Source organism: Engystomops pustulosus, chromosome 1 (genome assembly GCF_040894005.1).
Source record: "Engystomops pustulosus chromosome 1, aEngPut4.maternal, whole genome shotgun sequence".
NCBI classification, from domain to species: Eukaryota; Metazoa; Chordata; class Amphibia; order Anura; family Leptodactylidae; genus Engystomops; species Engystomops pustulosus.
The window spans coordinates 298,578,888-298,650,976 of NC_092411.1; the positions used below are offsets into that span (position 1 = coordinate 298,578,888).

Sequence of the window (72,089 nt, forward strand, 5' to 3'; positions counted from 1 at the left end):
ATATTTAAATCAGTTCTAGGGAATGGGAAGTGATTAGATTAGAATTTTTAGTTTTTTTAAAATTTTCTTTTAACTTTTTTTATACAATTTTTACAATTTATTTTTATTGTGTTGTTGTGTAGGTTGTGTAGGTTGTGTTGCCATAGGATTTTGCATATCATCTATTAAAATGTGCAAACCACTGCCGGGAATCAAAGGGTTAACACTCAAGTTCGGTGCTAGCACCGTTCGCTGGTGATAGCGACGGGTGTTTGCTGCATTGTGCAGCAAACAACTGATGAGTATAAAGAATGCTCAGCCCGTGAGCCCTCTTCAAACTCCCCCTTCCACTACAGGACGTTCCGGAACTTCCAAATGTGGTAAGGGTTTAAGGACTGTCTCGCTGATGGCACTGGACAGGATCTTGGCGGGGGTTATTATCATCAGACTACCTCCACGGGACAATTCTATGTCTATTTTTGGAGCTCTGCTGCCCATCAGCTTCAATAAAGTGGCTTTGGTCCTCTAATTAATGTTCTTATGGTCTATTTTCTGTCTAGTATTTTTTTTTTTCAAAAAGTCTCAAAATGCATAAAAACTCCCTGCACATAGACCAGCAGGGACTGGGGTGACTGTGAGACTTTTCGCAAAGGTCTCGAGCCATGACTCTGGCTTTGCACGGTGTTGCACTAGCACCGGTTCTGTTTACACCAGATTGATGAAGAGGTGGAAATAGTCCTGTGAGAATTGTAAGCAGTGAAAAGTCTCAAAAAATTTAAATTAAAAACTTTAAGACTTTTTATGCCAAAAAAGCCCAGGAAAAGCAATGATAAATAACCCTTAGATACGATAAATAAATCTTAGCTATCTGTTTTCTTGATCTTGGAGCAGAGGATGTTTTGATGTCACTAGGACAGACTTTTAGGACAGGCTCTCTAGTGTCCCAGAGCAGAAATACCTCCCTCTCGCACAGCGATAGAGCCACAAGGGGGAGCTCACTCACATACAGAATATTCTCATATTAACCCTGTGAACTGGGTCTCCACGAGGAAGTGTTCACACTTTATACTCTAGTCACAGACAAAGGCTAAAGCAGTAATATTTATTATTGGCTCATACTGATATCACTTGACTAGCAAGTATATAGATATATATCAATGCCAGCATCTCCTCCAAGTATAAAGTAGTAAAAGTCCTGACTTGTTCTACGCAGTTCCAGCCTGTAAGAACATCAAAGTCTGAATACTCAAACGTTTCCCCAAGATTTATGGAGCACACGATATTGTAAAGCCCTGCACATTGGTGGTTTAATGGTGTAGGTCATATTAGGTATGGTTTTCTGGTGACCACTTGGTTTTCTGGCCAAAAGACTTCTTCCATCAGATACAGCTGCTGAGATAGTGCACAGAAGTTGTATACGCTTTACTCAAGACTGCATCTGCAGGATACACAGACTTTAGATCCTACCACAAAAGTGTCAATAAAAAATAACAAGACAGGATAGAAAAGTAAGGTGCGCACTATCCAGGTGTGGATCATGGGGTGGAGGACTTTGTGGAGGCATTGAAGAGCAGCTCTAAGTAATGTATCTCCCTTACGTAGGTCATATTGTATAGCTATCACAATCCAACTCTTAGCTGGACCTTGCACTTGCTCCTACTCTTACAGAACACACTTCCTCCTGAGGTACCTACAAAAAAGATCTTGGTTGAGTTGTTCTAGTCTACTTCAATATTACATCGCCTAATATTATTCCCTCTTCCTCCATATATCTTCCGGGTTCTGATCCTCCTAACTGGCATCGAGCATTCAGCAGATTCTCAACGATAAATGTCTAAAACCGTTTTCCAGCTTTCCCAGTTCTACACAGGGAATCAGAAGACCTAAAAATTATATTAGTCAGAGGGATGTAGATTGTTGGGTCGTGAGACAAGTGATTCCCTCTTCTCTTGTTTTCATGAAGGTTTCCACTTCCGGGTTATTCACTTGGGGCCGTTGGACTTCAGCTTGCGGTTCCTTATCTGGCGGAGGCGCAGTAGAAGCTCTTTGGGCAGCTTCTTTCCATTGGCCATCAGCTCCTTCAGGCGTTGCTTTGGAGTTTTGGAGATGTAGAAGTCACACACGGTTGCATGGTTTTCATAGGAGACACGACAGGACTTTGTTGACGGGTGATACCCCTCTGCTTTCGCAGTGACTTCATACTCTCCAGGGTTTAGAAGACGCCAGTAATCTCCATCGACAGCTGAAAGAGAACATGGATTAATATATAGTACAGCGGTGGCGAACCTATGGCACGGGTGCCAGAGGCGGCACTCAGAGCCCTTTCTGAGGGCACCCGGGCCATCGCCCCAGCACACCAGACAGAACTCAAAGAATCTTCCTGCAGTTCCAAGCAACTTAAAAGATGCTGCTTTCAGTCATATTCTGATACTTTGCTACTTGGGACTGTAGGAAGAGGGAGAATGTATAGACAGGGCCGAATTACCCTTGGAGGACCTCCTGCATTCTCTGTGTACAGAGGGACACTGAAAAGAAGCTAAAATGATGAAAAATTTCCATCTTTCTACTGTGTTGGTGTCCTCAGGAGGCCAATATGATTGAAAGTTATTGAAGAACAGGGAGCAATAAGTTACTGCTTTAATTTTTGGTTAGCACCTCGCAATAAATAAGGGGAATTTTTTTTTTTTTGGGGGGGGCACTCAGCCACTAAAAGGTTCGCCATCACTGATATAGTACATGAAAATACAGAATTATATTGGGTTACTTCAGGGTGTGAAGACATTCGGTAAAATGGTGTGTGTCTACTGGAGTACAGAGCCCTGATATGGGAGAAATCAAGGCAGAAAAACCTACAGGACAGGATTAAATAATTATGGACCAGTGCACGAGGCTGTGAGAGTTATAGGCATTGATTGTCGTCACTATTTGGTTTAAAAGCTCCAAGGGAGATCTGCATCAACTCTCCCGTCAGTTATCCAGAAAACACCAGATATATAACGAACTCCGGGCTTCTCTGTAGGCACTTTCACCTTGGACTTTATATATAATATGCCGCTGATGGCTGGTTCCAGCAGCAGAAATTTTATTCATTAAAATTTTTTATTTTGTCACCCCCTTATCCTGCGGAGAAGTGCTGTAGAATATGATGGGGCTATATAAATAAAGATTATTATTATTACAGGAATGCTTGGTCACCACGCTCAGTCAACCTGGGGCTTGCATTTTATAGATTTCTCATAAGGATCAATTCACAGATTATAGTACAGATTATGTTGGGCTCTTATTCTCCCCATGCACAAGGTATGAGAAGATCTACAGCTTGACATTTCATGTCCCCAAAACTTATATGACTCTTTGCGTATGCGGGCCACCCACCACGCCAATATCCATTAAAAGAGACTGGCCAGTCAGCATGGGCACGGTGTGCTGAGGCCTGGTGCGGTGAGGCACAGTGCGTCCGTGGATATGCCCAATAGAAGGCTTACCTCTGCATGTTGCCATGGGCATGAGGCCTAACCTTTACAGAAGAACATAACGTGACCTTCTCAATACTGCAAATGTGCTATTGTTCAACGCCGCATTACTGTATGCACAACTTGCTGTTGCTTGTTACCCTTTAATAAGGACCTTAATGGTATATTCACAATCCTACACTAATGACCATTTTATTGAGAATGATGTCCTGTTGAACTGGATGATGAATGTTACACAACTCCAGGCACACTTAAGGAGGTGACAGGCACCAAGTGTGACATTGGTCAATTCATAACCATTTGCATTAGTGACCTGCAAGGACACCGGACCACACCATCAGGCACAGACGTCATCGTCTTGCACAGCCCAGCAAGCATCTAGTCCACATAAGGGACCAGATGGCCTTAGTGCTCTCCATTGATGAAGGTTGATCTATGCTGAGCGGAAATTATGGCCACCAAAACAATGTTGGAGACATCAAGGAGAGTGCTGTGCATCAGCCACTTGTGTCACCAGTTGAGCCTTTGGTGATTGAGTCACATAGTAGGCAGGTGTCTGGTTACTACAGAACTGTAGTTGATATTGGTGGAATTTGTGTCAACAGTACATTGACAACCTCATGGTGCCTCTACATGAAGACAATGCTCCTGCTCATCGTGGTCTCATCATTAAGCAATTGATGCTTGAGACTGAGGACCTTACATGTATTGGTACTTTTTCCAGACCTGAATCCTGTTGAAAACCTATAGGATCATTTGAGTTGCCGTGTAGAGGCCCGCAGCTCCATACCTCATGATCCGGCACCTGCTACATGTCTACATTAGTAGTGCACCTAAGTTATACTCCCATCTAATGTAAGTGCCCAAATTATTGATTATTCTGGTGTTATACACCCTACAGTACACTGTGTGTGTCTCATCTGTTTTGTTGCCTCACTCTGTAAGCACATTTCTTTTATCTTGGGCAGATTTTGAAATATCATAAGAAGACAACATGACATTGGCTTTTGGGATTTTAACTACTCATGAATTATTGCGCAATGGAGCAGGTTAGCCAAACATCTTATTCTGATTGCAATCTGAAGTCACATGTTTCTGTTTCCGTGTTTATTTGTGCACATGAACATTGTACAGGCAGAGGCTGAATGTAGCTTGGAGGGGCTAAATCTACTGTATGACATTGTATGCGGTGCCTCACCTGTGCGGATATCATGGTTCAGACCATCCACCACTATGACAGCTTCAGGAACTCCTTGGTTTGTATCTTTATCACGAACAACGCCTTTAATCCCGCGATGCACCTGAAAAAGCAGATAGGACACCGTTTTCCACATTTGACCATCCCCTAAAGCAGCTGATCCTCAATCACATTACTTGTCATACTTCAGTGTTGTATTAACTATTCTGCTTGTCGTTACTTGAATATATTGGGTACAAACTGCAGAAAAGGGAATTAAGTTTTCTATGTTGATTACATTTTACATTGAATCCGTAACCTAGATATCAGAGGTCGCTCTGGCTTATTGTTAAGTAAAATGGCTCGATATGTGTCTATGAAAACACCAGTGACTAAGTTTCTTGTCATTTTGAGTAAACAAAATCCTTCCGGTAAGTCAGATTTGAACTGCTATCAGTACTGCTAAATGTATTGTGATGAGGGACTTATGAAGAGACCCTTATCCCATTAACATGGCCCCCATTACATAACAATTCCTCACTATATGCAGTAACTGACCTGCTCCATGTAAAGAAGCAGAGACTCCTTGTTATTCTCCCACTCAGTTGGGAGTTCCGTCTCGTGTGGGAATTTATCGCAGGACAGTTCAATGGTTATCTCAAAGCAGTTGGTGTGGAGATAGCTGAAATCGTTCATACCTGAGGAGAAGAAGACAAAGTTATTACGGTAACTGGAGCTCGTGGCAGCTTCATATGGTTGGGGCATCTCACTCACTGCCTGCCACTGTGTGCCAGTTTGCTCCATTGATGATATTTCCGACCCTCATGAAGTTGTCGTAGTGGCAGATCCTGCGGTTGTCATCGGCCATGATGCGGTGACTGGAAGCATATGCTGTGGCAAGCCAACGAAACATGGCATCATCTGCTGTGGGTGTCAGTTCTTTGGCCATCCAATAGGAGCGAGCCATGTCAAAAGGATAGCTCACCACCAGCTCACCACCATGCATGTTGGCACTTAGGACAAAAGGGATTTTCTGCATCCAGTCAATGATGGCACGGGTCTCTGGAGCCACCTGAAGTACATACAAGCGTTGAGCTACTATAGGTTACTTTTAAAGTAGATGTATGTGGTAGGATCCTATAGCCTATATTTACTCACCGTTGCATTCTCCATGGTGTAGTACTCAGGGATTGGGATATAATGATTGGGGAAGTGCTCCGGGACCTGCTCATTGTCTTCTGCTTCCCATAGAGGAGTGTTGAGATCAGCAAAGTTATGGTTTAGATCAAGCCCTTGGTAATTCCAGCGGCCAATACCCCAGCCAGACAGCTCCGAGCCCTAATAAAGCAGACATCTCTATTAGAGCCTATGCACAATGATATAGAGTTTTCTGTGGAGCGTGGAGAAGAAGGGTACAGTACCAGTTTGTAGGCCATTTCATATCCATCAGGATTCATGGAGGGCAGGAGATGTATCCGAGTGTCTCTGATAAGTCTTGTGACTCTTGGATTATCTTTCTTGTACTCCTGACACAGATATTCCATAAGGTTCAACATCAGTTCTCGACCCACTACCTCGTTCCCATGCATCCCAGCCACATAGCGAAACTCTGGCTCCCCTGTAAGAGAAGACCTTGTCACTGTCCATTATAGCTGAAGGCCAGAGATATATACGGTACCTCCTTGTGCCTCTCTTCTTATACAATACTGACTTATCTGGTGCGCACCTACCCAGCTCATGTTGTCCTGGGTTGTCTGATATCTCCATCACATACATCTTCAGCCCTAGGTAGCTCTTGCCGATGCTGTAGACACGAGTGATATTTGGACACTCCTCATTGACCCTCTTCATTAGCTGAAAGGACGTAAAGAAATTCCACATGAAATCTCCGAAAGACATTAGTTAATGGTTGAGTTAGACCAGAGAGTGTCTGTTAGTAGGGTCTATATTACATTACATATGGATGAGTTGTAGTACCATTTACAGCCTGTATACAATTGTGGTGCTATGTCTTCTGCTTTGTTGGCCGGTGTTCATTTTGTTACAAACCTTCCGCATCTCCTTGTAGTTGTGGTGTTTAAACTCCAGCTTGTCACTTGGCTGCGGTTGCTGTTCCCACATGAAGACAGTGTTTGGATCTGTGGAGAAAGCCACAATCTCACATTTATTCCAAGATGTGTCTTAGCTTCTACCTCTTTCTTGCGGTACTGGCATTGTAAGAGCACATTCCTACTTTGTAGGGGAGATTGGGGCCTCTTAATCGAATCTCTGGAATTTTTGAAGAGAATTTTATTCTATGGGTTGCACATCAGAATTCGCTGTTGTGATAAGAAAAACTACTATTCCGTTCTCATAGATCTGTAAATTCACTGATGATTAACTTTTTAATCCACTCCAAACTTTATTAAAACATATTAAAAGTTATGGTGTTCACCCGCAAACCGAAAAAAAGACAGATCTATGCGTTTCCAAACATGCGGCTTTTAGTCATTATCTGACTATGAAACATATCTTTTTGTTTTTTGGTAAACTTTCTGACCTGGGATATTAAGGAGGAGGCGGCTCTTGTAGTTTGTTCCAGTTAGGAGAGACCTTAAAGCACACCTACCATCAGGATGAAGGATTGTAAACCAAGCACTGACATACTGGTGTGCGCCCCCTCTATCAGGATTTGCTCTTCTTTAATCTTCTTATGCTCTGGTTTTTAAGAAAAAGAGGCTTTGATGATTATACAAATGAGCCTAAGGGGCTCCACGCTCAATAGATGTTAATTGAGCCTTGAGCCCCCCAGGCTCATTTGTATATTTTTAATGCCTTTTTTTGTTAAAAACAAGGGTATAAGAAGCTAAAAGAAGAGCAGATTCTGTAAGAGGAACCACACACCAGTCAGTGCTTGGTTTACAATCCTTCAACCTGGTGCTAGATGTTTTATAAGCAATCACCCACCTGGTAGAGGGCATCCTAAAATCTCAGCTCTCAAGCAGATGGTACCATTCTCGAACCACGTCTGAGGGTTTATCCTGATGTATCGTGCAACCATGGGGCTGGGCAGTTTGTTCAAGACTGGAGTCTCGGGGTCTTTATTGGCTTTAAAAATCTAATATGATGAAAAGAAGACATTAAGAAGAAGATTACATTATGTCGTCAAGCAGAATATGAGACATGGACATGATGAAAGCAAGACACAAACAAAAATAATAAATGGGACACAAACTTCAACTAAGCAGTAACAGCCCCTCCAGGTGCTGCAGCTGCGACGCCAAACTGGTGCAGACACTTTATAAATACATGTACAAGCAGTTTGCATGTTCTCTTCCCTGCAATGTCAGACAGAAAAGTAGCACAAACGCTTTAGTAAATGAGGGCAATTATTTTGACAAGAAGAGAAATAGACAAGAACAAGAATATGAGATGATAACATGAAGAATATCAGATGATAAGAAGATTACAAGACACTTACAAAATAAACACAAGATGTTAATGAAAAGGATACAAGGTGCTAACAAAAAGAACACAAGACATCAATAAAAATAAAACAGGACACAAACAATAAGACTACAAGTCATAAGCAAGAACAATACAAGACAATAACAAAAGTAATAAATGGCCACTTAGTAATCTGTTTATTATGAGGTCATTTCTTTGTAAACTGCAGCTAAACAAGGGACGTGTTCATTGGTTATATGCATTTTAATGTGTTTTGTGGCTATGAACTACCGTAATAATAAAAATGATTTAAGTTTATTGGGTGAGCAGGGTGCAATTGTGCCCTTGTACTTTGAAAGAAGGGACATGTGCCATAGGGCAATGTAGAATAAGTTACTTCCATCGAGGACCTCCAAGGGGAGACCATGATGTAGTAGTTTTGGTTCTGCTGTTAAATTCTGCACACCACTCTCTGTATAATATCTTGCCCAAAGTAGATTGGTTTCTTGGACCCCTCCAGAACCCACTTCCATGCTTCAGCAGGAAACCTCAAACAGTACCCCTGTCCTCAAGACCTTAACATTACAATCTTCATCTAACAATCACTAAATATGGGTCACAGGGGCTTCACCTTGTGTAGAGCCTTGACTCCTTCATACGAGGCAGGTTTGCCACTCAGAACTACATGTTACGGTGCATTTTCTTTCAAAAAAAGCCAGACAGGCAAGACACACAATGGTTAATGGTTCCGAAACGTATTCCTGGCCGCAACCAGTAGGAGATCAAACGCTTCAGGACGCTGCAAAATTTTCATTCCAGGAATGGGAAATATTCCAAGGAAAGTACCACACAGAGCAACCGCAGAGACCAGAGCAAACATAGTGTGGAGAGGGATTATGTGTCTTCATGGGTTTTCACCGCAAAGAAACCAGGACTTGGCAGCAAGCAGAGATCCACCAATGAAGGACGACGGACTACTTAAGAGGTCTCACTCATCTCATCTGCTGTACTTAATGGGATATTCATTATATAAACCTTACTAATATCCAGTACCTTCTAGTCCAATCATTCAGTTCCAGTCCAATTAATATTCCATATATCTCTGATTTTTATAGGGTAATATAGAAATTTTTGCAGCCCCTTTAAGGAGACACCGCATTACATGACCCAACTGTGAACATTCAGGTCAATAAATATTTCAAGGTTTCCTATGATGGAGTCCTGGAAAGAACCCTGGATCCTGAAGCAGACCCAGTGCCTGATTGACTCTGTATTACATGCTGTGCCCGAGAGATTTCTACTTGTGACAAACATACAAAAACAGTATGAAAGGTACAGACTCCACCACACATGATCTTCCAGCACCCAGCCTTCATCATAAGGCCCCCTTCTAGTTATAGAAACAATGTAGTAACAGGTCACATTTTGTGAATATTGCCCATACTATGGAAGCAGCCAGACCCTATCGGGCCCCATCGCATCTTCTTTGTTTGGGTTTAGGTGCTGTTCCTAAGGGGTTTTCTGCACATCTCCAAGGGATCAGAAGAGGGTAGGGAAAAGACAAGTGATCATCTGTAATGGTGGAATGAAGACCCTTAAGGATTATTGATCATAAACAGATCTTATAGCCTAGCTTTATAAAATCACTGTATAGCATGGGAGCCTTTTTTACTTTCATACTCCAGCATAGGTAGCAGTGTATCCAAGGTCTGTGAAAATCATAAGAACATTTTGTGGATTTCAGAAGTTGTTTTCTAACGCTGAACTACATCTGTAGGAAGATGACGACTTACCCGAAAGCCCTGTGCCAACTTGTATTTTGCTAATAACCAAATTTCAGCCCTTATGCACTTCAGCCTCCAGAGGAGCTTTTGCCATTACTGATTTAAAACGGGGGTCTTCAGTATCTACCATACATAAAGACATGTGTGATGTGCAGTCTATCCGATAACCACAGACATGATGTATGCGCTGCGCTGTCTGGTTACACTAGGTGGCTTCGCCATGTATTTGACAGCCCTGACTGTCAGAAGACCATCAACATCATCATCTCTTTTGCTCATTGTGTCACAGCTCTACATTGAGTACATTGAGTTTATATTTAGGAGCTACAGGCAGGACTGGCTCTGGTCCCAGATGCACAGAGAGAAGAAGGGATGGCAGCCACGGGCAAAGAGCTGCCAACGAAAGCTCCAATTCTAGGCCTTGCCCCAGAATAACCTCAACACCAGCCAGGAGAGTGCTGAAAGAGTCATTGACTCCAATCAGGAAGCTGTCCGAGGTTATGCAAGACAGCATCACGACATCCCCAACTTTAAAAGTATAGGGATGCACACTGCCTCACTCATATATTGAGATAATGTTATTTCAATGTGATGGGCTCCATAGCTGGGAGTGTGCATGGTGTATCATGCTTAGCATGTAGGGCTCTGGGAAAGAGGGGCACAGTCCTATGTTGATCCCATCTTTTATTAGTTTGCAAGAACCTAATTGCACAGTTAGCAAGGAAAGGGTTAAGGGATTGGTCCAAGGTCCAAACAATGGACAATGGGTGGACCTAGTACTGAAACACATGAACATTTCAGAAGATCTCAGTGGCTCCCCAGAAATCTATCATTGATGGCTTTCAATTAGACATGGCCAAGGGCTGGCGTTGTATGTACCTGCTCATGTGAGAATCCTTTTAAAAAATGATTTAAGGGAACCTATCATCAAGTTGCCAAGCTAAATGCATGTGAAAATTCTACATACAGTGGGTATACAGCGTTTTTATACACTTCACCATCCAGACCCCACCAATCTGTTTATCTCAGATTTTGCCTTTGGAATCTTTACAGATTCAATCAACTCAAAGGGAAAAGCACTGAGCAAGGCCAATGGAGCTCCAACCTACCCAGTGGAGAAAGCTCTGGCCAACTTAATGGAGAGAGCTCAGACCAACTCAGTGATCAAAGCTCCAACCAACCCAAAGGGAAAAGCACTGAGCAAGGCCAATGGAGCTCCAATATACACAGTGGAAAAAGTTCTGACCAACTCAGTGATCAAAGCTCCAACCAACCCAAAGGGAAAAGCTCTGGATAAAATTCCCACCAAATCAACGGAAAAGAAAACTAACCACCCTAATGGACAGATCTCAGACCATTTTCATGAACAAAGCTCCAACCAACCCAACAAAGCAAGCTCTGACCTACTCAGTGGAGAAAGAAGCAACCAAATTCCCGGACAAAACTCCAGTCAACTAAGTAGAGAAATCTCAGTCCAGCTGAGGAAATCTCTAAGAAACTTGGTGGAGATTGCTCTGAGAAAACCATTAATAACAGCCTCAACCACCTGTTTACTAAGGTTTATGATGAGAAGGTTATAGTTTTCGGACATCATAACCTCTAGCGTGCCCCCTCAGGTTTTTTAAGATTGTCCAACTGTTGTCATTATGGACTTTAGTGCTAATAGAGGGTATAAAGTAACACAGATACCACAAAGTACTTGTGATTGAGCAGGGATGTGATGTGTATGTACCGTGGTCCTTGCCTTATGATACATTGATAGCAGAGCCTCTGGTATGTCGTCCTCCGTTCCCTAACCTGCACTAAAAATAAGAAAGTGTCCCCAGCCGGAAGGTCAGTACTCCACCGTTAATTACACATCTGCATCACTTAAGGTCAAGTCTGACTCCATCTCTGCGGCATTGACGGCCTTCTTTCAGAATAAATGAAGCACTTGTACATCTTCAGTTGTCCGCTGGTTACAGCGATCCTCACAGGGAACTGTCTAGTTAAGCAGAAATCAACATAATCAAGGTCTGAGATTCTGCCAGGGAACGAGCCCAAGTCACAGCGTGGCCGATCCTCCCATCACAAACATGTCCTGACTAGCCAAGACTGTATTGGAAGCAGACCAGGCCTCTGGAGGACTCGTAATAACACTGTGACCTACATACAGATGGACTATGACTCTGTATAATACATACAATATTTCCATACAACAACAATGATCAGGAATAAGAGGAAACCACCAGACATCTCTCATGTCCTGTACTGCAGCTCTGTCCAATCAGATTGGCTGCTGGGAATCGGAACAAGCTCTGCAGGATTGTGGAGAGCTTCCATTATAGTTCAGGCTGAAGATCATAAGATACTAGTAACTACATGAGCATAATCAGAGAACTATGTGATACATAATACCACCCATAGTTCTCTCTTACTTGCCAGTAGACTCAATGTTCTGCACTGGTCTGGTCTGATTACAGGGGTTGTGGAAGAAGAATTAAACAGGCATTGTATGAGGTTATGTGGATGTATGGAAGAGTTATATTATATACAGGCAGTGTATGAGGTTATGTGGATGGTGTATGGAAGAGTTATATTATATACAGGCAGTGTATGAGGTTATGTGGATGTATGGAAGAGTTATATTATATACAGGCAGTGTATGAGGTTATGTGGATGTATGGAAGAGTTATATTATATACAGGCATTGTATGAGGTTATGTGGATGTATGGAAGAGTTATATTATATACAGGCAGTGTATGAGGTTATGTGGATGTATGGAAGAGTTATATTATATACAGGCATTGTATGAGGTTATGTGGATGTATGGAAGAGTTATATTATATACAGGCATTGTATGAGGTTATGTGGATGTATGGAAGAGTTATATTATATACAGGCATTGTATGAGGTTATGTGGATGTATGGAAGAGTTATATTATATACAGGCAGTGTATGAGGTTATGTGGATGTATGGAAGAGTTATATTATATACAGGCATTGTATGAGGTTATGTGGATGTATGGAAGAGTTATATTATATACAGGCATTGTATGAGGTTATGTGGATGTATGGAAGAGTTATATTATATACAGGCAGTGTATGAGGTTATGTGGATGTATGGAAGAGTTATATTATATACAGGCATTGTATGAGGTTATGTGGATGGTGTATGGAAGAGTTATATTATATACAGGCATTGTATGAGGTTATGTGGATGTATGGAAGAGTTATATTATATACAGGCATTGTATGAGGTTATGTGGATGTATGGAAGAGTTATATTATGTACAGGCAGTGTATGAGGTTATGTGGATGGTGTATGGAAGAGTTATATTATATACAGGCATTGTATGAGGTTATGTGGATGTATGGAAGAGTTATATTATATACAGGCAGTGTATGAGGTTATGTGGATGTATGGAAGAGTTATATTATATACAGGCATTGTATGAGGTTATGTGGATGTATGGAAGAGTTATATTATATACAGGCAGTGTATGAGGTTATGTGGATGTATGGAAGAGTTATATTATATACAGGCATTGTATGAGGTTATGTGGATGTATGGAAGAGTTATATTATATACAGGCAGTGTATGAGGTTATGTGGATGTATGGAAGAGTTATATTATATACAGGCATTGTATGAGGTTATGTGGATGTATGGAAGAGTTATATTATATACAGGCAGTGTATGAGGTTATGTGGATGTATGGAAGAGTTATATTATATACAGGCATTGTATGAGGTTATGTGGATGTATGGAAGAGTTATATTATATACAGGCATTGTATGAGGTTATGTGGATGTATGGAAGAGTTATATTATATACAGGCAGTGTATGAGGTTATGTGGATGTATGGAAGAGTTATATTATATACAGGCATTGTATGAGGTTATGTGGATGTATGGAAGAGTTATATTATATACAGGCATTGTATGAGGTTATGTGGATGTATGGAAGAGTTATATTATATACAGGCATTGTATGAGGTTATGTGGATGTATGGAAGAGTTATATTATATACAGGCAGTGTATGAGGTTATGTGGATGGTGTATGGAAGAGTTATATTATATACAGGCATTGTATGAGGTTATGTGGATGTATGGAAGAGTTATATTATATACAGGCAGTGTATGAGGTTATGTGGATGTATGGAAGAGTTATATTATATACAGGCATTGTATGAGGTTATGTGGATGTATGGAAGAGTTATATTATATACAGGCAGTGTATGAGGTTATGTGGATGTATGGAAGAGTTATATTATATACAGGCAGTGTATGAGGTTATGTGGATGTATGGAAGAGTTATATTATATACAGGCATTGTATGAGGTTATGTGGATGTATGGAAGAGTTATATTATATACAGGCATTGTATGAGGTTATGTGGATGTATGGAAGAGTTATATTATATACAGGCAGTGTATGAGGTTATGTGGCTGTATGGAAGAGTTATATTATATACAGGCATTGTATGAGGTTATGTGGATGTATGGAAGAGTTATATTATATACAGGCAGTGTATGAGGTTATGTGGATGTATGGAAGAGTTATATTATATACAGGCATTGTATGAGGTTATGTGGCTGTATGGAAGAGTTATATTATATACAGGCATTGTATGAGGTTATGTGGATGTATGGAAGAGTTATATTATATACAGGCAGTGTATGAGGTTATGTGGATGTATGGAAGAGTTATATTATATACAGGCAGTGTATGAGGTTATGTGGATGTATGGAAGAGTTATATTATATACAGGCAGTGTATGAGATTATGTGGCTGTATGGAAGAGTTATATTATATACAGGCATTGTATGAGGTTATGTGGATGTATGGAAGAGTTATATTATATACAGGCAGTGTATGAGGTTATGTGGATGTATGGAAGAGTTATATTATATACAGGCAGTGTATGAGATTATGTGGATATATGGAAGAGTTATATTATATACAGGCATTGTATGAGGTTATGTGGATGTATGGAAGAGTTATATTATATACAGGCATTGTATGAGGTTATGTGGATGTATGGAAGAGTTATATTATATACAGGCAGTGTATGAGGTTATGTGGATGTATGGAAGAGTTATATTATATACAGGCATTGTATGAGGTTATGTGGATGTATGGAAGAGTTATATTATATACAGGCAGTGTATGAGGTTATGTGGATGTATGGAAGAGTTATATTATATACAGGCATTGTATGAGGTTATGTGGATGTATGGAAGAGTTATATTATATACAGGCAGTGTATGAGGTTATGTGGATGTATGGAAGAGTTATATTATATACAGGCATTGTATGAGGTTATGTGGATGTATGGAAGAGTTATATTATATACAGGCAGTGTATGAGGTTATGTGGATGTATGGAAGAGTTATATTATATACAGGCATTGTATGAGGTTATGTGGATGTATGGAAGAGTTATATTATATACAGGCATTGTATGAGGTTATGTGGATGTATGGAAGAGTTATATTATATACAGGCAGTGTATGAGGTTATGTGGATGTATGGAAGAGTTATATTATATACAGGCAGTGTATGAGGTTATGTGGATGTATGGAAGAGTTATATTATATACAGGCAGTGTATGAGGTTATGTGGATGGTGTATGGAAGAGTTATATTATATACAGGCAGTGTATGAGGTTATGTGGATGTATGGAAGAGTTATATTATATACAGGCAGTGTATGAGGTTATGTGGATGGTGTATGGAAGAGTTATATTATATACAGGCAGTGTATGAGGTTATGTGGATGGTGTATGGAAGAGTTATATTATATACAGGCATTGTATGAGGTTATGTGGATGGTGTATGGAAGAGTTATATTATATACAGGCAGTGTATGAGGTTATGTGGATGTATGGAAGAGTTATATTATATACAGGCATTGTATGAGGTTATGTGGATGTATGGAAGAGTTATATTATATGCAGGCAGTGTATGAGGTTATGTGGATGTATGGAAGAGTTATATTATATACAGGCAGTGTATGAGATTATGTGGCTCTATGGAAGAGTTATATTATATACAGGCAGTGTATGAGGTTATGTGGATGTATGGAAGAGTTATATTATATACAGGCAGTGTATGAGGTTATGTGGATGTATGGAAGAGTTATATTATATACAGGCAGTGTAAGAGGTTATGTGGATGTATGGAAGAGTTATATTATATACAGGCAGTGTATGAGGTTATGTGGATGGTGTATGGAAGAGTTATATTATATACAGGCAGTGTATGAGGTTATGTGGATGTATGGAAGAGTTATATTATATACAGGCATTGTATGAGGTTATGTGGATGTATGGAAGAGTTATATTATATACAGGCAGTGTATGAGGTTATGTGGATGGTGTATGGAAGAGTTATATTATATACAGGCAGTGTATGAGGTTATGTGGATGGTGTATGGAAGAGTTATATTATATACAGGCATTGTATGAGGTTATGTGGATGTATGGAAGAGTTATATTATATACAGGCAGTGTATGAGGTTATGTGGATGTATGGAAGAGTTATATTATATACAGGCAGTGTATGAGGTTATGTGGATGTATGGAAGAGTTATATTATATACAGGCAGTGTATGAGGTTATGTGGATGGTGTATGGAAGAGTTATATTATATACAGGCATTGTATGAGGTTATGTGGATGGTGTATGGAAGAGTTATATTATATACAGGCAGTGTATGAGGTTATGTGGATGTATGGAAGAGTTATATTATATACAGGCATTTTATGAGGTTATGTGGATGTATGGAAGAGTTATATTATATACAGGCATTGTATGAGGTTATGTGGATGGTGTATGGAAGAGTTATATTATATACAGGCAGTGTATGAGGTTATGTGGATGTATGGAAGAGTTATATTATATACAGGCAGTGTATGAGGTTATGTGGATGGTGTATGGAAGAGTTATATTATATACAGGCAGTGTATGAGGTTATGTGGATGTATGGAAGAGTTATATTATATACAGGCAGTGTATGAGGTTATGTGGATGGTGTATGGAAGAGTTATATTATATACAGGCATTGTATGAGGTTATGTGGATGGTGTATGGAAGAGTTATATTATATACAGGCAGTGTATGAGGTTATGTGGATGTATGGAAGAGTTATATTATATACAGGCATTGTATGAGGTTATGTGGATGTATGGAAGAGTTATATTATATAAAGGCAGTGTATGAGGTTATGTGGATGGTGTATGGAAGAGTTATATTATATACAGGCATTGTATGAGGTTATGTGGATGTATGGAAGAGTTATATTATATACAGGCAGTGTATGAGGTTATGTGGATGTATGGAAGAGTTATATTATATACAGGCAGTGTATGAGGTTATGTGGATGGTGTATGGAAGAGTTATATTATATACAGGCAGTGTATGAGGTTATGTGGATGTATGGAAGAGTTATATTATATACAGGCATTGTATGAGGTTATGTGGATGTATGGAAGAGTTATATTATATACAGGCATTGTATGAGGTTATGTGGATGTATGGAAGAGTTATATTATATACAGGCAGTGTATGAGGTTATGTGGATGTATGGAAGAGTTATATTATATACAGGCAGTGTATGAGGTTATGTGGATGGTGTATGGAAGAGTTATATTATATACAGGCAGTGTATGAGGTTATGTGGATGGTGTATGGAAGAGTTATATTATATACAGGCATTGTATGAGGTTATGTGGATGGTGTATGGAAGAGTTATATTATATACAGGCAGTGTATGAGGTTATGTGGATGTATGGAAGAGTTATATTATATACAGGCATTGTATGAGGTTATGTGGATGTATGGAAGAGTTATATTATATAAAGGCAGTGTATGAGGTTATGTGGATGTATGGAAGAGTTATATTATATACAGGCAGTGTATGAGATTATGTGGCTCTATGGAAGAGTTATATTATATAAAGGCAGTGTATGAGGTTATGTGGATGTATGGAAGAGTTATATTATATACAGGCAGTGTATGAGATTATGTGGCTCTATGGAAGAGTTATATTATATACAGGCAGTGTATGAGGTTATGTGGATGTATGGAAGAGTTATATTATATACAGGCAGTGTATGAGGTTATGTGGATGTATGGAAGAGTTATATTATATACAGGCAGTGTAAGAGGTTATGTGGATGTATGGAAGAGTTATATTATATACAGGCAGTGTATGAGGTTATGTGGATGGTGTATGGAAGAGTTATATTATATACAGGCAGTGTATGAGGTTATGTGGATGTATGGAAGAGTTATATTATATACAGGCAGTGTATGAGGTTATGTGGATGGTGTATGGAAGAGTTATATTATATACAGGCAGTGTATGAGGTTATGTGGATGGTGTATGGAAGAGTTATATTATATACAGGCATTGTATGAGGTTATGTGGATGTATGGAAGAGTTATATTATATACAGGCATTGTATGAGGTTATGTGGATGTATGGAAGAGTTATATTATATACAGGCAGTGTATGAGGTTATGTGGATGGTGTATGGAAGAGTTATATTATATACAGGCATTGTATGAGGTTATGTGGATGGTGTATGGAAGAGTTATATTATATACAGGCAGTGTATGAGGTTATGTGGATGTATGGAAGAGTTATATTATATACAGGCATTTTATGAGGTTATGTGGATGTATGGAAGAGTTATATTATATACAGGCAGTGTATGAGGTTATGTGGATGTATGGAAGAGTTATATTATATACAGGCAGTGTATGAGGTTATGTGGATGTATGGAAGAGTTATATTATATACAGGCATTGTATGAGGTTATGTGGATGGTGTATGGAAGAGTTATATTATATACAGGCAGTGTATGAGGTTATGTGGATGTATGGAAGAGTTATATTATATACAGGCAGTGTATGAGGTTATGTGGATGGTGTATGGAAGAGTTATATTATATACAGGCAGTGTATGAGGTTATGTGGATGTATGGAAGAGTTATATTATATACAGGCATTGTATGAGGTTATGTGGATGTATGGAAGAGTTATATTATATACAGGCAGTGTATGAGGTTATGTGGATGGTGTATGGAAGAGTTATATTATATACAGGCATTGTATGAGGTTATGTGGATGTATGGAAGAGTTATATTATATACAGGCATTGTATGAGGTTATGTGGATGTATGGAAGAGTTATATTATATACAGGCATTGTATGAGGTTATGTGGATGTATGGAAGAGTTATATTATATACAGGCAGTGTATGAGGTTATGTGGATGGTGTATGGAAGAGTTATATTATATACAGGCAGTGTATGAGGTTATGTGGATGTATGGAAGAGTTATATTATATACAGGCAGTGTATGAGGTTATGTGGATGTATGGAAGAGTTATATTATATACAGGCAGTGTATGAGGTTATGTGGATGTATGGAAGAGTTATATTATATACAGGCAGTGTATGAGGTTATGTGGATGTATGGAAGAGTTATATTATATACAGGCAGTGTATGAGGTTATGTGGATGTATGGAAGAGTTATATTATATACAGGCATTGTATGAGGTTATGTGGATGTATGGAAGAGTTATATTATATACAGGCAGTGTATGAGGTTATGTGGATGTATGGAAGAGTTATATTATATACAGGCATTTTATGAGGTTATGTGGATGTATGGAAGAGTTATATTATATACAGGCATTGTATGAGGTTATGTGGATGGTGTATGGAAGAGTTATATTATATACAGGCAGTGTATGAGGTTATGTGGATGTATGGAAGAGTTATATTATATACAGGCAGTGTATGAGGTTATGTGGATGGTGTATGGAAGAGTTATATTATATACAGGCAGTGTATGAGGTTATGTGGATGTATGGAAGAGTTATATTATATACAGGCATTGTATGAGGTTATGTGGATGTATGGAAGAGTTATATTATATACAGGCATTGTATGAGGTTATGTGGATGTATGGAAGAGTTATATTATATACAGGCAGTGTATGAGGTTATGTGGATGGTGTATGGAAGAGTTATATTATATACAGGCAGTGTATGAGGTTATGTGGATGGTGTATGGAAGAGTTATATTATATACAGGCAGTGTATGAGGTTATGTGGATGGTGTATGGAAGAGTTATATTATATACAGGCAGTGTATGAGGTTATGTGGATGTATGGAAGAGTTATATTATATACAGGCAGTGTATGAGGTTATGTGGATGTATGGAAGAGTTATATTATATACAGGCATTGTATGAGGTTATGTGGATGTATGGAAGAGTTATATTATATACAGGCATTGTATGAGGTTATGTGGATGTATGGAAGAGTTATATTATATACAGGCAGTGTATGAGGTTATGTGGATGTATGGAAGAGTTATATTATATACAGGCATTTTATGAGGTTATGTGGATGTATGGAAGAGTTATATTATATACAGGCATTGTATGAGGTTATGTGGATGGTGTATGGAAGAGTTATATTATATACAGGCAGTGTATGAGGTTATGTGGATGTATGGAAGAGTTATATTATATACAGGCAGTGTATGAGGTTATGTGGATGTATGGAAGAGTTATATTATATACAGGCATTGTATGAGGTTATGTGGATGTATGGAAGAGTTATATTATATACAGGCAGTGTATGAGGTTATGTGGATGTATGGAAGAGTTATATTATATACAGGCAGTGTATGAGGTTATGTGGATGGTGTATGGAAGAGTTATATTATATACAGGCAGTGTATGAGGTTATGTGGATGGTGTATGGAAGAGTTATATTATATACAGGCATTGTATGAGGTTATGTGGATGTATGGAAGAGTTATATTATATACAGGCAGTGTATGAGGTTATGTGGATGTATGGAAGAGTTATATTATATACAGGCAGTGTATGAGGTTATGTGGATGGTGTATGGAAGAGTTATATTATATACAGGCAGTGTATGAGGTTATGTGGATGGTGTATGGAAGAGTTATATTATATACAGGCAGTGTATGAGGTTATGTGGATGTATGGAAGAGTTATATTATATACAGGCATTGTATGAGTTTATGTGGATGTATGGAAGAGTTATATTATATACAGGCAGTGTATGAGGTTATGTGGATGGTGTATGGAAGAGTTATATTATATACAGGCAGTGTATGAGGTTATGTGGATGTATGGAAGAGTTATATTATATTCAGGCAGTGTATGAGGTTATGTGGATGTATGGAAGAGTTATATATAGGCATAGTATGGTGGTGCTATCTGCATACTGTAAGGGAGCATTAATAGGGATTGTATGATAGTATTAGGTAAACCCTAGCTCTAAGGGACTACTGGTCAACTATCGCTACTCCAAGTATGAACAGAGAGACAGAAGTACACAGGCAAAAGAGAATGGGGGAACAGGAACATGAAGGGGGTTCAGACTAGATTCAGGCTAAGATACAGGTTTCGGGTTCCAGACAAAGTTTGGATTCAGGGTTTTCCGATCATATATAATACAGGGTTTGGGGTGCTGGATTAGGCAGGATTCAGGGTTCTGGATCAGGTTGGCTTTCAGGGTTCTGATCAAGTTGGGGATCATGGTTCTGGTGAGGTTGGGCTTCAGGGTTCTGGATCATGTAGGAGTTCAAGGTTCCGGATCAGGTTGAGGTTAAGGTGTAGAGGCATAGCCCTATGGCTGGGTCCTGCCTCGCCCTTCCTCTTACCCTTACCAGATCTTCTCAGACCCCGGATCATTGTACAGCTTACCACATCTTCTGTCCCATTCTTGCAGGTCTTCCACGTGTGGGTGTCATTGCTGACCTGCACCTTGTAAGATGTCACCCAGTCATCCCTGCACCAAACACAACAATACGGTCAGTGATGAATAGTGAAAAGAGGAATACCTGCCCTGTGCTGCACGATGCTCCACACTCACGTCCATATTGAATTCTTCCCTTGAGTGATGACCCCTGTGAAGCGAGTGAGACGCCTGGCATCTACCTCCAACCACTGCTGCTTGTTCTCCTCCCCAGCGCACCAAGCTCCATCAAAGAAGTCGTCATCATAGATCCCAGACTGGAAGATAAGTGATAAAGATGGAAACCATCTGTAGTTCTAGATGGATGCTCTAGAACTACACTCACTATTCTGCTGGTGGAGTCACTGGCCCACATTTAGCAAAAACAAGGCAAACTTTACTAGGTGCAGTTACCTGTGTGGTGTGCAGGTGGCACCAGATTCATGAATTGTGGCGCCTCAATCTGGCACCCCCTACACTTCTCCGACAGAGTGCACCTTTATTTTTGGTGCACCTTTAACAAAACAATTTTGTCAGACATTACATGATAAATGTGGCGCACGGTCCGACTGAGCACCGAAGAACCCATTTCAGTGCACAGGTTTGTGTCGGGAATATGTGTCTCGGACACTTCTTAAATACAAGCAGTTTGCACTAAACAGAACATACAAAGTCAGAGAGAAAACTGGCGCAGGGGCTTCAGTAAATCTGGGCCACTGTGTTTATACATGAAAAAAACATCTAACATTCTGATGATGACTAAAACTTTACATGTGAGAACATCTCAGACTTTCCTCTTCTGCTGAATATATTTCCAGCAAAAGACAACAGCAAAGATGGAAAGAGCTCCTGAGGACGGAGGGACTTAAAGGGGAACAGTCTGTAGGACAATTAGGAACCCAAATTATTTATATTTACCTAAGGCAAAATAATAAGAGATACTTTTTTAAGCATTATTATTACTTTCTGCAAAGTCAAGATTGCCTTTAAACAATTTGGGACAGCCCATATGATGCTGTCATTTCTTTGAAAGATTCTAATTATTGGCAACATCTGAGTTAGAGACACAACTATTGATGTATTTGAAGGCACACCTGAAACACACTGGGAATACTGAAGAACATCTTAAGACAAAAGATAAGGCTTGGCACAAATGGGTCTTCAGAATGGACAATGGCCTGAAGCTACTTCCAGACTGGTTACAAAGTGGCTGAAAGAGAACTAAGTGAATATTTTGGAGCGGCCTGTTCTCTTGAAGTCGTGATCTCAATCCTACTGAAAATTTATAGGCAAAGGTAAAAAAGCCGGTGCGAGCAAGGTGGCTACAAACGTGTCTCAGTTACACCAGTTCTGTCAGGGAGAATGGGCCCAAATTCCTCACTAGTTTGGGAAGTGTTAGAAGTTTGTGGAAGGATCCAAATTGTGTGACCTAAGTCATATAGTTTAATGGTACCAAATACTAATGAAATGTATAGAAACATGTGACCTTTCAGAAAGTCATAAAAATGGCTTAAAGTTCTCTCTCTCATTATTCTGGCATTTGGCAAATATGTATAACTAGATATAGATCACTGCTTTGCCCCCAGATAAATAACTGCTCTTAGTTCTAACAAAATAGAATGTGGTAACAACAAATATTTTATATGTATCTATCAATTTTTCTGACTGTCTGTCTCTGACTGTCTTTGTCTATCTATGACTGTCTGTCTATGACTATCTGTTTATGACTTATTCTTGTCTATGACTGTCTGTGCCTCTGACTGTCTCTCTGTGCCTGTCTCTTTGCACCTTTCTGTACCTGTCTCTCTGTACCTCTCTCTGACTGTCTCTAAATCTGTCTGTACCTGACAGTCTCTCTGTGCTGTATCTGGCTGTCTCTGTTTCTGACTGTCTTTGTCTCTGAGTGGCTGTCTCTAGCTGTCTCTCTGTACTTGACTGTTTCTCTGTACTTGACTGTTTCTCTGTACTGTCTCAGTTTGTCTTTGTTTCTGACTGTCGTTGGCTCTGACTCCATCTCCTTGTACCTGACTCTGTCTCTCTGTACCTGACGGTCTCTCTCTACTTGACAGTCTCTAACTGCCTCTGTATACTTGACTGTTTCTGACTTTCTCACTGTCTTTCTCTGTACTTGACTCTCTCTCTGTACCTGACTGTTTCTCACTGTCTCTCTGTGTACTTGACTGTCTCTCTCTGAACTTGAATGTCTCTCACTGTCTCTCTCTGTACTTGATTGTCTCTCTTTGTACCTGACTGTAGCCGACTGTCTCTCTCTGTACTTGACTTTCTCTCACCGTCTCTCTCTGTACCTGACTGTACCCGACTGTCTCTCTGTTCCTGACAATATCTGCCCCGTAAAGCCTATGGTGCAAATTCCTTTAGAGGACATACATGCACCCACACTCTGCTTTATATATTAGATTTTGGTTCTTAATTGACCAAAAACAGGAAATATTTATTCTGATATCATGTCAAATAGTGAGAAAAACATTATGGGTCACATTTGCAAAGGACCTTTTCTGTCGGACTTTGCACGTTCTTTAAAGTGTAAACTGCTTGCACAGGTATTTAAGAAGTGTCTGCACCACAATTGTGTTGCACGTGACCCTTTTGTGGCTCAGCTGCACTATTCTTCATGTGACACAAATTCTGGGAATATCCAGCGCTCAGTGGGACCATGCGGCAGATTTATCATGCAAGTCCAACAGAATTTTGTTGCACGCCCCAAGTTAAAGGTGGACCAAAAAAAAAAATTGGTGCACTCTGTCAGGGCAGTGCAGGGGGCACCAGATTTATGATGAATGAGTGCCAGAAATCCTGAATCTGGCGCCCCCTGCACACTACACAGCACACTGCACAGTTCTTAGTAAATGTGTCCCCCATATGTGCCTTTTTATGGTGAATGGAAACTTCTGGTTTAGGATGTATGACATTATACTACAGGAGCCAGCAGTGCCCCAAGTGGTCATAACAAATAATGTGTGACCCACCTGAATGTTCAGGCGTCCTCGGTGGGATCCCAAACCATAGCGTTTTTTACTGGAAGCCCTTAGCTGGTGGTCAGATACCCGCAAAGACTCCAGGCCCAGCGGGGGGCACTCTGTGGATAAAGGAAAGTCATGAACGTAAGCACAGTTTCTGTTGAAGCTAACTTAAAACATTTTGTTACCTTCCTTTTGGTAATTCCTGCTATCATTGGTTGGTATCACAGAGATGTAAGTAATGACCCAGGTGATATAAAGGCCTGATCTGGAGTCAGATTAATTTTGGTCTTGTAGATAGAGTGTCTTCTGCTACAGACACCATCCAGACATTGCTAGCTGCTAATGCAGCAGAGCCAAACAGGCTCCAAAGGCGACAAGCCAGCTGAGCTGACCCATAGATCTAGGGCTGCAGTGCTAAGCTGTTCCTGCAGCCAAGGATTATTTCCCTCACAAAAGCCAACCATCAGACAGCCGTGCTTGACATCGGGTTAACTGCTGCCTGCCTGTTACAGTTCCTCTAAAAGTACAAACAACAGCATGTAAGTTTTTACAATGTTACTTCAGTGTCTCCAGTGTGCTCCCCTGACCTGCTGTTAACATCAAGTGCCTCCCTTCTGCCACCTTCCAGGGATTGTCTATAGATGTGTCTACTTGCCCCATCCAGTGTCAGTCCTGGTGGTGTAACATTACATACTGATACATCTACATCTAACTTCCCTAAATACAATGTACATGTGAGGGGAAACAGATGGGCTCCACACATTGGTTATAAAATGTATTAGACCCTTGTGGTTCCTTATAGCAGATGAGACGTTGCTGGTCGTGTGTAAACGGAATAATGGGGGACAATAAACTCCAACACTGAGAGGTCTTGTACCGCTAGTAATAAATCCGTCCTCTCCTTCTCGCGCTCCAGATGCTTCTGTCTTATAATTCCTCCATCTGGTGCGGGACCGCCAGAGTTTACTCATCACAAGTACATAAGCAGCCTCTCACTGCTGGATCCAGTGTCACAAAGGAGATTTTAATATTCTTTCCACCACTACTGAGGATAATCCCGCCAGTTTATAGGTGTATATAGTATATACACTCACCGGCCACTTTATTAGGTACACCTGTCCAACTGCTCGTTAACACTTAATTTCTAATCAGCCAATCACATGGCGGCAACTCAGTGCATTTAGGCATGTAGACATGGTCAAGACAATCTCCTGCAGTTCTCCCGAGCATCAGTATGGGGAAGAAAGGTGATTTGTGGCCTGTGAACGTGGCATGGTTGTTGGTGCCAGAAGGGCTGGTCTGAGTATTTCAGAAACTGCTGATCTACTGGGATTTTCACGCACAACCATCTCTAGGGTTTACAGAGAATGGTGCGAAAAAGAAAAAACACCCAGTGAGCGGCAGTTCTGTGGGCGGAAATGCCTTGTTGATGCCAGAGGTCAGAGGAGAATGGGCAGACTGGTTCGAGCTGATAGAAAGGCAACAGTGACTCAAATCGCCACCCGTTACAACCAAGGTAGGCAGAAGAGCATCTCTGAATGCACAGTACGTCGAACTTTGAGGCAGATGGGCTACAGCAGCAGAAGACCACACCGGGTGCCACTCCTTTCAGCTAAGAACAGGAAACTGAGGCTACAATTTGCACAAGCTCATCGAAATTGGACAGTAGAAGATTGGAAAAACGTTGCCTGGTCTGATGAGTCTCGATTTCTGCTGCGACATTCGGATGGTAGGGTCAGAATTTGGCGTCAACAACATGAAAGCATGGATCCATCCTGCCTTGTATCAGCGGGTCAGGCTGGTGGTGGTGGTGTCATGGATCCATCCTGCCTTGTATCAGCGGGTCAGGCTGGTGGTGGTGGTGTCATGGATCCATCCTGCCTTGTATCAGCGGCTCAGGCTGGTGGTGGTGGTGTCATGGTGTGGGGAATATTTTCTTGGCACTCTTTGGGCCCCTTGGTACAACGCCACAGCCTACCTGAGTATTGTTGCTGACCATGTCCATCCCTTTATGAGCACAATGTACCCTGTAACATCTGATGGCTACTTTCAGCAGGATAATGCGCCATGTCATAAAGCTGGAATCATCTCAGACTGGTTTCTTGAACATGACAATGAGGTCACTGGACTCAAATGGCCTCCACAGTCACCAGATCTCAATCCAATAGAGCATCTTTGGGATGTGGTGGAACGGGAGATTCGCATCATGGATGTGCAGCCGACAAATCTGCGGCAACTGTGTGATGCCATCATGTCAATATGGACCAAAATCTCTGAGGAGCTTCCAGCACCTTGTTGTATCTATGCCACGAAGAATTGAGGCAGTTCTGAAGGCAAAAGGGGGTCCAACCGGTTACTAGCATGGTATACCTAATAAAGTGGCCGGTGAGTGTATAATCATGCCTGTATATAGGTATATATAGTATGTATAATCCTGTCAGTATAAGGACAATTGGGAGGGAGGACTGTGTCCCATAAACATTTTGCATTTCATAGTCAGTGGTCGGATCTAATTGGTGGAACTATCTGGGTAAGAGAATAATCCACTGTATACTGGGACTCAGAATCTAACACCGGAGATAAATAGAACAAACCAGTGGATACCGGTACTATGAAAGTCAGTGGATATCGTGAAGAAATGAAACCAGAGACTTAGAAAACCACCTGATACCGGGGACAACACAACTGAAACACTGGGTATAATGGATTATAAACCCTATTCACTGGATGCCAGGGACTGGGAGATTGAACTGCTGGATACCAGGAACTGACGACCCGATGCAGAATTTTTCAGCAACACTATTAGATACCACAGACTGCTGGGTAAACTACTAGACACCAGGGACTGAGAAGAAAAACTACTAGGAAATAAAAGTTGAGGAGTCTGAGTGAAGCTCAGACTCTGGGTCACATGGTCACATTTTTATATCCCCTGGATAACCCCTTAAACTACATGGAATGAGGAAGTGAGGACATTTTGGATCTAAAAACCTGAACACAAGAATCTATCTGCTGCTCTAATGGATCCTGGTTTAGGGACCCTGAATACTGGGATTGTTGGGTTTCTGAGCTTTGGGGAATTCTAACCTACTTTTTTATTTTGTGCTTCTTCCAAATATTAAAATTGAACTTTACTGAGAAATCAAGCAACTATTTCTGGGAATTTTTGTTGTGTCCCCTTCCCCCACCACGGCATGAATTACTCTACTCTGATAATATAATTACATCCAGCGTTTCCTTATCTAGTTATCACTTGTGGCCAAATCTATGATAGCAAAACAGCTGCAGATGAGCTCCAGAGGCCGGAGGAGGGAGCGTCTCCAGGGCTATTACCACAAGCTCCAGCGGCTGTAAAACAGGACTGCTCCAGGGCCATGACTGCAAGCTCCAGGGATTAAAGGATAGAACCGCTCCAGGGCCATGATTGTGAGCGCCAGAGGCTGGAGCATGGAGCTGCTCCAGGGCCATTGGCATGAGCTCCAGAGGGTATAAGATAGAATCACTCCAGGGCCATGACTCTGAGCTCCAGAGGGCAAAGGATGGAGCCGCTCCAGGACCATTACCACAAGCTCCAAGGATTAAAGGATAGAACCGCTCCAGTGCCATGACTGTGAGCACCAGAGGCCGGAGCATGGAGACGCTCCAGGGCCATTAGCATGAGCTCTAGAAGGTATAAGATAGAACCGCTCCAGTGCCATGACCACAGGCTCCAGAGGCCAGAGCATGGAGACGCTCCAGGGCCATTAGCATGAGCTCCAGAATGTATAAGATAGAACCGCTCCAGTGCCATGACCATAGGCTCCAGAGACCGAAGAATGGAGACGCTCCAGGGCCATGACCTCAAGCTCCAGAGACCTTAGGATGGAACCAGTCTATGGCCATGAAAACAAGCTCTAGAGACTGGAGGATGGAGCTAGTCCATGGCCATGATAAGGAGCTCCAGAGGCCAGAAAATGGAGCCACTCCAGGGCCATGACCAAAAGCTTCTGAGGCCAGAGGATGGAGCAGCTCCAGGGCCATAACTACAGATATGACAAGTGAAACGAGCTCCCCTTCCATGGTCTCTGGCTGCCATGTTGCTATTCATGCTATTTACAAGGTTGTACCTTCGCCTAGTGCACTGGGGCTGTGTATTTTTAGCTTAGCTCTTAGTTTTGACCTGTCCCACAGTCCCTTCTGCTTATAGCCAGCCAGTATTATCAATAGCAAGCTTATAGCTGAATATTACAGTAGTTACTGACAGCAGCGGGAAGAGGCTGCTCCATCCTGTGATGAGCTCTACGGGAGCTACAGGTTGTAACATAAGATCCACTTTCCTGCCCAAGACTCATTGACAGTCAGATAAACACAGGTTTCCCCATGTCTGGAGGGGCCTTCCTCCCTCAGCCTCACATCTGCTCCTCATTGATGGATTTGCTGACTTTGCACATTTCTAGAACAATTTCCTATGAATACAGATCTCTCCGCATCCCCCGCTACTGTCAGTCACCCGCTGGGTCCTCGGATGCCATTCTGCTCCACATGGGCAGTGCTCTTCAGCATGGGCTCCGGGCTCAGCTAGTTGTGGATCCATCAGATACGGCATGAACCTGAATCCAGGCCATCCCCAGCTGGGTCCTTATATTTACTAACGCAGCTTCTTACTGAGACAATTTACTATAAAACAATTTTATAGAGATCCACCGAAAGGCTCTGCGTGTAATACTCACCTCAATCTATATGATTATACTGTAGGGTTAGGATCAGCTGTGTTAGCAGCTCCCTGACCTCACATTATTGAGTAATATAACAAAAATACTGAGCAAAATACTCGGGTCCTGGAACCAGCCTCTGCTGGTGACCCTGATAGATCCCAGATTAAGGCCACCTCTAGGGTGAGGTAAGTACATTAGTTGTTTAGGATGTGTGATACTGGTGAAAACGTTGGGTATGCAGCTCCTGCTGCAAGGGTTAAACTATGAAAAGTCTCCAACCTAAGGTTACAGGAGAGGGAAAAATCATCAAGAAAGAATAATATTTACACTGCTTTGCTGGAATTTGTATGAAAAGTAAATGCCCCCTCCAGCAGGCCGGTGCTGGCTCGTTTGCCGTGGTTTGGTTTGGATTTGCTGAATGGATTATTTGTACAGATGGAAAATAACAATAAACAACCAGGAAACTGGAGACAAAGAGGAGAAACCCAAAGACAATGGGAGACAATCTGTGATTATTGCCAGTTGGGTGCACAGAACAGTCCTGGATACATCTCAGCGCAACATGCAATGTTAGATAAACGGATCGTTTAACACGTTGTATGATTCTTGGACAGATATACTGGAGGAGGATTGTTCTACAAACTTTAAGTTTGGCTCAGATCTGTCTTAAATCCCTGGGGTATCCTGAGTCATGTGGAGAGTGTTCTACGGATACAGGGATCGGGATTATTGTTTTATATTGCTATTGAATCACTAGAAGGGCGGCACGATGACTTAGAGTTTATCACTACAGCCTTGCAGTGCTGGGGTCCTGGGTTCAAGTCCCAGGGTCAACATCTGTAAAGAGTTTCTATGTTCTCTCCGTGTTTGCGTGGGTATCGTCCGGTTTCCTCCCACACTCCAAAACATACTGGTAGGTGATTAGATTGTGAGCCCCATTTGGGACAGGGACTGATTTGGCAAGCTCTGTGCAGGGCTGTGTAATCTGTGTGCGCTATGTATACAAAGGAATTATTATTATTATTCTTAGAGGAAGTATCCTACCTCCCCCGATCATATACAGCTACCAACATGGCGAAAGAGATGCCCCTACACAGAATCCAAAGATACACTCATAACTGTGTACCGTATAGGCTTCATCTAATTTCCTAGTTGGAGCAGCTGGGACATTGCTCCTATAATTCTACCCCCTCCTCTTGCTCTCTAGAGCCAACTGCCCCACACTGGACCAAGAATCTATCGTACGGAAGAGGGGGAAGGCATGGAAAGGGGAGGATCTATCCTACGGAAGAGGGGGAAGGCATGGATAGGGGAGAATCTATCCTACGGAAGAGGGGGAAGGCATGGCTAGGGGAGACAATACCCCAGGTGCAGGTAGGTAAGTAGCATAAGCCTTCAAAGTTCTTTTTCTGGGTGAGACCTATGCTGTACGCAGGGGATGTTTAGCATTTCTGTAGGGGCATCTCGTTCCCCATGTTGTTGGCTTCAGTTTCCAGACCTATGTAAGCAGGTCTCTGATCTGCTTATCTAGCCATTGAACCACAGGGCCCCCTGGAAGATACAAGAATCGTCAAGGGCAGTGTTGGCGAACCTATGGCACGGGTGCCAGAGGTGGCACTCAGAGCCCACTATATGGGCACCCAGGCCATCACCCCAGGGCAGGGTTCGCCAGACAGGACTCAACTTCTCTTGCAGTCCCAGGCAGCCCAGGACCCTAAAAGGAAACTACAATGATAATCCAAACTACTTCTCCTTCTTTCTACTGTATTGGTGTCCTCAGGGGCACAGAGCAGGGAGTAATAAGTTGCTGCTTAAATTGTCGCATTGGCACTTTGCAAAAAAAAACTGTGGGTTTAGGCTGTAGTTTGGGCACTCGGTGCCATCACTGGTCTAGGGGGCACTGTTAGTTTCTAACATGGGTAATACTAGTATTCTTTCTTCCTACTCAAGATTTTGTGATATAATATTCAAAGAGTGGCAGATAATTTACTGTAGCAATGTTAGGGACCTTGGCTGAGATATATGAGTCCTGTAGTAGCAAATATGTTCTGGGTGAACATCTACACATATATATACATATATATATACATATACATCTATATCCATTCATACTCCAGGAGGAACTTTCCTGCCTTACGAGCCCTGACATCGATAATTTGCAGCCTTATATTCTGGGAACACGCTGTACTGATTCATAAGCACATTCTTGTGGTCGGCCAACGTCTATGCAGCTCTCCTCAATACAAAGCTACATCTTCATATAGTCTCTCCATCACAAAGACATTGCATCCCACATTCCTTATTGTAAAGGCAAAGATTGTGGTTGATGACCAAGGTTTGGAGGAGTTTGCATGGTGAGACAGCCTTGACCAGCACTAAATGCTCTTTCATCTGGCCTCAGGACGTCAGTGACATCTCTATCGACCTGAGATGGTGAAGGACAGTAGATCTGCAAGATGTCCTCCACCTCATCCTGACTCATCAGTCCATGGACATGTGTGGCCAATGTGTCCCCCAACCTTTCATCCTGCTAGTTTCATAACTTCCACATCCGCTTCCTAATTGTCACAATCTATGAGGTTTTGTATCTCATCTGCACATTACAGTCACTTCTGGCCACATGTCCTCACAGCTGCGATACTTTGTCCTTCATATGTTTTTGATTAGGAGTAACGTTCTGGAATACTCACTGAACGAAAGCCATAACGGGAACAAAACCTGCAACTTGGAAATGTTCAGAATATTACCTGTCCATTACCTCGATGTCTGGTAGGAAATTCAAGATGGACAGTATCTATTCCCATCCATCCAACCATAGCATTTGGTAGCATCGGAGGGGGATGGGGGAATCATTGTAAAGAGTTTCTACGGTATCAATAGCTTTAGACCCTTGGCTGAAGATGTCAGGATTGTTGGCCACCACCTTGGATAACATCCCATTAATGCATGGACAAACATCGGGGCGGTGGTTAAAACATTGGGAGTTTTAACCTCCTGAAAACCTCCTATAAGTCGTGTTAGTTGGTCACAACATCTGGAGAAGAGGGAGAACACTTGCTGGAGAAGTAGTAGAAAGAGCAAAAACCTCTTCACTAAAGAAGACAACCCAATCAATGGCTTCTTACCATATTCATGGAATGAGTTAAAAGTCATTTTTGAAACCTGTTTTCGGATGCCCTCTCCTGGATAAACCTTCCCAATAGAAGTGGTGCTCTTATCCGGGGAAATGATGGGTCGTTGTGGAAGGAATATGAGGGACCGTCTAGACTTCAGGGGGCACCGCAGGCTTAACTAAAGATTTTTGTACTAATGTTGAGCTGCAGCTCCTTCTCTTCTCTACTACTAGGATGCAAGTGACCGTGTTATCTGACATGTGGTGAGGAGGAGGAGGTCAGTAAGAATACAAGTACTGTACAGAGCAGGATGTGAGGGTCACCACAGGGATTACTCCCGCCAGGGCCTCGGGAATGATCTGGAGAGGACATCATGAAGAGTCTGATATGATGATGAGTGAATTCTTACGCAGCATTTGTGTTGCGCTTATGCTTATCTGACGCTTGAGTTTGACATATTTACACTTATATGTGGTAATAGCGATTGTCACTTTCATTTATGTGTAGTTTGCATTTATGTCGTGTTTGCATCACACTTGGGCTTATGTGGTGTTTATGTCTCATTTACACTTACATTTACATGGCGTTTGGGTTTGTGTGGCATTTACATTGGGGCTTATTTACTAAGGGTCGTGAGACGCACTTTCGTCGGACTGCTCGCTGTTTTTCAGGATTTGCGCGGCTTGGACAGGTATATAACAGGTGTTTGCGCTGGGATTGTGTCGCACGTGGTGACCTTATACCTTGTGCTGTAAGGCTTTGTAGCTGGTCACACCTAGATCCTGATCTCGTGGCTTTTACCACCTCTTCGGCTCGTGACTTCAGGAACTCGGCTCTAGAATTTAGTAATGACTCCTAGTCCTGAGACCATAGCCCAATCCAGTCCTGCACCTGTGCCCTATCACCACCTCAATGACCTTCACAGGACTTAACGACCTTCTGTCCAGTGCCCTATCTACTCCATGATTCTCCCCTCTCGGTGTCACGATGAGACGATTGGTGTAGATCTATGATCAGACAGATTTCCAGCCATAAGGGCTTGTGGGTACAGTTCTTACTGTGTGACATGTGTATCTGTTGATCAGTACATACGTTCCTCTGACGTTCCTCCGGATCCTTGGCTGCTTTTTTCCTCTTTCAACTTCTTCAAGACTTTCACAGTTTTGACTATTTTAACCTTTTTTTTCGCCACCTTTGCTAGAAAACGCAAAACAGGGGTAATTTGTCTGGTGCCAGGATTTATAACTTACAGATCCACAGCTACGGGTCCAACATATGTCCCCTGCAAGGTGCATCCCATCCAACATACATCATATATATCACACAGCATACATCCCATCCATCATACATCCAATCCATCATATATATCACACAGCATACATCCCATCCAAAATACCTGCCTGAGGCCCGGTGCTCTGCAGTGCTGGGGTCGGTCCTCTCCTGTGCCCGAGCCCCGTTGCTCTGCAGTGCTGGGGCCGGTCCTCTCCTGTGCCTGAACACAGCTGCTCTGGAGTGCTGGGGCCAGTGCTCTGCTGTGCCTGTAGTCCGGTGCTCTGCAGTGCTGGGGCCAGTGCTCTGCTGTGCCTGTAGTCCGGTGCTCTGCAGTGCTGGGGCTGGTCCTCTCCTGTGCCTGAACACAGCTGCTCTGGAGTGCTGGGGCCAGTGCTCTGCTGTGCCTGTAGTCCGGTGCTCTGCAGTGCTGGGGCCGGTGCTCTGCAGTGCCGGGGCCGGTCCTCTCCTGTGCCTGAGCCCGGCTGCTCTGGAGTGCTGGGTCCAGTGCTCTGCTGTGCCTGTGGTCCGGTGCTCTGCAGTGCTGGGGCCGGTGCTCTGCAGTGCTGGGGCCTGTGCTCTGCTGTGCCTGTGGTCCGGTGCTCTGCAGTGCTGGGGCCGGTGCTCTGCAGTGCTGGGGCCGGTGCTCTGCTGTGCCTGTGGTCCGGTGCTCTGCAGTGCTGGGGCCGGTGCTCTGCAGTGCTGGGGCCGGTGCTCTGCTGTGCCTGTGGTCCGGTGCTCTGCAGTGCTGGGGCCGGTGCTCTGCAGTGCTGGGGCCGGTCCTCTCCTGTGCCTGAGCCCCGCTGCTCTGGAGTGCTGGGGCCAGTGCTCTGGAGTGCTTGGGCCGGTGCTCTGCTGTACTAGGGCCGGTGCTCTGCAATGCTGGGGCCGGTGCTCTGCAGTGCTGGGGCCGGTGCTCTGCAGTGCTGGGTCTGGTCCTCTCCTGTGCCTGAGCCCCGGTGCTCTGCAGTGCTGGGGCAGGTGCTCTGCAGTGCTGGGGCCGGTGCTCTGCTGTGCCTGTGGTCCGGTGCTCTGCAGTGCTGGGGCCAGTCCTCTCCTGTGCCTGAGACCCGAAGCTCTGCAATGCTGGGCCGGTGCTCTTCTGTACTGGGGCCGGTGCTCTGCAGTGCTGGGGCCGGTGCTCTCCTGTGCCTGAGCCCCGGTGCTCTGCAGTGCTGGGGCCGGTGCTCTGCAGTGCTGGGGCCGGTGCTCTGCAGTGCTGGGGCAGGTGCTCTCCTGTGCTGGGGCCGGTGCTCTGCAGTGCTGGGGCTGGTCCTCTCCTGTGTCTGAGCCTGGCTGCTCTGCAGTGCTGGGGCCGGTGCTCTGCAGTGCTGGGGCCGGTCCTCTCCTGTGCCTGAACCCGGCTGTTCTGGGTGCTGGGGAAGGTGCTCTGCTGTGCCTCTGGTCCGGTAATCTGCAGTGCTGGGTCCGGTGCTCTGCAGTGCTGGGGCCGGTCATCTCCTGTGCCTGAGACCCGAAGCTCTGCAGTGCTGGGGCGGTGCTCTTCTGTACTGGGGCCGGTACTCTGCAGTGCTGGGGCTGGTGCTCTGCAGTGCTGGGGCCGGGGCTCTTCTGTACTGGGGCCGGTACTCTGCAGTGCTGGGGCCGGTGCTCTGCAGTGCTGGGGCCGGAGCTCTCCTGTGCCTCAGCCCCGCTGCTGTGGAGTGCTGGGGCCGGTCCTCTCCTGTGCCTGAGCCCCGCTGCTCTGGAGTGCTGGGGCCGGTGCTCTGCAGTGCTGGGGCCGGTGCTCTGCAGTGCTGGGGCCGGTGCTCTGCAGTGCTGGGGCCGGTGCTCGGCTGTGCTGGGGCTGGTGTTCGGCTGTGCTGGGGCCGGTGTTCGGCTGTGCTGGGGCCGGTGTTCGGCTGTGCTGGGGCCGGTACTCGGCTGTGCTGGGGCCAGTGCTCTGCTGTGCTGGGGCCGGTCCTCGGCTGTGCTGGGGCCGGTCCTTGGCTGTGCTGGGGCCGGTGCTGGGGTTATATAAACATGGAGCAGCTGCAGAGAATGTAATGAGGAGGCTCCTGTGTATATGAACTGATCACATATCTGGTGTCCGGGTCATACACATCCACATGTTTCCTTTCTCTGCTGACATACAATATATAATAACCCCCTACACACATGTACATGTACTTTATCCCTGTGCTACATGCACTCCGAGGGGGAGCTTCAAGTAACTGAGGCACAAGAATTCATTGCATCAGGATGATGAACTCACATACACACATGTACATACATGCACGTATACTTATATATATACACTCATACACACCTGCATATACTAACATATATACACACCTGCATATAATAACATATATACACACCTGCATATAGTAACATATACACACATGTACATACATGTACGTATACTTGTATATATACACTCATACACACATACATATTCTTACATATATACACACCTGCATATAATAACATATATACACACCTGCATATAGTAACATTTACACACATGTACATACATGCACGTATACTTATATATATACATTCATACACACCTGCATATACTAACATATATACACACATACACACCTGTATATACTAACATATATACACACCTGCATACACTAACATATATATACTCATACACACCTGCATATACTAACATATATACACACATACACACCTGTATATACTAACATATATACACACCTGCATATAATAACATATATACACTCATACACACCTGCATATACTAACATATATACACACCTGCATATACTAACATATACACACACCTGCATATAGTAACATATATACACTCATACACACCTGCATATAATAACATATATACACTCATACACACCTGCATATACTAAGATATATACACACCTGCATATAATAACATATATACACTCATACACACCTGCATATACTAAGATATATACACACCTGCATATACTAAGATATATACACACATACATATATTTGCATATATACACTCATACACACATGCATATACTTACATATATACACATATACTTATACTAACATATATTCACTAACATAAATACACGTGCACATATAACATATACTATACATATATACATGCATACACCCATACAATGTTCTGTAGACTTCATGCAGTCTGTGAGGGGCACCAGGTGCAATGCCCCATGCAGCGGGGGCAGGTGAGGGGGTATAAGGCGGCTGAGCGTATTGAGGCATCCAGTGACATGCAAACCTTCTACCCGGCTCATCCCGTGCACATTACTATGTCACAGCTAGAGCTGGACCCCGGTGCTGAGGAGAACATTCATGCAGGCAGGTGTCATCACCAGGCGAGGAGGTGTGCGAGATGCAGCCATAGATGAAGCATGAGATCCTCCTAATCACTTCCTACTATCTATTACCCCCAGTTCTACCAGTCATGGCTCTTCTTCTAAGGAAATGCATCACCGGCTCTGATATTAAAATATTGGAACCAACTTAAACAAAGCCACAAGGACGAAATGGAAGAACCTCCATAAACATCTGAGATCCTTCAGCACAAATGTAACCAACCATGTGTTACCCAGACGGTCTGTGAAATGATCCTGGATGATGGAGGATGACCTGAGATGTATCTCCAGACCTGACTCATAACAGACAAGGCACATGAGGGAGCTGTAATGTCATTGTGGTCAGAGCTCCACCACAATATCCTTCCTCCAAGCCAGCCTGATGCTGCTGCTGGTGTCACAGAGAAAGTCCCGTATTACTCTGTGGCATCTGCATCTAGTATACACGAGATGTAGAAGGTCCTGGTAAGAGTGGTGCAGGTGGTGATGCAGGGGATACAGGTGATGATGATGGTAGTGATGCTGGTGGTGGTAATTGTAGTGGTGATGTAGGTGAGGATGATTATAGTGATAGAGGTGGTAGGGATGATGCAGGTGCTGGTGATGTAGGTGGTGGTGATGTAGGTGGTAGGGATGATGCAGGTGCTGGTGATGCAGGTGGTGGTGATGTAGGTGGTAGGGATGATGCAGGTGCTGGTGATGCAGGTGGTGGTGATGCAGGTGCTGGTGATGCAGGTGCTGGTGATGCAGGTGGTGGTGATGATGCAGGTGATGTAGATGGTGTGATGCAGGTGATGGTGATGATGCAGGTGATGATGATGGTGATGATGCAGGTGATGTAGGTGGTGTGATGCAGGTGATGGTGATAATGCAGATGATGTAGATGGTGTGATGCAGGTGATGGTGATGATGCAGGTGATGGTGATGGTGATGATGCAGGTGATGGTGATGATGCAGGTGATGGTGATGATGCAGGTGGTGGTGGTGGTGATGGTGATGATGCAGGTGATGTAGGTGGTGTGATGCAGGTGATGGTGATGATGCAGATGATGTAGATGGTGTGATGCAGGTGATGGTGATGATGCAGGTGATGGTGATGGTGATGATGCAGGTGATGGTGATGATGCAGGTGATGTAGGTGGTGTGATGCAGGTGATGGTGAAGATGCAGGTGATGGTGATGGTGATGATGCAGGTGATGTAGATGGTGTGATGCAGGTGATGGTGATGATGCAGGTGATGGTGATGATGCAGGTGATGTAGGTGGTGGTGATGCAGGGGATGATTCAGGTGGTGGTGATGCAGGTGATGGTGATGATGCAGGTGATGTAGCTGGTGGTGATGCAGGTGCTGGTGGTGCAGATGCTGGTGATGCAGGTGGTGGTGATGGTGATGATGTAGGTGGTGGTGATGGTGAAGATGCAGGTGGTGGTGATGGTGATGATGCAGGTGATGTAGGTGGTGGTGATGCAGGTGCTGGTGGTGCAGATGCTGGTGATGCAGGTGGTGGTGATGGTGATGATGTAGGTCAGTGGTGGCGAACCTATGGCACAGGTGCCAGAGGCGGCACTCCGAGCTCTTTCTGTGGGCACCCGGACCATCGCCCCAGCACAGCAGAAAGGACTCAAAGAATTTTCCTGTAGTTCCAAGCAACTTTAAAATTTCACTGAAAGCAGCATCTTTTAAGTAACTTACTTGGCTACTTGGGACTGTAGGAAGAGGGAAAATGTGTAGACAGGGCTTAATGATCTCTGAAGGAGATAATGATTCTCTGTGTACAGAGGGAAACTGGAAAGAAGCTAAAATGATGCAAATTTTCCCTCCTTTCTTTCTACTGTGTTGGTGTCCTCAGGAGGCCAGTATGATTGAACGTTGTTGAAGAACAGGGAGAAATAAGATACTGCTCTAATTTTGGTTGGCACCTCACGATAAATGAAGGGGATTTGGGTTTGCAGTTTGGGCACTCGGTCGCTAAATGGTTTGCCATCACTGATGTAGGTGGTGGTGATGGTGAAGATGCAGGTGGTGGTGATGGTGATGATGCAGGTGGTGGTGATGGTGAAGATGCAGGTGGTGGTGATGGTGATGATGCAGGTGGTGGTGATGGTGAAGATGCAGGTGGTGGTGATGGTGATGATGCAGGTGGTGGTGATGGTGAAGATGCAGGTGATGGTGATGATGCAGGTGGTGGTGATGGTGAAGATGCAGGTGGTGGTGATGGTGAAGATGCAGGTGGTGGTGATGGTGAAGATGCAGGTGGTGGTGATGGTGAAGATGCAGGTGATGGTGAAGATGCAGGTGGTGGTGATGGTGAAGATGCAGGTGATGGTGATGGTGAAGATGCAGGTGGTGGTGATGGTGAAGATGCAGGTGATGGTGATGGTGAAGATGCAGGTGGTGGTGATGGTGAAGATGCAGGTGATGGTGAAGATGCAGGTGATGTAGGTGGTGGTGATGCAGGTGATGATTCAGGTGCTGGTGATGTAGGTGGTGATGATGCAGGTGATGATGATGGTGATGATGCAGGTGGTGGTGATGGTGAAGATGCAGGTGATGGTGAAGATGCAGGTGATGGTGAAGATGCAGGTGATGTAGGTGGTGATGATGCAGGTGATGATGCAGTTGCTAGTGATGCATGTGGTGAGGCAGGTGATAATGTGGGTGATGATGCAGGTGGTGTAGTTGGTGGTGATGTAGGTGATGATTCAGGTGGTGGTGATGCAGGTGCTGGTGATGCAGGTGCTAGTGATGTAGGTGGAGGTGATGTAGGTGGTGTTGATGTGGGTGATGATGCAATTGCTAGTGATGCATGTGGTGAGGCATGTGATAATGTGGGTGATGATGCAGGTGCTGGTGATGCAGGTGCTGGTGATGTAGGTGCTGGTGATGTGGGTGATGATGATGCGGGTGATGATGCAGCTGGTGTTGATGTGGGTAATGATGCAGTTGGTAGTGATGCATGTGGTGAGGCAGGTGATAATGTGGGTGATGATGCAGGTGATGTAGTTGGTGGTGATGTAGGTGATGATGCAGGTGCTGGTGATGCATGTGGTGAGGCAGGTGATAATGTGGGTGATGATGCAGCTGGTGGTGATGTAGGTGGTGGTGATGTAGGTGATGATTCAGGTGCTGGTGATGTAGGTGGTGGTGATGCAGGTGATGGTGATGTAGGTGATGATGCAGTTGCTAGTGATGCATGTGGTGAGGCAGGTGATAATGTGGGTGATGATGCAGGTGATGTAGTTGGTGGTGATGTAGGTGATGATTCAGGTGCTGGTGATGTAGGTGGTGGTGATGCAGGTGCTGGTGATGCAGGTGCTGGTGATGCAGGTGATGATGCAGGTGCTGGTGATGCATGTGGTGAGGCAGGTGATAATGTGGGTGATGATGCAGCTGGTGGTGATGTAGTTGGTGGTGATGTAGGTGATGATTCAGGTGGTGGTGATGCAGGTGCTGGTGATGTAGGTGATGATGCAGGTGCTGGTGATGCATGTGGTGAGGCAGGTGATAATGTGGGTGATGATGCAGCTGGTGGTGATGTAGTTGGTGGTGATGTAGGTGGTGGTGATGCAGGTGCTGGTGATGCAGGTGCTGGTGATGTAGGTGGTGGTGATGCAGGTGCTGGTGATGCAGGTGCTGGTGATGTAGGTGGTGGTGATGCAGGTGCTGGTGATGCAGGTGCTGGTGATGCAGGTGCTGGTGATGTAGGTGATGATGCAGTTGCTAGTGATGCATGTGGTGAGGCAGGTGATAATGTGGGTGATGATGCAGGTGGTGTTGATGTGGGTGATGATGATGCGGGTGATGATGCAGCTGGTGTTGATGTGGGTGATGATGATGTCGGTGATGGAGGTGGTTTTGGGTGATGACATGTGAGGTTATTGTTCCTACAGCTCAGAACATTCTGATTCTGGGATAAACATTAAGTGAAGAGGACAAATCATTATCTGCCTTCTCCAAACAGGATGAAAGGTCAGGGGTCAAAGAGTTAGTTCAATCCTCCAGTAAAAAAGTGAAACACACAAACTCAATAACATGTAGGTTTGGTGTAACGTGTACAGCGCTCCTCTATACAGTCTACCTGTGTACAGCGCTCCTCTATACAGTCTACCTGTGTACAGCGCTCCTCTATACAGTCTACCTGTGTACAGCGCTCCTCTATACAGTCTACCTGTGTACAGCGCTCCTCTATACAGTCTACCTGTGTACAGCGCTCCTCTATACAGTCTACCTGTGTACAGCGCTCCTCTATACAGTCTACCTGTGTACAGCGCTCCTCTATACAGTCTACCTGTGTACAGCGCTCCTCTATACAGTCTACCTGTGTACAGCGCTCCTCTATACAGTCTACCTGTGTACAGCGCTCCTCTATACAGTCTACCTGTGTACAGCGCTCCTCTATACAGTCTACCTGTGTACAGCGCTCCTCTATACAGTCTACCTGTGCACAGCGCTCCTCTATACAGTCTACCTGTGTACAGCGCTCCTCTATACAGTCTACCTGTGCACAGCGCTCCTCTATACAGTTTACCTGTGTACAGCGCTCCTCTATACAGTCTACCTGTGTACAGCGCTCCTCTATACAGTCTACCTGTGTACAGCGCTCCTCTATACAGTCTACCTGCGTACAGCGCTCCCCTATACATTCTACCTGTGTACAGCGCTCCTCTATACAGTCTACCTGTGTACAGCGCTCCTCTATACCGTCTACCTGTGTACAGCGCTCCTCTATACAGACTACCTGTGTACAGCGCTCCTCTATACAGTCTACCTGTGCACAGCGCTCCTCTATACAGTCTACCTGTGTACAGCGCTCCTCTATACAGTCTACCTGTGCACAGCACTCCTCTATACAGTCTACCTGTGTACAGCGCTCCTCTATACAGTCTACCTGTGCACAGCGCTCCTCTATACAGTCTACCTGTGTACAGCGCTCCTCTATACAGTCTACCTGTGTACAGCGCTCCTCTATACAGTCTACCTGTGTACAGCGCTCCTCTATACAGTCTACCTGTGTACAGCGCTCCTCTATACAGTCTACCTGTGCACAGCGCTCCTCTATACAGTCTACCTGTGTACAGCGCTCCTCTATACAGTCTACCTGTGTACAGCGCTCCTCTATACAGTCTACCTGTGTACAGCGCTCCTCTATACAGTCTACCTGTGTACAGCGCTCCTCTATACAGTCTACCTGTGTACAGCGCTCCTCTATACAGTCTACCTGTGTACAGCGCTCCTCTATACAGTCTACCTGTGTACAACGCTCCTCTATACAGTCTACCTGTGTACAGCGCTCCTCTATACAGTCTACCTGTGCACAGCGCTCCTCTATACAGTCTACCTGCGTACAGCGCTCCCCTATACAGTCTACCTGTGTACAGCGCTCCTCTATACAGTCTACCTGTGTACAGCGCTCCTCTATACAGTCTACCTGCGTACAGCGCTCCTCTATACAGTCTACCTGTGTACAGCGCTCCTCTATACAGTCTACCTGTGTACAGCGGTCCTCTATGCAGTCTACCTGTGCACAGCGCTCCTCTATGCAGTCTACCTGTGTACAGCGCTCCTCTATACAGTCTACCTGTGTACAGCGCTCCTCTATACAGTCTACCTGTGTACAGCGCTCCTCTATACAGTCTACCTGTGTACAGCGCTCCTCTATACAGTCTACCTGTGTACAGCGCTCCTCTATACAGTCTACCTGTGTGCAGCGCTCCTCTATACAGTCTACCTGTGTATATCGCTCCTCTATACAGTCTACCTGTGTACAGCGCTCCTCTATACAGTCTACCTGTGTACAGCGCTCCTCTATACAGTCTACCTGTGTACAGCGCTCCTCTATACAGTCTACCTGTGTACAGCGCTCCTCTATACAGTCTACCTGTGTACAGCGCTCCTCTATACAGTCTACCTGTGTACAGCGCTCCTCTATACAGTCTACCTGTGTACAGCGCTCCTCTATACAGTCTACCTGTGTACAGCGCTCCTCTATACAGTCTACCTGTGTACAGCGCTCCTCTATACAGTCTACCTGTGTACAGCGCTCCTCTATACAGTCTACCTGTGTACAGCGCTCCTCTATACAGTCTACCTGTGTACAGCGCTCCTCTATACAGTCTACCTGTGTACAGCGCTCCTCTATACAGTCTACCTGTGTACAGCGCTCCTCTATACAGTCTACCTGTGTACAGCGCTCCTCTATACAGTCTACCTGTGTACAGCGCTCCTCTATACAGTCTACCTGTGCACAGCGCTCCTCTATACAGTCTACCTGTGCACAGCGCTCCTCTGTACAGTCTACCTGTGTACAGCGCTCCTCTATACAGTCTACCTGTGTACAGCGCTCCTCTATACAGTCTACCTGTGTACAGCGCTCCTCTATGCAGTCTACCTGCGTACAGCGCTCCCCTATACATTCTACCTGTGTACAGCGCTCCTCTATACAGTCTACCTGTGTACAGCGCTCCTCTATACCGTCTACCTGTGTACAGCGCTCCTCTATACAGACTACCTGTGTACAGCGCTCCTCTATACAGTCTACCTGTGCACAGCGCTCCTCTATACAGTCTACCTGTGTACAGCGCTCCTCTATACAGTCTACCTGTGCACAGCGCTCCTCTATACAGTCTACCTGTGTACAGCGCTCCTCTATACAGTCTACCTGTGCACAGCGCTCCTCTATACAGTCTACCTGTGTACAGCGCTCCTCTATACAGTCTACCTGTGTACAGCGCTCCTCTATACAGTCTACCTGTGTACAGCGCTCCTCTATACAGTCTACCTGTGTACAGCGCTCCTCTTTACAGTCTACCTGTGTACAGCGCTCCTCTATACAGTCTACCTGCGTACAGCGCTCCTCTATACAGTCTACCTGTGTACAGCGCTCCTCTATACAGTCTACCTGTGTACAGCGGTCCTCTATACAGTCTACCTGTGTACAGCGCTCCTCTATGCAGTCTACCTGTGTACAGCGCTCCTCTATACAGTCTACCTGTGTACAGCGCTCCTCTATACAGTCTACCTGTGTACAGCGCTCCTCTATACAGTCTACCTGTGTACAGCGCTCCTCTATACAGTCTACCTGTGCACAGCGCTCCTCTATACAGTCTACCTGTGTACAGCGCTCCTCTATACAGTCTACCTGTGTACAGCGCTCCTCTATACAGTCTACCTGTGTACAGCGCTCCTCTATACAGTCTACCTGTGTACAGCGCTCCTCTATACAGTCTACCTGTGTACAGCGCTCCTCTATACAGTCTACCTGTGTACAGCGCTCCTCTATACAGTCTACCTGTGTACAGCGCTCCTCTATACAGTCTACCTGTGTACAGCGCTCCTCTATACAGTCTACCTGTGCACAGCGCTCCTCTATACAGTCTACCTGTGTACAGCGCTCCTCTATACAGTCTACCTGTGTACAGCGCTCCTCTATACAGTCTACCTGTGTACAGCGCTCCTCTATACAGTCTACCTGTGTACAGCGCTCCTCTATACAGTCTACCTGTGTACAGCGCTCCTCTATACAGTCTACCTGTGTACAGCGCTCCTCTATACAGTCTACCTGTGTACAGCGCTCCTCTATACAGTCTACCTGTGTACAGGGCTCCTCTATACAGTCTACCTGTGTACAGCGCTCCTCTATACAGTCTACCTGTGTACAGCGCTCCTCTATACAGTCTACCTGTGTACAGCGCTCCTCTATACAGTGTACCTGTGTACAGCGCTCCTCTATACAGTCTACCTGTGTACAGCGCTCCTCTATACAGTCTACCTGTGTACAGCGCTCCTCTATACAGTGTACCTGTGTACAGCGCTCCTCTATACAGTCTACCTGTGTACAGCGCTCCTCTATACAGTCTACCTGTGCACAGCGCTCCTCTATACAGTCTACCTGCGTACAGCGCTCCCCTATACAGTCTACCTGTGCACAGCGCTCCTCTATACAGTCTACCTGTGTACAGCGCTCCTCTATACAGTCTACCTGTGTACAGCGCTCCTCTATACAGTCTACCTGTGTACAGCGCTCCTCTATACAGTCTACCTGTGTACAGCGCTCCTCTATACAGTCTACCTGTGTACAGCGCTCCTCTATACAGTCTACCTGTGTACAGCGCTCCTCTATACAGTCTACCTGTGTACAGCGCTCCTCTATACAGTCTACCTGCGTACAGCGCTCCTCTATACAGTCTACCTGTGTACAGCGCTCCTCTATACAGTCTACCTGTGTACAGCGCTCCTCTATACAGTCTACCTGCGTACAGCGCTCCTCTATACAGTCTACCTGTGTACAGCGCTCCTCTATACAGTCTACCTGCGTACAGCGCTCCTCTATACAGTCTACCTGTGTACAGCGCTCCTCTATACAGTCTACCTGTGTACAGCGCTCCTCTATACAGTCTACCTGTGTACAGCGCTCCTCTATACAGTCTACCTGTGTACAGCGCTCCTCTATACAGTCTACCTGTGTACAGCGCTCCTCTATACAGTCTACCTGTGTACAGCGCTCCTCTATACAGTCTACCTGTGTACAGCGCTCCTCTATACAGTCTACCTGTGTACAGCGCTCCTCTATACAGTCTACCTGTGTACAGCGCTCCTCTATACAGTCTACCTGTGTACAGCGCTCCTCTATACAGTCTACCTGTGTACAGCGCTCCTCTATACAGTCTACCTGTGTACAGCGCTCCTCTATACAGTCTACCTGTGTACAGCGCTCCTCTATACAGTCCACCTGTGCACAGCGCTCCTCTATACAGTCTACCTGTGTACAGCGCTCCTCTATACAGTCTACCTGTGTACAGCGCTCCTCTATACAGTCTACCTGTGTACAGCGCTCCTCTATACAGTCTACCTGTGTACAGCGCTCCTCAATACAGTCTACCTGTGTACAGCGCTCCTCTATACAGTCTACCTGTGTACAGCGCTCCTCTATACAGTCTACCTGTGTACAGCGCTCCTCTATACAGTCTACCTGTGTACAGCGCTCCTCTATACAGTCTACCTGTGTACAGCGCTCCTCTATACAGTCTACCTGTGTACAGCGCTCCTCTATACAGTCTACCTGTGTACAGCGCTCCTCTATACAGTCTACCTGTGTACAGCGCTCCTCTATACAGTCTACCTGTGTACAGCGCTCCTCAATACAGTCTACCTGTGTACAGCGCTCCTCTATACAGTGTACCTGTGTACAGCGCTCCTCTATACAGTCTACCTGTGTACAGCGCTCCTCTATACAGTCTACCTGTGTACAGCGGTCCTCTATACAGTCTACCTGTGTACAGCGCTCCTCTATACAGTCTACCTGTGTACAGCGCTCCTCTATACAGTCTACCTGTGTACAGCGCTCCTCTATACAGTCTACCTGTGTACAGCGCTCCTCTATACAGTCTACCTGTGTACAGCGCTCCTCTATACAGTCTACCTGTGTACAGCGCTCCTCTATACAGTCTACCTGTGTACAGCGCTCCTCAATACAGTCTACCTGTGTACAGCGCTCCTCTATACAGTCTACCTGTGTACAGCGCTCCTCTATACAGTCTACCTGTGTACAGCGCTCCTCTATACAGTCTACCTGTGTACAGCGCTCCTCTATACAGTCTACCTGTGTACAGCGCTCCTCTATACAGTCTACCTGTGTACAGCGCTCCTCTATACAGTCTACCTGTGTACAGCGCTCCTCTATACAGTCTACCTGTGTACAGCGCTCCTCTATACAGTCTACCTGTGTACAGCGCTCCTCTATACAGTCTACCTGTGTACAGCGCTCCTCTATACAGTCTACCTGTGTACAGCGCTCCTCTATACAGTCTACCTGTGTACAGCGCTCCTCTATACAGTCTACCTGTGTACAGCGCTCCTCTATACAGTCTACCTGTGTACAGCGCTCCTCTATACAGTCTACCTGTGTACAGCGCTCCTCTGTACCTGATGTTTCATATATGAAGTCTTCCTGAGTACAGCACATTTCCCATGTCTCGCATGTAACATATTATAAGCACAGCCAGGCAGGGGGTGAGAGGGCAGGGGTCAGGGGTCATGCTGGGTCACGACAGGCGTCTCACCTTTCTTGTTTGCAGGTTTCTCCTCTGATAGCCGCAGTCTTCTGTCCTTAGGTACGGGCTCGTCCAGGTCCTCGCTGACATAAGGTGGGGGCTGGGTCCCATTGGCTCCTCCAGTATTTGGGGGGCTCTTACTTTGTGTCTTGTTGCTGACCTTGAAGAGCAGGGTGACATTGTGGGGTGCAGGGGACCCCTCCCAGAAGCAGAGAACAGTGCACAGCACCCACAGCACCAAGGGGGTCACATACATTGTCACTGGAGGGCTCCGTCCTCTACTGAACCTCAATCAGGGGATTTTAAGGAAAAATTAGGAGAACAGAATGGTCTGCCCTCCCCTCCTCCTCCTCCACACACAGAATCCCAGCCCCCAACTCAAATTCCTGCCACTTCCAGAGAGGAGATGGGAAAAACTTCTAATACAGCTCACAGCACCACCAATGCAGCACACTGTGACAGAAGTCAGCTGTGAACAGTGTGAGAATGAGACAAAATAACGATGATATAATTATATCATTAAACTATTATCTGCACAATTACAGAACAATAGAGGCACGGGATTAATGACATCACACAGCGAATGTATACAGACACACAGTAAGGTTCTGTTACCATATATGTACATTAAGCCTGGCTCTGTTACCACATCTATGCATTATGCTTGGTTCTGTTACCATATATGTACATTAAGCCTGGCTCTGTTACCACATCTATGCATTATGCTTGGTTCTGTTACCACATCTATACATTATGCTTGGTTCTGTTACCACATCTATACATTAAGCCTGGCTCTGTTACCACATCTATGCATTATGCTTGGTTCTGTTACCACATCTATACATTATGCTTGGTTCTGTTACCACATCTATACATTATGCTTGGTTCTGTTACCACATCTATACATTAAGCCTGGCTCTTTTACCACATCTTTACACTAAGCATAGCATATAAATGCAGTGAGTTTGGTTCTATTACCATGTCTGTATAGGAAACACAGTCATTTTCCCACATCTATACATTAAGCTTGGTTCTGTTACCAGATCTATAGATTAAGCTTAGTTCTGTTACCACATCTATACATTAAACTTGGTTCTGTTACCACATCTATATATTAGGCTTGGTTCTGTTACCACATCTATACATTAGGCTTAATTCTGTTACCACATCTATACAGTAGGCTTGGTTCTGTTACCACATCTATACATTAGGCTTGGTTCTGTTACCACATCTATACAGTAAGCTTGGTTCTGTTACCAGATCTATACATTAAGCTTAGTTCTGTTACCACATCTATACATTAGGCATGGTTCTGTTACCACATCTATACATTAGGCTTGGTTCTGTTACCACATCTATACATTAGGATTGGTTCTGTTACCACATCTATACAATAGGCTTGGTTCTGTTACCACATCTATACATTAGGATTGGTTCTGTTACCACATCTATACAGTAAGCTTGGTTCTGTTACCAGATCTATACATTAAGCTTAGTTCTGTTACCACATCTATACATTAGGCTTGGTTCTGTTACCACATCTATACATTAGGCTTGGTTCTGTTACCACATCTATACATTAGGCTTGGTTCTGTTACCACATCTATACATTAGGCTTGGTTCTGTTACCACATCTATACATTAGGATTGGTTCTGTTACCACATCTATACATTAGGCTTGGTTCTGTTACCACATCTATACATTAGAATTGGTTCTGTTACCACATCTATACAGTAGGCTTGGTTCTGTTACCACATCTATCCATTAGGCTTGGTTCTGTTACCACATCTATACATTAAGCTTAGTTCTGTTACCACATCTATACATTAAGCTTGGTTCTGTTACCACATCTATACATTAGGCTTGGTTCTGTTACCACATCTATACATTAAGCTTAATTCTGTTACCACATCTATACAGTAGGCTTGGTTCTGTTACCACATCTATACATTAGGCTTGGTTCTGTTACCACATCTATACAGTAAGCTTGGTTCTGTTACCAGATCTATACATTAAGCTTAGTTCTGTTACCACATCTATACATTAGGCATGGTTCTGTTACCACATCTATACATTAGGCTTGGTTCTGTTACCACATCTATACATTAGGCTTGGTTCTGTTACCACATCTATACAGTAGGCTTGGTTCTGTTACCACATCTATACAGTAGGCTTGGTTCTGTTACCACATCTATACATTAGGCTTGGTTCTGTTACCACATCTATACATTAGGCTTGGTTCTGTTACCACATCTATGCATTAGGCTTGGTTCTGTTACCACATCTATACATTAGGCTTGGTTCTGTTACCACATCTATGCATTAGGATTGGTTCTGTTACCACATCTATACAGTAGGCTTGGTTCTGTTACCACATCTATGCATTAGGCTTGGTTCTGTTACCACGTCTATGCATTAGGCTTGGTTCTGTTACCACATCTATACATTAGGATTGGTTCTGTTACCACATCTATACATTAGGCTTGGTTCTGTTACCACATCTATGCATTAGGCTTGGTTCTGTTACCACATCTATACATTAGGATTGGTTCTGTTACCACATCTATACATTAGGCTTGGTTCTGTTACCACATCTATGCATTAGGCTTGGTTCTGTTACCACATCTATACATTAGGCTTGGTTCTGTTACCACTTCTATACATTAGGCTTGGTTCTGTTACCACTTCTATACATTAGGCTAATGTTACCAAAGCTCCAACAAGAACGTTATATTCCATCATAGAAACTATAGAAACAGAGATTAGCAAGAAAGGAATAAATGAGTTTTATGGGCACACTTATCATGCGCTGGCAGTATGTGCTCCAGTGTATGATGCTGTCCCGTCCCTATGGATAAATCCCAGTGGGCTTTTACACCAGATCTGAAATGACATAGTATTGTGCTCGGGCCTACCCCTGAACGGGCGCAGGCTATAGGCAGTGCACAGGATGACCCACTACGTTGCCAACCAATCTTCCCCCTCCACACTCCTGGCCTAATGGGGGAAATTAGCATAATTTCTGGCTGTGTATTAGGAATTGTGCCTATTTTAGGGCTTGTATGGCACATTTTAGCATTTCTGTATAGTAACATCAGTCCTGTAGCCACATATATACATCAAGCTTGGCTTTGTTCCCATATCTATAGAGACAGGTAGTGGGTCGAGACAGGGGGCAACAGTTCAGGGTCAGAGGCAGAGCAGAAGGTCAGGGCTGGCAGCGGAGGAGCATAAACGGGAACAGGTCCAGGGTCGCAAAGGGAGATCAATATACAGTTATATGGCAAAGGAGCAAGCAAGCATATAGCAGGAAGATCTGGCGGGGAAGGCTGGGAGAAGACAGTTTTTATCTAATTCCGGGAACCAGCACCAATAAGCGGTGCGCTGGCCCTTTAAATTTACAAGCACTGTCATGCGCGCCCTAGATGACTGAGATGCGTGCGCTGGGAAGTTGGGAGAGGAGTAGGAGCATGGAGAAGTGAGTGATGCCAGGGGGAGCGGGCACTGCGGAATGGGGCACCTGCGACCACCCGTGACAGTAATCCCTCCCTTCGGCCTCCCCCTCTTCTTGGTCTGGAGAAATCTTTGCAGGGGCTACGGTCCAGAATGTTATCCTCAGGCTCCCAGTATCTCTCCTCTCTCTCCGAACCCCTTCCAGTCAACAAGGAACAACCGATTAACTCTCACGGTCTTCATGTCCAGAACCTCCTTTACCACGAAGACGTCAGTGGAGTCAGCCTCAGGAGGAGGAGGTTTCCGAGAGAAGCGGTTCAAGATGACAGGTTTTAGGGGAGAGACATGGAAGGTGTTCATGATGCGCATAGTGAGAGGAAGACACACACCACAGGATTTATGTGCTTTACCACCTCGAAAGGCTCCAGAAAATGGGCTCAAAGCTTGAAGCTAGGAATTTTCAGCCGAACGTATCTGGATGATATCCACATCTTGTCACCCGAGGAGAAGACTGGAGGAGACCTAGTAAGGGCACAGTCAGGAAGTGCGGGAACCCACCCCGAACATCTTTGACCAGATCAGGCTGAGAGGATTGAGGAGAACAATGTCCCCAAGTCAATTTTCTCTTTCGAGGTGCAGGTCAAGTCTTGGCGGGGGGAGCTGCTGAAGATCAGCAACAGCCAGTTGTTCAGGAGAAATAATATGCCAAGGATCTGGCTCCTCTCCAATGATATCAGAGGCACGGGAAAGAGCATCAACCTTGATATTCTTCTCAGCAGGACGGAAGTGGATAAGGAGGTTGAAACGTGAAAAGAAGACTGACCAACGGGTTTGCTTTGGGTTGAAACGTTTAGCAGTCTGGAGATATTGGAGATTCTTATGATTTTTATATATGCAGACCGGATGGTGAGCTCCCTCCAGAAGATAACGTCACTCTTCCAGGGCAGGTTTGGTTTCCAGAAGTTCTCTATTTCCTATGGAGTAATTCCTCTCTGCGGAGGAAAAAGTCTTAGAGAAAAGGCCGCAAGTAAGAGTTCAGCCTTAAGTTCCTTTCTGGGTGAGCACTGCCCCAGCTCCTACTGAGGAGGCATCAACTTCCAGATGAAAGGGCTTCTCTGTATTAGGCCGAGTGAGAGCAGGGGCTGAGGCAAAGGCGGATTTCAACCTTGAGAAGGCTTCTTTAGCCACCGAAGACCAAAGATGTAGATTGGCCCCCTTCTTGGTGAGCACCACAATGGGAGATACAAGGGTGGAGAAGTGCGGGATAAAATAGCCAATGAAAGGAAGGCTCCGCTGGTGATATTGACATTTCTCGAGTTTGACGTATAGGCGATTGTTTCTGTGGCTACTAAGAAGTTGCCATACGTGGGACTGGTGGAACTCTAGATCCGGGGAGAACGCCAGAATGTCATCAAGATAGACCACAACACAAGTATAGAGCATATCCCTGAAGATGTCGTTGACTAATTCTTAAAATACAGCTGGTACATTGCACAGTCCAAACGGCATGACCAAATACTTGAAATGTCCATCGCAAGTGTTAAAGGCAGTCTTACACTTGTCCCACTTGCAAATCCAGATGAGGTTGTAGGCCCCACAAAGGTCCAGTTTGGAGAAGACCTTGGACCCACGCAGGCGGTTAAAGAACTCCGTGATCAACGGCAAGGGAGAGCGGTTGTTAACCGTGTCCTTATTAAGACCGCAATAATCAATTGAATGGATGGAGTGACCCACCAAGAAGAAGCCTGTACCAGCCAGGGAAGAGTATTTACGTATAAATTTCTTGGATATATTCCGACATTGCTGCAGTCTCTGGTACAGAGAGAGGATACACCTGACTCTGTGTAGCAGAAGCAACCGGCAGCAGATCAACAGGGCAGTGGTAGGACTGGTGAAGTGGCAAAGTCTCTGCTTGTTTCTTGGAAAAAACATTAGAAAAGTCCTGATAACAAGTTGGAAGGTCCTCTAGAGACTTGGGAACTATGGAGGCCAAGACAGGTACTGGGAGAGGCACCAAAATGCAGCGAGACTGGCAATGTGGTCCACAGCTAAGAATCTCCCCCGTCTTCCATTTAAGGACTGGTGCGTGAGGCTGTAACAACGGAAGGCCCAGCAGAAGGGAAGAGGTGGAACGCGGCAGCACATAGAAGTAGAGTCTCTCATTATGAAGTGCTCCGACTTTCAGGGAAATAGGCTCCGAATGGATCGGAGAGAATATGACCACTGACCGAGGAGATGGCCAGGGGCTTCTCGAGGTGGACCACAGGGATGTGATGCTGGGAGACCAGAGCAGCATCAACAAAGTTTCCAGCAGAACCAAAGTCCAAAAAAGCAGCGACCTGAATCTGGCTACCAGTGCTGAAGCTGAGGAGAACGAGAATGTTCAGGCGTGGAAAAGCTTTGCTCTCACCTAGGGGCGCTTCTCCCAAGAACCCTAGGTGCTGCCGTTTCCCGGACGCTGGGGACAAACAGGACAAGCCCCAATTAAATGTTCCGGACTGGCACAACACAGGCAGAGATCCTCCTGACGTCGTCTGGAGCATTCCTGGAGGGAAAGTCGAGTTCTGTCCACCTGCATTGGTTCCTCTGCAGACGGCACGGCCGGAGCCTGTAGAGGCCTTTGGAAGGCAGGTGCCAAGTGAGGCAAACATCGAACCTGGGCTTGCGGATGCTCGAGACGTAACTCCTCAGCGCGCTCCTTGAACCAAATATCAATCCGAGTGACCAGAGTGATGAGACCACTCAGAGTAGACGGCAGGTCACGTGCAGCCAGTGCATCTTTAACTTGACCCTTTTAAAGGTCGCAGACAGGGCTGCATCGTTCCAGGTGAGTTCAGAGGTCAGGGTATGGAACTGAACTGCATAGTCTCCAATGGATGATTCCCTTCGATGCAGGTTCAGCAGTGCAGTCTCAGCTGTGGACGCCCGTGCAGGTTCCTCAAAAGCGGACCGGAATTCCACTAAAAATGCTTGGAGGGTAGCCGTGACCAGATCGTCCCTGTCCCAGAGAGGAGTAGCCCAGGCCAGGGTCTTCCCGGAGAGGAGACTGATGATGAATGCCACCTTAGACCATTCTGTGACAAATTGAGACTGCATAAGTTCAATGCACAGGGAGCATTGAGTGACTTGGGGTCCCCATCATACTTTGTTGGCATGAAGAGTTTCAGCCTAGGTTCAGCGGCAGGCAGACTAACCGGGGTAGCAGAAGAGGCCGCAGGGATCTGACGCTGTTGCTGAGTGGCTATCAACTGCTGCAGCATAGCTGTGACTTGTCCAAGCTGTTCACCTTGTGTAGCAATCTGCTGGGACTGCTGGACCACAATGGTGGTAAAATCAGATCTTACTGTCAGGTTCAGGGGTAGTGGACCCCCTGGACCACCGCGGATGATGACACAAGCTGACACCTGGGACCGGAATCTAAGTGGCATCCAGTTTTCACAAGAGCCCACCGCAAAGCGAGTTGGACTTCCTGCGGCGTGGTACCACCAGGTCGTTCCACAGGCATGAATCTGTCTGTGGTGGCAGTCAAGGTGAGGTACAGAGTCAGAAGGCAAGTTTGTGGTCGGGGACAGGCAGGAAGCAGGAATGTCAGGTCTGGCAGTGAAGGAGCGTAAATGGGAACAGATCCAGGGTCACAATCGGAGGTCAATACACAGGAATATAGCAAGGGTATTAGCTTTTAATACTGCCTTCAATACTCAACACTTTGAGTACCTTGTTATGCCCCGTTGTTATGCTAGTGTAATGCACTAGCAGTGTTCCAATAATTTGTCTACGATATTTTCAGAGACTTACTGTATACTGTGTTGTGGTCTATCTTGATGATTTCTAGGTGTTCTCCACGGACCTTGAGTCTCAAACTTGAGAAGTGCCAATTTCATCAGAAGAGTCTTCCATTCCTTGGATACAATGGGGCAGATTTACTTACCCGGTCCATTCGCGATCCAGCGGCGCGTTCTCTGCACTAGATTCGGGTCCGGCCGGGATTTATTAAGGTAGTTCCTTCGCCATCCACCAGGTGGCGCTGCTGTGCTGAAGAGCATCGGAACGCACTGGAATACACCGAGCCGGGCTGAGTGAAGGTAAGTGCAATTTTCGCGACACATTTTTTTAAAAAAATGCGGCGTTTTTTTCGGCGGGTTTTCGTTCGTCCACGCCCCCCAATTTCCGTCGTGTGCATGCCGGCGCCGATGCGCCACAATCCGATCGCGTGCGGCAAAATCCCGGGGCAATTCAAGGAAATCCGGCGCAAATCGGAAATATTCGGGTAACACGTCGGGAAAACGCGAATCGGGCCCTTAGTAAATGACCCCCATTATCTCTGACAAGGGAATACAGATGGATCCTGCCAAGTTGTTTGCAGTACATCAGTAGCCTCGCCGGTAGGACTTTGTGCTGTCCAGAGATTCCTGGGCTTCGCTAATTACTACCCGCAGTTCATACTACATTTCTCCTCCCTCGTATCTCCCATTGTGGCGCTGACCAAGAACAACGTGAAATCTAAACTCTGGACTCCGGCGAGTGAAAACGCTTTCTCACGCTGAAGTCTGCCTTTGCCTCTGCTTCCATTCTCAACTGGCCTGATACTGAGAAACCGTTCCTGCTACAGGTTGAAGGCTCATCCGTTGGAGCTCTTCTCACCTAAAAAGGGCCCAAAAGTCAAACCCTCAGAAGTGGCTTCTTCTCTGAGACCTTCTCTGCCGCAGAGAGGAACTATTCCATAAGTGATCAGAAGCTTCTGGCCATAAAGCTAGCTTTAGAAGAATGACGTTATCTTCTGAAAAGGAGCTTGTCATCCGGTCTGTATCTACGTGGACCGTCTATCTCCAGACTGCTCAGCATCTCAATCCTCGACAGGCTCGCTGGTCTTCTCCCTCTTCAACTTCGTGATACATTTCCATCCTGCAGAGAAGAATGTTAAAGGAAACCTACCACTTGTAGTGGCAGGTTTCCGATGGAAATACCGGGCACCAGCTCAGGGTGAGCTGGTGCCGGAGCTTATTTTAGTTAGTGTTTTAAACCGCGGTATTGCGGTTTAAAACACTTTTTAAACTTTATAGCCGGCGCAGGCAGGTACGCGCTCAGCGCTTACCGTGCACGCGGCTCTCATTCACTTCCTATATAGCCGCGCGCACGGTAAGCGCCGAGCGCATACCTGCCTGCGCCGAGCGCGTACCTGCCTGCGCCGGCTATAAGGTTTAAAAAGTGTTTTAAACCGCGATACCGCGGTTTAAAACACTAACTAAAATAAGCTCCGGCACCAGCTCACCCTGAGCTGGTGCCCGGTATTTCCATCGGAAACCTGCCACTACAAGTGGTAGGTTTCCTTTAAGGCTGATGTCCTCTCTCATGCCTCTGACGTAATTGGTGAAGAACCCGCTCCTAGACATATTGTTCCTCCTGAACGGCTGGTTGTTTCCGCCCCTGTGGACCTACAGTAGCTTCCTCCTGGCAAAACATATGTTCGAACAGCTCTTCGGAAGAGGGTACTCACTTGGGGACATTGCTCTCGTGTGGCTGGGCATCCTGGGGTGCAGAGATCTGTTGTGCTTATATCTCGATCGATTCTGCTGGAGGACATTCAATTTTGTGAGCTCCTGCGCTTCCTGTGCCCATTACAAGTCGTCACGTCTCAAGCCAGCAGGTCTGCTCCTGCCATTGCCGATACCTAATTGTTTGTTCTTTATTACGGATCTCCCATCTTCTTCCGGTAATTAAGTCATCTGGGTGGTAACATCTTAGTTTCCTAAGATGTCCCACTTCATTGCTCTGCTCTTTCTCTTCTGAAGCCTGTCATCCTGAACTGCTTCTCCCGTCAAGTGCCTCCTCCTGCTCCTGTGGCTGACTACAACAATGTCTATAAGGTTAAGGAGGTCCTGGACACTAAGCAGTTAGAGGGAAGCGTTTCTTCCTTGTCGACTGGAAGGGCATCGGCCTAAGGAGAGATTATGGGAGCCTGGAGATAACATCCTGGACCAGAGATTCCTGCAGAGATTCCTTCAGACCAAAAAGAGGGGGAGGCCGAAGGGGGGTAATGTAATGGGTGCCCCTGCGACCTATGGCCCAGATCCCAGGCGCACCCGTGTGCCTCCCTGTGCCCCTTCACGCCTACAGCAACTTACCTGTCTGCATTCCACCGGTGGTCTGCTCGCTCCGGCGTGTGCTACCCTGCCTCCTGCCGGCATTCTGAGATTTAAAGAGCCAGCACACTGATAATTCCTGTTAATCCCTGCCCCTTCCTGTGTCCCCTGACAGATCTTTGTGCCTCATATTGAGATTTTCCATTCCTGACTATGTTCCTGTGCTGCCTACCCTGACCTCCTGCTCTGCCTCTGACCTTTATCTTGTGCTACCTGTCTCAACCTCCTGTCTGTCCCAGACCCCAATTCTGACTCACAACTCTGTACTTCGCCTTGGCCACCACCGTGGACAAAGTCGAGCCCATGGAGTGACGTGGTGGTACCACGCTGCAGCAAGTCCAACCCGCTTTGCAACAGGCTATTCATTTCTAAAGTTTGATGGTAACAATAAGCAGTGTAAGCGCTGAAAATATCAAGAGTAAATCCCTGAGTACAGGATCTGCCGATAGTCTAATGAATACATCATCAATAAGATGTGCACATGATATAGATAATGGGGCTTATTTACTAAGGGTTGCGGATCATACTTTTGTCAGACTGTTTACCGGTTTCTGGATTTGTGCAGCTGTGATAGGTATTTAACAGGGGTTTGCACTGGGATTGTTTTGCACGTGATCGTGATCTTCCATGCGACAGAAGTTGGGGATGCTTGACTTTGGAGGATCTGACTGATTTCTACTGAGTGCAGGATTAAGATTTAAATTGTGTTGCAAGACAATGCCCTTACATGCACCAGGAAGAAGAAGGTGAACTCTGGGGACCTGAGCAGGGAAGCGACACATGCAGGATATCGGACGCAGGATCTTAGTGACTCCCCGCACAGCGCATTATACACGGACAATGCACTTACATGCACCAGGAAGAAGAAGGTGAACTCCGGGGACCTGAGCGGGGAAGCGACACATGCAGGATATCGGGGGCAGGATCTTAGTGACTCCCCGCACAGCGCATTATACACAGACAATGCACTTACATGCACCATGAAGAAGAATGTGAACTCCGGGGACCTGAGCGGGGAAGCAACACATGCAGGATATCGGACGCAGGGTCTTAGTGACTCCCCGCACAGCGCATTATACACGGACAATGCACTTAAATGCACCAGGAAGAAGGTGAACTCCAGGGACCTGAGCGGGGAAGTGACACATGCAGGATATCGGGCGCAGGATCTTAGTGACTCCCCGCACAGCGCATTATACACGAACAATGCACTTACATGCAACAGGAAGAAGAAGGTGAACTCCGGGGACCTGAGCGGGGAAGTGATACATGCAGGATATCGGGTGCACGATCTTAGTGGCTCCCCGCACAGCGCATTATACACAGACAATGCACTTACATGCACCAGGAAGAAGAAGGTGAACTCCAGGGACCTGAGCGGGGAAGCGACACATGCAGGATATCGGGCGCAGGATCTTAGTGACTCCCCGCACAGCGCATTATACATGGACAATGCACTTACATACACCAGGAACAAGAAGGTGAACTCCGGGGACCTCAGCGGGGAAGCGACACATGCAGGATATCGGGCGCAGGATCTTAGTGACTCCTCACACAGCTCATTATACACGGACAATGCACTTACATGCACCAGGAAGAAGAAGGTGAACTCCGGGGACCTGAGCGGGGAAGTGACACAGCGCATTATACACGGACAATGCACTGTGAACTCAAAGGAACGGATAAGTAAATGTGCCAATTACATCTCTCTATGTTGTACTCTACAGGCCGCACTGACTTCCTGTTCACATACAGTTTTCTAATTCTCCACTAGATGGAAGCAGCATTGCATGTATCACTACAGCCACAACATCCCCAAATATCACTGGAGACTAAATAGACCCTCCAGCCCATAGTGACCACTACTCCTTGTGCCTTCCAGTCTATAGTGACCACTACTCCTAGTGCCCTCCAGCCCATAGTGACCACTACTCCTAGTGCCTTCCAGTCTATAGTGACCACTGCCGCTAGTGTCCCTACAGCTCATCAAGAGCCAGGTACAAGCTAGTAGCATTTATCCTCATTAACTATCAATAATAATCATGAGTTCTGCAATTATGAGTCTTAACCCCTTAACGCTCTGCGCCGTAGCTCTACGGCGCAGAGGTATAAGGGATGTATGAAGAGGGCTCACGGGCTGAGTCCTCTTCATACAGAGGTGGGGGTTTTTGCATTTTGCACAAAACCCCCACCGCTAATAACCGCGGTCGGTGCTTGCACCGATCGCGGCTATTAACCCTCTAAACGCGGGCGCCGCCATCTTTTTTTCGATCACCACGCCCCCGAATGTCATCGGGGGGCGGCGATCGGTTACCATGGTAGCCTCGGGTCTTCTCTTGACACGAGGCTACATGGTTTATGCAGGTTCGTTACAATGAGCCAGTGGCTCATTGTAATGTAAGACCTGCAAAAACGCCATATATTGCAATACTGTAGTATTGCAGTATATGGTAGGAGCGATCTGATCATCTAGGGTTAATGTACCCTAGATGGTCTAAAAAATAGTGAAAAAAAAAAGTTTAAAAAATAAAAAAAATTAATAAAATATTAAAAGTTCAAATCACCCCCCTTTCCCTAGAACGGATATAAAACATAACAAACAGTAAAAATCACAGACATATTAGGTATCGCCGCGTCCCAAAATGCCCGATCTATCAAAATATAAAAACGGTTACGGCCGGCGGTGAACTCCGAGGCGGGAAATGGCGCCCAAATGTCCGAAATGCGACTTTTACACCTTTTTACATAACATAAAAAATGAAATAAAAAATGATCAAAATGTCGCACAGACCTCAAAATGGTAGCAATGAAAACGTCGCCTCATTTCGCAAAAAATGAACCCTCACACATTTCCGTGCGCCAAAGTATGAAAAAGTTATTAGCGTCAGAAGATGGCAAAAAAATTTTTTTCTTTTTTGTACACATTCGTTTAATTTTTGAAAATGTATTAAAACACAATAAAACCTATATAAATTTGGTATCACCGCGATCGCACCGAACCAAAGAATAAAGTAGGCGTGTTATTTGGAGCGAAGAGTGAAAGTCGTAAAAACTGAGCCCACAAGAACGTGACGCACGTGCGGTTTTTTTTCAATTTTTCCACATTTGGAATTTTTTTTCAGCTTCGCAGTACACGGCATGTTAAAATAAATAACATTTCGGGAAAGTAAAATTTGTTACGCACAAAATAAGCCCTCACACAGGTCTGTACACGTAAAAATGAAAAAGTTATGGATTTTTGAAGTTGGAGAGCGAGAAATTAGCCGAAAAACCCTCCGTCCTTAAGGGGTTAATTACCAATCAAAGTTTCAAAGTTCATCTGTACAGACCACTTCTCATGGGGGCTTATTTACTAAGGGTCCGCGGACTCACTTTCGCTGCACTTTCCAACATTTTAGGGTTTTGCACGGCTGCAACAGGTATTTAACTGGGGATTGTGTTGCACGCGATGGGATTTTTGCTGTAGCTGCGCTGTTTTCATGCAACAGAAATTGGGGGCGGCTGTCAGATGATTTGACTGGGTTCTGGTGCAAAGAAACCAAGATGGAAGAAAGGTACAGAATCGTATAGCAAAGAGAATGGTCGGAGATCAGACTGAATAACCAACAAGGTCTGATGGGAGTAGGTATATAAGGCAGTTCCCGGACACGCCTCTAGCAGAACACTGGGGGAACCGTCCATCAGGCTAGTAACCCTTGCTGGGCAGGATGAAATACACGGAGCAGGCTCAAAAATCCAAACACAGAACACTAAGCCACAGTTCACACACAAATTAATGCCACCTATTCTGCCAACTGCGGATAGAGGGACGTTTTGGCACAGACTTTACAAAATAATCCCAGGACTTTATCACCAGGAGAAGGTTGTTACATTTACAACATGGGGATCACAGGATAGATAAAATGGATTACAGTCCCACCTAGGATTGGCCCTAGTTGTGGTCATACTTTTAAGAAGGGGTTTCCCCTGTTGGGCTAAGGCGAGTGAGAGCTTCCTCTGGAGTATATCCCCATGAGGTTCCTGTATTCTAGGCGGCATCTGACCAGTGACCACAATTCTCATTCCCAAGCCTAGTCACACAAATATACGTTACTGCTCCCCTGAGATGTTTGTAGTTTATGTCCCCAAATTTAAGATTTAGCTTACATCGTACTAAAGCACAGAAATCAAAATACAAGGTGACAACTGGAGCTGAGTGCAACCACATAGTAGTTATGGTGTCATTCTTAGTTATCAGCCCATTGTTTGCCTCCCCCATCTGCAAAGGAAATGCAGGTAGTATGAGGAACAGAATCATCCTTTGCTTGTAAGGTGTCACGGGTGGCCCTGCTACCCCTGTCTCTGGTCGCAGGCGCACCCCTACCTCTGTGTGGGCTCCTGCTCCCACTGCGCCACTCACCTCGCCGGGTTCCTCGACTCCTCGTGTGTGTCTCCAGTGCGAACGCACCGGCTCTGTTAAATTTAAAGGACCAGCGCACTGATAATTGCCGCTGACCAGCTGCCTTTCCTGATAAATTCCCAGCCCCTTCCTGAGTTCCTTTGTGACTCACAGCCTTAGAAAAAGCTTTGTTCCCATGTCCTTTGTGTTTATAGTGATTTCCGGCTGTGACCCCGGTTCCGTTCCTGGCTATGCTCCTCTGCTGCCTTCCTTGACCCGTTGCTACATCCTCGACTCTGATCCCGTGCTGCCCATCTTGACCTCCTGCCTGTTCTCGACTATGATTCTGCCTAATGTCTCTGTACCTCACCTTGGCTGCCACTGTGGACAAAGTTGCTCCTGTGGAACGACCTGGTAGTACCACGCCACAGCAAGTCCAACCTGCTTTGCTGCAAGGTCTGGTTAAAACCGGGTACCACTTACACTCCGTTCCCAGCTGACGGCTTACGTCATTGTTCACAGTGGTCCAGTGGGTCCACTAGCCATGGAGCCTGACAGAAGGCTATACAATGACTGGCGAGAATCCAGTTTCGCTTCACTGCAGTAGCTGTGGTGAGGAGAACTTGGAATGGACCATAAAATCTTAGCTCTAGTGGTTTTCTGGTGTGCCTCTTGACTACCATCCAGTTCTCCTGGCTGGAGAGAGTGGGTTCCTTCTTGACTCTCTGGATCTGGAATAGAATCATATACTTGTTTCTGTACAGATGAGAGTATTCTGTGGAGACTTTGGACATAGCTAGTGAGGCTATCACATTACAGCTGCAGGGTCTGTGGGAAATATAAGCCTAACTTGAGGGCAGTCCAAATAGAACCTCAAAAGAGGATAATTCTGTCTCTCTGTTTGGAGTGTACCTGACAGTGAACAGGGCTAATGGCAAACATTCAGTCCAAGGCTTCCCTATTTCTTCACTTTTTGGATTTTCAATTTCAAGGTACCATTTAACCTTTCAACCTTTCCACTAGCTTGTTGGTGACAGTGCGTGTATAGTGACTGTGTGACCCCTAACATTTGCTTTATTTCTGCAGTAAAATGGCTTCCTCTATCAGATTCAATGGTTTCTTGGAGACCAAACCTGCAGAAAACTTTGGACATCGTTTTTTTGACTTGGTTTTGGGCATCGGGAAGGCTTCTGGTCACCCTGAGAAGACATACAAGGACATTCAAACATACCAACCTTTGGTAATTTTATGAAGTCCATCTCCAGTTGTTGAAACGGGTAGAGAAGTCTTGGCGTGTGTTTTGGGAGCACCTTTATTGCACTACCTGGGCTTTGCCGGACACATGTTAAGCATGCCTGTGTAAATCTGGTTGCTATCATGGTGAAACCTTGTGCAAATCATTGTTTATCCACTAAAGAGCACATGGCATTTTTAGACAGGTGAGTTGGACCATGGGCAGCCTGAGCCATCATAGGGTGCATAGACCTGGATAGGGATATTCTCTCCCCCAACTTCCACAGACTAGATTCTTCCCAAGCGCCAGCCAATGGTCAGACATGTTGGCTTGTCGTGTAAGATCCTGTAAATTACTGAAGTCAAACGCATGGTTATGCTCAGAATTTGCCATAATCTGCGATATTCCCGAGACTTCTGCCACCCTTGGTTTTCTAGCTGCCTCTTTAGCTGCTTTGTCCGCTCTGTCATTGCCTTGTGCCTCATCGATGTCAAGTCTCATATGTGCCTTTACTTTTGCTATGGCTACTTTTTGTGGAAGTAACAATGCTTCCTTCCGATGTTTTACTGGGCTACTTGTGGAGGTGAGGAAGTCCCTGGCTTTCCATATAGGGCCAAAGTCGTGCGCCACTCCGAATCAATATGGGGAATTAGTGTATATGTTGCACCCTTTACCTGTTGCTTCTCTAAGTGCTTCAATGAGTGCCTTCAGCTCAGCCTCCTGCGCTGACATGTAAGGAGGGAGTGGTTCAGCTTTTACTACCTCATGTTGTGTGACCACTGCATAGAACCGCCCATCCTCTCCGATGCTCCTTGATCCATCTACAAAAATCTTGAAATCAAATTACTCTAATAATGGCTTCAAACTCCATCCATGTACATGAAAATGATTCATGGAGATAGGACATCCACCTATAAAACGCCATGGGCTCATCAAATAGGTCTGGGGCCTGTGAGAGTATTGACATTTGGTCACTTGGGGCCCATGGCTTGTATTGTGAGGTTGTAGTCATGGTTATTCTGGTATGTGGTTTTGAGGGAGTTGATGACCCCTGCAAAGCCTGGAAGGAGGTGTTTTCTTCCCCTCCCCCAATTGCTCCCTCTGTCTCCCCCCAGTTTCATTTATCACATATGTTTCTTGGGTGGACCCCCCTCTTCTTCGGTATGAATACTTTTTAGTTTTCACAGGACCCGCTATAGTCCTGATTGATCTTGGGGCTTAGACCTCCCCGCCGGCGGAACAATTTTCCCTCCAATCTGTGTTCTGTTGACCACACACACAGGTCCATCCTTATGGCTCTTTTTGGGTGGAGACTGTAAATCAAAAGGTGGACTGGGGCACCTGGCTGGTATGGTGGGGGCATTTAAGTCTTCTTCTTCTATCTCATTCCTTTTGGGGTTTCTTCCTTTTCCCAATAACCCTCCTGCTTAATTTCCTTAGCTACTTGTGCCCAAGCTTTTGCTTGTCTAACTCATTATCTCAGATCCACCCCATGCTGGTTACTAATGCTGATTCCCAAAGGCAGTGATCTAAGGGATCGCTATCCCTTCCTAACTCTCAACATTCTCCTAGAGTCTATGCTGGTAGCTTTTCCTTTCCTTCTGAGTTCTATCTCATGAGCACTACAACCTACCTTTTTGCAGTTGTTTGTATTTCCCATTATGTTTCCCATTTTTGGCTGAGATTCCTCTGGCTGCTTCCTGATACACCAACCACCCTGGTCGCCTCTCTACCTGACACTGTCCTGCAACTTACTGTACCTACTTCTTATAACTGAGCTTAATGGACGTCATTCAGTTTGTGGTTGTGCAGGCCCTAAAAATGTGTGTCAATTTGTGACTTGGCCAAGTGACTACACCGGAGACGCGTCACTAAATCCTCTCGGCTTCCCGGTAATAAATGGAATAAATGGCTCTAAAGTAAACTTGATGTATACATGTATCTTATACATCAGCCAGAGGTTAAAGCAAAATAGCACTGTGCAGATGATTATGATAAAAGTTCTTTCTAGATGTTCTGGAAACATGTGCAGGTTTTATGTCGTGTAGTGTGAGACAGGATCAGACAATCTTCTGACTCCAGCTAACAGTCCCCGAGAAGTGACAATCATCTGCACCCGAGGGCAGTAGGGGTGCCTGTTCATCTGTGAACCGGACAAGCCAGTATCATGGGAAGAGGTTAGTGTTTCTGGCAGCGAGTTGCCTTCGAGTTGGACTTTAATCAATCACACAACATGTATAACAAACAGAAAAATACAGACAATAGTAGCAGCACAGACATCTACAGGCCAATCTACTGAATGTCGCCTTCTCGACTGTCTTTACCCAGGAAAATCCCCTGGTGGAAGACATGAGCTCTGATGTAAATTTTCTTTGGAATGTCAACAGGAAGTTAACCCAGGAAGAGGTACGGCGCCGCCTCACAACCACTAAGATAGATAAATCACTGGGGCCAGATGGCATACACCCCCGGGCTCTACATGAACTATGTACCGTGATACCATACCGCAATATTTGTAGATTCCCTTTGGACTGGTTATGTTCAACAGGACTGGTGCATAATAATTGTGGTACCAATGTACAAAAAAGGATCAAAAAGCGATCCTGGAAACTACGGACCTGGAGTCTAACTTCTGTGGTGGGGAAAATATTTGAGGGGTTTGTTAGAGATGCTATCCTGGAGTATCTCACATAACCGATGCCCCTAATGTCCCTCCAGCCCACAGTGACCACTGTCCCTATTGTCCATCCAGCCTATAGTGATCACTGCCCCTGATGTCCATCCAGCCTATAGTGAACACTAACCCCGAGTTCTCTCCAGACAATAGTGACCACTGCCCCTAATGTCAATCCAGCCTATAGTGACCACTGCTCCTAGTGTCCTCCAGACTATAGTGACCACTGCCCCTAATGTCTCTCCAGCCTATAGTGACCACTGCTCCGAGTGTCCTCCAGACTATAGTGACCACTGCCCATAGTGTCCCTTCAGCCTATAGTGACCACTGCCCATAATGTCTCTCCAGCCTATAGTGACCACTGCCCCTAATGTCCCTCCAGACTATGCTGATCACTGCCCATAAAGTGTCTCCAGCCTATAGTGACCACTGCCCCTAATGTCCCTCCAGCCTATAGTGAACACTGCCCCTGGTGTCTCTCCAGCCTATAGTGACCACTGCCCCTAGTGTCCCTCCAGACTATAGTGACCACTGCCCCTAGTGTCCCTCCAACCTATAGTGACCACTGCCCCTAATGTCCCTCCAGCCTATAGTGACCACTGCCCCTAGTGTCTCTCCAACCTATAGTGACCACTGCCCCTAATGTCCCTCCAGCCCATAGTGACAACTGCCCCTATTGTCCCTCCAGCCCATAGTGACCACTGCTCCTAATGTCCCTCCAGCCTATAGTGACCACTGCCCCTGGTGTCTCTCCAACCTATAGTGACCACTGCCCCTAATGTCCCTCCAGCCCATAGTGATAACTGCCCCTATTGTCCCTCCAGCCTATGGTGACCACTGCCCCTGGTGTCTCTCCAGCCTATAGTGACCACTGCCCCTAGGGTCCCTCCAACCTATAGTGACCACTGCTCCTGATGTCCCTCCAGCCTATAGAGACCACTGCCCCTAGTGTCCCTCCAGCCTATAGTGACCACTGCCCCTAGTGTCCCTCCAGACTATAGTGATCACTGCCCCTAGTGTCCCTCCAGCCTATAGTGACCACTGCCCCTAGTGTCCCTCCAGCCTATAGTGACCACTGCCCCTAGTGTCTCTCCAGCCTATAGTGACCACTGCTCCTAATGTCCCTCCAGCCTATAGTGACCACTGCCCCTGGTGTCTCTCCAACCTATAGTGACCACTGCCCCTAATGTCCGTCCAGCCCATAGTGATAACTGCCCCTATTGTCCCTCCAGCCTATGGTGACCACTGCCCCTGGTGTCTCTCCAGCCTATAGTGACCACTGCCCCTAGTGTCCCTCCAGACTATAGTGACCACTGCCCCTAGTGTCCCTCCAACCTATAGTGACCACTGCCCTTAATGTCCCTCCAGCCTATAGTGACCACTGCCCCTATTGTCCCTCCAGCCTATAGTGACCACTGCCCTAGTGTCCCTCCAGACTATAGTGACCACTGCCCCTAGTGTCCCTCCAACCTATAGTGACCACTGCCCCTAATGTCCCTCCAGCCTATAGTGAACACTGCCCCTGGTGTCTCTCCAACCTATAGTGACCAATGCCCCTATTGTCCCTCCAGCCTATAGTGACCACTGGCCCCATTTGGCCCTCCAACCTATAGTGACCACTGCCCCTATTGTCCCTCCAGCCTATAGGGACCACTGCCCCTAGTGTCCCTCCAGCCTATAGTGACCACTGCCCCTAGTGTCCCTCCAGCCTATAGTGATCACTGCTCCTAGTGTCCCTCCAGCCTATAGTGATCACTGCCCCTAGGGTCCCTCCAGCCTATAGTGACTACTGCCCCTAGTGTCCCTCTAGCCTATGGTGATCACTGCCCCTAGTGTCCCTCCAGCTTATAGTGACTACTGCCCCTAGGGTCCCTCCAGCCTATAGTGACCACTGCCCCTAGTGTCCCTCCAGCCTATAGTGACCAATGCCCCTAGTGTCCCTCCAGCCTATAGTGACCACTGCCCCTAGTGTCTCTCCAGCCTATAGTGACCACTGCCCCTAGTGTCTCTCCAGCCTATAGTGATCACTGCTCCTAGTGTCCCTCCAGACTATAATGACCACTGCCCCTAGAGTCTCTCCAACCCATAGTGACCACTGCCCCTAGTGCCCTCCAGACTATAGTGACCACTGCCCCTAGTGTCCCTCCAGCCCTTAGTGACTACTGCCCCTAGTGTCCCTCCAGCCCTTAGTGACCACTGCCCCTAGTGTCCCTCCAGCCTATAGTGACCACTGCCCCTAGTGTCCCTCCAGCCTATAGTGATCACTGCTCCTAGTGTCCCTCCAGTCTATAGTGACCACTGCCCCTAGTGTCTCTCCAACCTATAGTGATCACTGCCCCTAGTGTCCCTTCAGACTATAGTGACCACTGCCCCTAATGTCCCTCCAGTCTATAGTGATCACTGCTCCTAGTGTCCCTCCAACCTATAGTGACCACTGCCCCTATTGTCCCTCCAGATTATAGTGACAACTGCCCCTAGCGCCCTCCAGACTATAGGGACCACTGCCCCTAATGTCCCTCCAGATTATAGTGACCACTGCCCCTAGTGTCCCTCCAGACTATAGTGACCACTGCTCCTAATGTCCCTCCAGCCTATAGTGACCACTGCTCTTAGTGTCCCTCCAGCCTATAGTGACCACTGCCCCTAGTGTCCCTCCAGCCTATAGTGATCACTGCTCCTAGTGTCCCTCCAGCCTATAGTGATCACTGCCCCTAGGGTCCCTCCAGCCTATAGTGACTACTGCCCCTAGTGTCCCTCTAGCCTATGGTGATCACTGCCCCTAGTGTCCCTCCAGCTTATAGTGACTACTGCCCCTAGGGTCCCTCCAGCCTATAGTGACCACTGCCCCTAGTGTCCCTCCAGCCTATAGTGACCAATGCCCCTAGTGTCCCTCCAGCCTATAGTGACCACTGCCCCTAGTGTCTCTCCAGCCTATAGTGACCACTGCCCCTAGTGTCTCTCCAGCCTATAGTGATCACTGCTCCTAGTGTCCCTCCAGACTATAATGACCACTGCCCCTAGAGTCTCTCCAACCTATAGTGACCACTGCCCCTAGTGCCCTCCAGACTATAGTGACCACTGCCCCTAGTGTCCCTCCAGCCCTTAGTGACTACTGCCCCTAGTGTCCCTCCAGCCCTTAGTGACCACTGCCCCTAGTGTCCCTCCAGCCTATAGTGACCACTGCCCCTAGTGTCCCTCCAGCCTATAGTGATCACTGCTCCTAGTGTCCCTCCAGTCTATAGTGACCACTGCCCCTAGTGTCTCTCCAACCTATAGTGATCACTGCTCCTAGTGTCCCTTCAGACTATAGTGACCACTGCCCCTAATGTCCCTCCAGTCTATAGTGATCACTGCTCCTAGTGTCCCTCCAACCTATAGTGACCACTGCCCCTATTGTCCCTCCAGATTATAGTGACAACTGCCCCTAGCGCCCTCCAGACTATAGGGACCACTGCCCCTAATGTCCCTCCAGATTATAGTGACCACTGCCCCTAGTGTCCCTCCAGACTATAGTGACCACTGCTCCTAATGTCCCTCCAGCCTATAGTGACCACTGCTCTTAGTGTCCCTCCAGCCTATAGTGACCACTGCACCTAGTGCCCTCCAGACTATAGTGACCACTAACCCCTAGTGTCCCTCCAGCCCATAGTGACCACTGCCCCTAGTGTCCCTCCAGCCTATAGTGACCACTGCCCCTAGTGTCCCTCCAGCTTATAGTGACCACTGCCCCTAATGTCCCTCCAGCCTATAGTGACCACTGCCCCTAGTGTCCCTCCAGCCTATAGTGACTACTGCCCCTAGTGTCCCTCCAGCCTATAGTGACCACTGCCGCTAATGTCCCTCCAGCCCATAGTGATAACTGCCCCTAGTGTCTCTCCAGCCTATAGTGACCACCGCCTTTAGTGTCCCTCCAGCCTATAGTGACCACTGCCCCTAGTGTCTCTCCAGCCTATAGTGACCACCGCCTTTAGTGTCCCTCTAGCCTATAGTGACCACCGCCTTTAGTGTCCCTCTAGCCTATAGTGATCACTGCCCCTAGTGTCTATCCAGCCTATAGTGACCACCGCCTTTAGTGTCCCTCCAGCCTATAGTGACCACTGCCCCTAGGGTCCCTCCAACCTATAGTGACCACTGCTCCTGATGTCCCTCCAGCCTATAGAGACCACTGCCCCTAGTGTCCCTCCAGCCTATAGTGACCACTGCCCCTAGTGTCCCTCCAGCCTATAGTGATCACTGCCCCTAGTGTCCCTCCAGCCTATAGTGACCACTGCCCCTAGTGTCCCTCCAGCCTATAGTGATCACTGCCCCTAGTGTCCCTCCAGACTATAGTGATCACTGCCCCTAGTGTCCCTCCAGCCTATAGTGACCACTGCCCCTAGTGTCCCTCCAGCCTATAGTGACCACTGCCCCTAGTGTCTCTCCAGCCTTTAGTGACCACTGCCCCTAGTGTCCCTCCAGCCTATAGTGACCACTGCCCCTAGTGTCCCTCCAGACTATAGTGACCACTGCCCCTAGTGTCCCTCCAGACTATAGTGACCACTGCCCCTAGGGTCCCGCTATCTCATAGTGACTACAATGTATTATATTTACGGCATGTATTGTATATCTGCCCCATGTGTTGGATATCTGCCCCCAGTATCTCATCCCTTGCCCCTGCTGTCCCCCTGCACTGATGACACTGCGCCGGAGCTGCACCTGTGCCCTCCAGCTCATCAGAGATGTATTTATGGAGATGCCTTGACAGGCGCAGCTTCCCTCGGAGGCGCCTCGCTGGGATGTTTTCCTTCTCCCTTGTGCAAATGAGAGGAGATCAGCGCTGGGGTCTAATAATACGAGGCGAGGAGCGGGGAGGCGCAGCATGAAAACATCCCTGGATCCATCCAGCACATTTGGGGAGAGGTTAACCCTGCGTGCACCGACTTGGAGTCGCGAGAGGAATCACTGGGGCTCACTGCACATGGTGATAACCTGGAATTCATATAATTCATAATTCTGCTGATCCAGCAATCCAGCAGGGAGCAGCATTCACTTCCAAATGTGATAGCGGCTGCCATAGCAGTCTGAAAAAAAACACATAAAAGAAAGACATCCTGCAACATGCATTTATATCTTGAGCCTTCCTGCAACATTTACCTAAATTAGAGCCGTCCTAAAACATGTATGGATTATGGAAAAAACCTATATAGTTCACCTAAAACATAGAGACCCAGTGGTATTCATTTACAGTACAGCCACTCTACAGAATTTGCTATTAACAGAGGCAACGTTCTTATAAAACAGAGCCATCCTGTAACATTCACCTATAACAGAACCATCCTGCAACATTCACTGATAACAGAGCCATCCTGCAACATTCACATATAACAGAGCAATCCTGCAACATTAACCTATAACAGAGCCATTATACAACATTTATTATAACAGAGCCATCCTGCAACATTCACCTATAACAGAACCATCCTGCAACATTAACCTATAACAGGGCCATCCTGCAACATTCACATATAACAGATTCATCCTGCAACATTCACCTATAACAGAACCATCCTGCAACACTAACCTATAACAGAGCCATCATACAACATTTATTATAACAGAGCCATCCTGCAACATTCACCTATAACAGAACCATCCTGCAACATTAACCTATAACAGAGCCATCATACAATATTTATTATAACAGAGCCATCCTGCAACATTCACTGATAACAGAGCCAACTAGCAACATCCACCTATAACAAAGCAATCCTGCAACATTCACCTATAATAGAGACATCCTGCAACATTCACCTATAACAGAGCCATCCTGCAACATTCCCCTATAACAGACCCATCATACAACATTCACCTATAACAGAGCCATCATACAACATTCACCTATAACAGAGCCATCCTGCAACATTCCCCTATAACAGACCCATCCCGCAACATTCACCTATAACAGACTTATCATACAACATTCACCTATAACAGCGCCATTCTGCAACATTCACCTGTAACAGAGCCATCCTGCAACAATCACCTATAACAGAGCCATCATACAACATTCACCAATAGCAGAGCCATCATACAACATTCACCTATAACAGAGCCATCCTGCAACATTCACCTATAACAGAGCCATCCTGCAACAATCACCTATAACAGAGCCATCATACAACATTCACCAATAGCAGAGCCATCATACAACATTCACCTATAACAGAGCCATCCTCCAACATTCACCGATAACAGAGCCAACATACAACATTCACCTATAGCAGAGCCATCCTCCAACATTCACCGATAACAGAGCCATCATACAACATTCACCTATAGCAGAGCCAACCTGCAACATTCACCGATAACAGAGCCATCCTGCAACATTTACCTATACCAGAGCCATCATGCAACATTCACCTATAACAGAGCCATCATACAACATTCACCTATAGCACAACCGAGCTCCAACATTCACTGATAACAGAGCCATCATACAACATTCTCCTATAACAAAGCCATCCCGCAACATTCACCGATAAAAGAGCCATCCTGCAACATACACCTATAACATAGCCATCCCGCAACATTCACCTATAACAGAACCATCCTGCAACATTAACCTATAACAGAGCCATCCTGCAACATTCACATATAACAGAGAAATCCTGCAACAATCACCGATAACAGAGCCGTCCTCCAACATTCACCGATAACAGAGCCATCCTTCAACATTTACCTATTACAGAGCCATCCTGCAACATACACCTATAACAGAGCCATCCCGCAACATTCACCTATAACAGAACCATCCTGCAACATTAACCTATAACAGAGCCATCCTGCAACATTCACATATAACAGAGAAATCCTGCAACAATCACCGATAACAGAGCCGTCCTCCAACATTCACCGATAACAGAGCCATCCTTCAACATTCACCTATCACAGAGCCATCCTGCAACATTCACCTATAACAGAGCCATCCTGCAACATTCACCGATAACAGAGCCATCATTCAACATTCACCTATAACAGAGCCATCCTGCAACATTCACCTATACCAGAGACATCCTGCAACATTCACCGATAACAGAGCCATCCCGCAACATTCACCTATAACAGAGCCATCCTGCCACATTTACCTATTACAGAGCCATCCTGCAACATTCACCTATAACAGAGCCATCCCACAACAATCACCTATAACAGAAC

General features: G+C 45.7%; 1 protein-coding gene across 2 annotated transcripts; it reads right to left on the reverse strand.

Annotated features, from left to right (window-relative positions):
• Positions 1-1,061: 1,061 nt before the first annotated feature.
• Positions 1,062-47,385, reverse strand: LOC140084488 (probable carboxypeptidase X1). Of its 2 annotated transcripts, XM_072126456.1 has the most exons (14): positions 47,025-47,385; positions 33,492-33,596; positions 24,599-24,708; positions 21,750-21,889; positions 21,581-21,665; positions 7,576-7,726; positions 6,679-6,767; positions 6,360-6,483; positions 6,051-6,247; positions 5,788-5,967; positions 5,404-5,701; positions 5,188-5,327; positions 4,651-4,753; positions 1,062-2,221 (listed from the first exon to the last, which is right to left on the reverse strand). In XM_072126456.1, the coding sequence occupies exons 1-14, from the start codon at positions 47,269-47,271 to the stop codon at positions 1,962-1,964; spliced, it is 2,229 nt and encodes a 742-aa protein (XP_071982557.1). In that variant the 5' UTR covers positions 47,272-47,385; the 3' UTR covers positions 1,062-1,961. The 2 variants fall into 2 exon arrangements, with proteins under 2 accessions (XP_071982557.1, XP_071982559.1); XM_072126458.1 differs by lacking the exon at positions 33,492-33,596.
• Positions 47,386-72,089: the final 24,704 nt, after the last annotated feature.

Bases quoted from the DNA above. Each gene is read 5' to 3' on its own strand.
- LOC140084488 (XM_072126456.1), bottom strand. From the start codon at position 47,271: ATGTATGTGACCCCCTTGGTGCTGTGGGTGCTGTGCACTGTTCTCTGC. The intron at 6,768-7,575 runs GTGGGTGATTGC...CTTTCTCCACAG, and splicing joins TTTAGGATGCCCTCTACCAG to ATCCAAACACTGTCTTCATG. The intron at 5,968-6,050 runs GTACTGTACCCT...CTGCTTTATTAG, and splicing joins ATGAAATGGCCTACAAACTG to GGCTCGGAGCTGTCTGGCTG.